Consider the following 72,089-nt stretch of genomic DNA (forward strand, 5'->3'; position numbering starts at 1 on the left):
CACACACACACACACACACTGGTTACTGTATAGCCTACTGGCCGGTGTTGTGTCAGAAACTGATTTCGATCTGCGGGACCACGCACAGCGCTGCCTCGGCAGTGCCTCTACCCACCCTGTGCACCGACCCCCCCCGGCCTGCCTACCCGGCCCAGCTCACACCCTCTCCGGGGAGACCCCCCTTCAGGACACGGCACACTAGCCGAACACAAAGCACCCCTCCCCACGCTACACACAGACTCCCGCCCCGCCAGACCCTCGTTCCCCTGGTAATCCAATTCAAAACGCAAATCACTTTTTCGCACAAAACCATGACAAACAAATTCTCATTGTTAAATCAAGTGTTTTTTCTGCAGTGTAGGTTAGTTGAAAATCAACGTGGAATTCTGAGGAGGGAAGTGTGGGCCTATCCAAACGAGGATTTCCTGCAATGCGCCGGAGAATGCTGTCTGCGCTCAGGCATACGCCTGGCATAGTGGGGTTGTTTGCGCTAAGACCAGCTATTTGCTGGCGTTAAAATTGAGAGCACCCAAGGCCCCTTTTTCTAACACATTGCGCTGGAACGCCTAATTTGGAACGGGCAACGCCCAAACCTCTCTTTGCGCTCGGCACATACCGACGGTATCTTCCCCACAGCGCTAAATGACACTTGTGCGAGACACATGATAGGCTAGAGGCCCACGGACATGCCTGGGCTACGCCTACACCTGTGTCATCCCAGCGCAAAACTGGACAGTGGCGCCAGACGCTAGCTTAAGACGCTGGGAAGATAGCAATAAGAGGCGCGCAAACGATAGCGCTGTACGAAGTGAGGGCCCTAAGTCTTTTTATCAAGCACCTGTAGCTCATGTCCAGGTCAATGAATATTCCACGGGATGGTTCCCCCAACAATTCGCTGTGAAACAAGGAAATCAGGTCATGACCCCAACTTTATTTTCCATTTTTGTCAACGACTAAGCGCTTCAAATTAAGACATCCAACAAGGGAATCAAAGTTGATGACCAGACTGTGGGCATATTATTGTAGATAATCTTACTTGCTGAGCATGAAAATGACCTGCAGATGTTGAACATTGTTGCAGATTGGTGCTGAAAATTGAGACGTTATGATAAATCAAGACAAAACACAAATAGTACATTTTAGATCCACTTCAAGGGTGAGGAGCTCTTTTGTTTTTAATTTTGGTTCAGTAGTACTATACGGATCACTAAATATGTCAATATATGTCAATAGTCAATGTCCTAACTCAATCAGCGGGCAGAGTATTGGGCTCTGTATTGAACAAAGTTAAACATTGTGGTAACCTGGGTTTTCATACTTACACCCAACTGTATAACTCATGCTTCTCTCCTGTGTCGGATTCTGGTGTTTATGGTTTCCGTGATCAGCCAGCTGTAACACTGTTCACCAAAGAGCCATCCGCTATTTTCTAGGAGTTCATAAACTCACTCCAGCCCATTAGTGGTGATATGTGGGAACCCAAACATCAGACACAAGATTGGTGAGAATGTCTGATCAGAGACTCACTAAAAATATATTTAATTGGGACATCGCCCATGGACACCACTGGGCAAATGAAGTGAAATCCCTTCTTGCTTCAAAAGATTTATCATTTATTTTTCATAACACCTTATCTGCAGAGCAAGAGGCTGTCCTAATAGGCCAGGAGCCAGCACCGTTCCTCAGGATGTTTTCTGCTACCTTTTTTTCACTATGATTTCCTGTTATCTTATACCTTGGGCCATCTCAAGGTGTTAAGGACACTGTGCAACTCGGGGCCGTTTAAACTCAGGGGCCCAAAAAAAACTTTTTTGGGTCCCTGAGACAAAACGGCCCGAGTTGCACGGTGTCCTTAACACCTTGAGATGGCCCATTATCTGGGCCATCTTGAGGTGGCCAGCATCTGAATTGCATATTTTGGGGCTGTTTTAATTTAAAAAAAAACAGGGAGGTCATGTCTACCCAGACAATGATATCATTTTTAAAGTTACGTTACAGTTAAGTTTCTGTAAAATCATTACAATATGCTCCCTTGAGGTGGGGATGCATTTGGTGGGGGGTGCAAAACTCGGCATAACACCTGGGACCCAAATTGTCACTTGCGGACTGCTATTGTCCCTGCCAAAGAGGCAGCGAAGATAGCATAAGAGGGGCACAAACCGTTAGCGATAGCGCCTGTAGGACCCATCTTCTCAAGTGAAATTCTCTCAGCGCTTGTGGAGTCTTGGATTGTGGCAGGTGAGTAGTACAGTATATATATATACTATACAGTATATATATATACTATATAGTATGTATATATAAAATAAAATGCTTCCATACTGCTCATACATATATATACTATACAGTATATACTATACAGTATATATATATACTATACAGTATATATATATACTATATAGTATATATATACTGTATAGTATATATATGTATGAGCAGTATGGAAGCATTTTATTTTCTTTACGTTAGAAAGTTGGACCCCATCCACTTGAATTGTTTAGGAGAATTCTGTAATAGTGTTTGGGCAAACTTCCACAACTAGCTATTTGGTCAGGAAGGGGAGGAAGTGTGTGTGTGTGTGTGTGTGTGTGTGTGTCTGTCTGTCTGTCTGTCTGTCTGTCTGTCTGTCTGTCTGTGTGTGTGTGTGTGTGTGTGTGTGTGTGTGTGTGTGTGTGTGTGTGTGTGTGTGTGTGTGTGTGGGGAACAAATGTGTCAATGTGTGCATCCAGAACAATAACAAGACAAGAGGAAAAAGGACAACACAAAAAAAGCTGAGTGATAAAAATGTGTGGAAAGAGTGAAAGAAGAGAGGGGAGGGGAGAGAGATGGGGGAGTGAAGGCTGGGCTGGAGGCAAGGAACCTATATAAGCAGGAAGAGTCATAACGTTATAATGCTCTGCTTGTGGCCAGACTGGTGCCAGTTCTATTGAAGCCTCTGGGAGATGCATGGAGAAGCACACTCCAAATAGTATCAAACATGATTATAGATCATGGCTAGTCAAATTAACTGTTTGGAGACCAACAGCAAATTAACACGTGCACAATAGGAGAAAACAGTCAGTAGCCTGCCCTATTCAATAGTAAGTGATCAGATTACAAACAAGGAATTTGACTTAGTGTAAGTGACAAAGCAATACAGAAAAACAATCACATATTATAAAGTGCAAAATTCCAAAGTCATTTAAAGTGACATAATGGGTGGGGAGGGAGTAGGATAATTTATGTGGGATAATGTAAGTGGGGTCCTGCACCGGCTGTGCTCAGGGGGCATAGGGGGAGAGTGATATTCTTTTAGTATTATTTTTTTTATAATACTAATAAATAAATAACAAAATAAATAAATGTCTTATTTGTTGGGACTTTTATGGTCTCGTTGAAGAGGGGGATGGCAGTTGGGTAGAAGTATCCCTTTGATGTGAGGTTCTGGTACTGCCAGACATCAGTCTTCTGTAGGAGGGGTTGGCCATGATTTTCAGAGCCCGCTTCAACATCTTGGCAGTGTGTCTTGAAGGGATGGCAGGCTGGATCTGACAACCGTTTCATCTATTCTCTGAAGTGTGTTCTTTCATCTGGTAGAGGCATTTCCTTATCAAAGGTCAAACAGCATAGATATGTTGGGTTTTACTAGTGTGCATCTCCCATAGGCTTCAGTAGAACTGATCTGGCCCCAAGCAGAGGATTAGGCCTAGTTTACACAACAATGCCCCCTGCATAAGACAGCAAACTTTTGTTGCTTTTGGGTCTTCGATTTACAACAACGCAACGGCATTACATTTCTCGACAACTGGGATGTTTGCAGGTGGTGTGGCTAATCTCATGGCATTGTTCAGTGGGAGAAGAGCAAATTTAACCCAGTTGATTTTGTATAGGTAGGGACACTCACGCATCACAGGCAGCACGGGAACCCGGAAGCGGGGGAAACTCCCCATTCAAAACAATGAGCGCTATCCCCCACCCTACAGACCGGATGTAACTCCAGAGTGTCCCTACGTATCCAGATAAATTACCCAAATTATTTAAAAAAAAAGTTAAAAGGTGCGACCTAGAATTGAGAATTGAGAGGATCTAAAAAAAAAAAGTAAAATATCGTCAGCATAAAGATAAATTAAATGGTCAGTGTTATGTGATGAGGCATATGAGGAAATTGAATAGCCTGAGCCAGAGGCTCCAGGAAAAGAGTGAATAATAAAGGAGAAAGGACGCAGCCTTGTCTGGAGGATCTGGAGATGGGGAATTGGGTGGAGCATACATTACCAGTCATCACGATTGCAGTGGGAGAAGAGTATAGAGTTTTTATCATAGTAATATACTGGTCCCCAAACCCCATGTGCCACAGCATCGACCTTCTCGGCATCCAAGGAAAGTACGGCACATTGGGTTGGGCTATGGCAAGATGAATCAATGATATGTAAAAGCCTTTCGGATATTGTCTGATGATAAGCGGGATTTTATGAAACCAGTTTGGTCCGGGTGTATGAGTTTGATCATGAGAGGCTCTAAACGGAGGGCCAGCACTTTAGCAAATAATTTGACGTCAGCATTCAGAAGAGAGAGAGAGGCACAATCATTAGGATCTTTTTTCAAGAGCAGAGTGATTATAGCAGTGTTCACATCCCTGGAGAAAGAACCAATATTTAGTGCATAATTAATCACTTTAAGAATCAAAGGACCAAGTTGGTCAGAAAGTTAATATGAATTCAGGAGAAATCCCATTGAAACATGGAGATTTGCCTCTATTTTCACACTAAGATATTGGTTTCTCCAAAGACGAGACTTCATGACTTTACTTTTACTGTATGTGTTCTATCTTCTGTGTATTTTAGATCACACACACACACACACACACACATACACATGTTGCAAACTAATATGGCTATTGGTTTATTTAATTGCCATATTGTGAAGGTTTTAACCAGAAGTTTCCGTTATATTCTGGCTCACTTGACACTGCTAGGATTTGGTTCAGACATTTGCGGCTCCAGCCTGCATGTGAATGTTATCACAAATGCTGTGTATAAACATGGAATCAAAAGCCCGAACGCAACGACAGTAGGCCAATTTATGCAGAGAACGTTGTCATCTAAACGTGGCTTTAGAACGTTGGTATGATTATAATGACTATTCCTTATTTTATAGGTTCCTTGGCTGGAGGAGGGAGGGGTAAAAGACAGAAAGAAATGGGAGTGGGAGGGGCTCAGAGGGGAGGAGGGAGGAAGACATCTGGAAAGCATCGAGGGAGAGTCCTGTTAACAGAAGGGGGAAAAGAGAGGATAAACAAACCCAGATGTAAAGCGAAATACAAAAAGTTATTCGATTTAGCAAGTTAAAAAAGGAACTTATTTATGAGAGAGAAACAGAGAGAGAAACGAAGAGTCTAAAAGTGGAGTACTGTACAATACAACAAAGAGAGGAAAGGGAACCCAAAAGAATATTTGAAGAGGAAAAGGAAGTAGAGAACTTAAACCGGGATCAACAGAGTCAAGAAGAAGACTGTGAAAAAGAGAAGATTTTGGATTAGCCTGTGAAAGCAGCTTCCAGGTAAAGTCCATTTGAACAGCAGATGTTTGCACGTATGTCAATATTGTGTATGAAGGCCTTGATTGAAGGTGACTGTCCAGGTCCCTTCATGAACTCATCCTACCAACAACATACAAGGACTACCGTCAAACTATTGTAAGAAACAAATCTTATAGCAAAAATGTTAACGTATTTATTCTCAAAACATTGGTAGTTATGTAATTAATGTAATCTGACAAATAAAGAGATTGTTATTATGTTAGGGAAGTTGCAGTTAATTAAATTATGTATGATTGTATTCCTTACTCTGAACATCATCTTACCTTAGTAAGAGCATTATTTAGGGTAGTGGACAGAGCACATGAGGAGACCTGTGTTTTCTGCATCTGTGTCCGTCTCCTTCAAAATGACTGACAGGAGAGAGGATTCCACACATTTATTTTCTGTTTAGTGCAGAGCAGAGGGACTGGGAGACCCACGCTACTGACCAAACACTCTATATCAGTGATGGCTGTCGGAATGGAGAGCTATTGAACACTTATTTTAAAAAAATGACTTAGAACACCTTTGAATTAGGACTCATGGGCCATGGCAAACATGAACTCAATAAAAATAGTACCGTCTATCAAAACTGCAGGCCTGTCCCCAGGACCCCAACATGTTGGTATTTTTAAAAAGCACAAATTAAAACAGAAACAGAAAACAATGAAGTCATTACAGAATAAAGGACCTGTGAGATATGACCAAAAGTAAACCTCTTTAAGCCTTAATAAGCCTTTACCCCAGTCAGTAACATTATGATACAAGCCAAACTTCCATTAAGTCCCATGTTCCAAAACCAGTATTTTCAATGGCTGCATCATTAATAATCATGACATACATATTCTATTTTCATTTAGCAGTGGCGAATGCACAAACATACAGATCCTTTCCCAAAAAATTTAATATCATGGAAAAGTTAGTTTTTTTCCATAATTCCTTTCAAAAAGTGAAACTTTCATAGATTATAGATTCATTACACACAAAGTAAAGTATTTCAAATATTTATTTGTTTAACTTTGCATACGTCTGGCTTCCAGCTCATAAAAGCCCCCAAAACAGTATTTCAAGAAATTAAATATCACATAAAACTTCATGCCTGCACTCAATACTTGGTCCTTTTGCTTTAATTACTGCCTCGATGCCATGATATTTCCATGATATTCTAATTTTTTGTAAAGGATCTGTATACATAAGAGCGTTTTGGTGCTGTTGGAATGTGTATTTGGTTATTTAACAGGGGTAGGAGAGTCAGTCCGGCGGACTACCAGTCATTGTGCTAAGCTAACTAGCAGGAGGGGCTCACAGCACACGTCTGCGGGATATGTCACTATAAAGCTTTAAAAGCAGATAACCTTACTGGGCAGAGTGAAAATCACTGAGCAGACACTGGGTGTTGAGTATCCATACAGCTACTGCTCTGCTATTTGTTTACGATAAGTTGAAACCATAGCCAAACCGTAGCAGATAGCTGCTCTTAGATGGTCTAACATTAGCTAACAGACAGCATAGCCAGATTGTCAAGAACACAATTTAGCAATCTTGAATTCCATGTTGGGTAACGTTATTCCCAGAATCTGCTTGATAGTGTTAGTTAGCGGGATGCTAGCTAACGTTAGCATTGCTAACATTAGACCTGGGGTTCAAAAACTTTTTTGGCTTGTGACCCGACTTTGACATAGGGCTGTCTTCTAAAAGTGGACGTTTCGATCATCAGTCGAGAGACCCCTGAGTCGACGGAGATTCCTCAAGTCGAGCAGTCGTGTTTTTTTCTCTCCCTCCCCTCCAGTCAGTGTGCTGTGTTGTGCTCTTAAAATACTGAACACAACCTTGTCAAAGTTGGCACGTCTTAATTATAGTCAGTTTCTCCTGGATGTGTCATTACATTATTAATATCTTACCTGGATAAGCTCAAATTATGTTGTTTATGTTATCAGTCCGACTTGGAAGCACTCTCTGCCAGCCGAGCAGCCGCGTGTACGAGCAGTGTGATGCCCACTGTCTCCCATGGCCCCAGAGAGGGGATGAGAAGAGGCTGACATAACATCATGTTAACGTTACTTTATTGTCGTCAGAAACCACTTTGCACGTTTAAACATGTTTGCAGTATAGCGATAACTCGAAAACATTTTATTGATCTATTCACATCAGAGGAAGCCAGGATTAAACAAAACGATATCAGAAATACACAGCACGTCCGTGTCTTTTCCAGGTATAGTGTCCTCCTCGCTGGGGAGGTACAGATGGAGGTAGGGAAGGAATTTCGAGGTTTGAGTGACAGATTGAGGGTGAATGGTGTTACGAAAATTCCTCACAAGCTCGTTTTAATGCTTTTCCATTGGTTGCATTTTGTAAAACCCACACAGAAATGTGAAACGTTATTACGGAAACCCACCGCGGTTTTGGGCAGACCACGCCCTGTGCCCGCCTACGCAGCAGTCAAGCGCCGGGATTGGCCAGGCGCCCATGCTCCGTGAGCCAATGAGCCAATGGGACGAGTATTTATTTTGACAAGCTGCGTGAAGGGTGACCAGTCTGACCAGTGGCATTGATTCATGACACGACGCATCCCCCCCTTCTAAATGGATAAGTTATTTCTTGTTTAGATTTATTTAGGCCTTATTAGTCTTGAGAAGAACTGTAGCCTCGGCATTGGACATGTAGGTGAAATAAAAAAATAGGCTAAGAGCCAGAGAAATATGTCTCATTCAGACTCCATTATCCCGACGTTGAATTGCCGCAATTGACTGTTAATCTGGTCAAAATAATCACTGAAGATATATATATATATTTTTTTAGAATAGTCGAATATTTGTATTGGACAGTCGAATCCGAGTCGACTGGCAGAATCCTGAGTCGAGGACAGCCCTACTTTGACGTCACAAAAATCTAGGGAAATTCCGGTACACTATAAGGACCCGAGACATTCAAATTCCGGTACACGGTACATGTGAGCCAATAGAGACACTGCATGAAATAGGCCACGCCCATCACGGGGGAAAAGATCCGTTCATTTTCACACACCAGCGTCATTTTCCTTGAATTAAACATAGCTAAAAGCTGTTGTGTGATGGGCTGCGCAGACAATAAATGTAAAAAATCGCTAGTTTAAGTTTTTTTGTACTCCTGAGCAAAACAAGGAAGCCATTGAGAATTGGCGAGAAGAAAAATGTGGATCTAGCTGTCAAAGAAGTAAGTTGGAGTGTTCATCTTCCGTATATACAATCTTTTTGTGCAACACGCAACCATGCACGTGACATAGGAGAACGGCAGGATTGGAGGGGGGGTTTCCGTTTTCCCCCGTCTTGGGCGTGGTTTCTGAATGATGATGCGTTACACAGTGTCTCTATGATGCACATCATCAGTGACATCATCAATGATAGTGACAGATTTTCTGTCAAAACTTTTTGAACCATTTGATTTCATGGTATAGCCTACAAGACAGGAATTTTACACAATTGTACACGTATGGGGAAAAAACAGTGGGCTACTTGCAAGTGGTGTGTTTGCTGGACATTAATACTTTTCTATTAATGACTATGCAGTTGGTTGTTGCTGAGGCTATAATGTTACTGTGGGTCATCTAAGAATTTGTTCATAACCGTGATGTCAGCAAATGCAAAACAAACATTAAATCAACAAGCAGATGCCAGCATATACATAAAATCAAAGGTTATGAGATCATACGTGATATCCTGTAGCCTAGTTGAACTTGCAATTGCAAACCGTATAACTGTGTGAGTTATATTTACTTATTGCACAGACATGAATGTGATTTTCTTTTTTTTTATTTCATCACTTTGTTTCCTCTAAATATTTATTAAATTCAAATGTGACTCTTGGTGTTACAATACGCAGAATTAAAGTTCACTATAAATGCATATTGACCACATTTCTTTTATCACTCTATCACCCTTGATCGATTCCCACTAATATTCTATCTCTTTTTCCTAGGCTATATGCTATGTGTGCACTGTCAGAGTAGCGGCAGTGTTATAATCCAGACCAGACTATAAAAACATAAAACATAGTGCCGTCTTTCATTCATGCTATTTCGACAAAAATCTGAAGAAAACAACTGAAAAGAACTTTGAATGTCACCGAGAGCCCTAACCCTAACCCTAACCCTCCACATTAACAACGCCGCTGCCTGCTACAACAGGCTCATCAACGCTTTTCCGCGCTGGCCATATGCTCGGTTTCCACCTAGCCTTGTTTACTCCCTAATCGGTATCGGCCCCAAAAATCCAGTTTCAGCCTAGACTCAGCCCTCAGTCTTAATCCGTTTCACTCCTGTAAGACTGAGAATATTACTATTTAAATCTTTGCATAACGTTAGGTGGCGCTGTTGGAAGCCTTGCATCGGAGAACCAATCATGAGTGTTGTGGGCGGGCCTGCTTTCTGGGGGCAGTTCTCATGCAGAACCGGTGTCTCGCAAAACATTGTCGCATTTGCGGAGAAACATATTAATCACTTAGAAACAAACATAACCTGTTAATAGGACGTTTTTCATCCGGCCCCGGCGGCTAGAGGTCTTTCCCCCAGCGATAAACCCGACTCCCGAGGCTAACGTTACAGAGCCTGCTGATGACTCACAGTAGCAAGCGGACCACTTCCGGGTAGGAAAAATTATTGTATAATAAACCACAGCTACAAATTTTGTTTGGAGCATATCAGCTTCATGCTCTGTGTTAGGACTATGGTAAATGGCATTGCCGCTACCAAATAAAATTCTAATAATAAATGTAGGCGTGTCTGCTGCCGGCGGTTCTCGCCGGGCTCGGAGAGACAGTTTCTGACAGTGAAATTCCCAGACGTTTGGTGGCGCAGCTCACCAAACGTCTGGGAGCCGAGACTAGTTTCGGCCGAGCTCTACAAAATACCCATATATATTTTTTTTCCCCAGATTTTTTTATCCCATGTTCATCCCCCATTAGTGCTAATTTTAATTTATTTATCCTGGTTGCTGCTCCACCCTCTGCCGATCTGGGGAGAGCCGGAACTGGTTCCATGCATCCTCTGAGACATGGGCAGTAGCCAGCCGCTTCTTTTCACCTGACAGGGGATGCTTCACCGGCAGGACATAGCACGTGGGAGGATCACGCTATTCCAACCAGTTCCCCTCCCTCCGAACAGGCGCCCCTAACGACCAGAGGAGGCACCACTTCAGCGACCAGGATACTGCATGTTTTGGTGTGGGGTTCCATGAAGGAAACCCCCACCCACCCAACCAAAACTTATGTGAATATAACAAAGATATGTGAATATCTTCCTTTAATGTTGATACAAAGGATCACTGGGTCCGATTGTTGAAACACGCATTTCAAAACTCGTTACTATATATGCAAAGATCGCTGGGTTTCTCATGGGTCTCTCCACTTCCAGGCCAACCAAACTAGATATGAAGGCCGCATAACGGCCTGGTAATCTAGTATTAATATAATTCAAAGACTATTACACTTTTTTTTTTAATCGCCTCCAAACTTAAGATGTTTAAAGACTATACTTTGATTAATAATTTGTGTGATATGGTTGTTCCACAAAAAAGGTGCATATAAAGCTGGAAAGCTGGAAGAGCGTGAGACGAGAGACAAACAAACGTTACATCGTTTTTATCTGTCATGCATCCCTGGTAATGAGTTGTGCCTTGAGCTATGTTGATGTGAGTCAGCCTTTTGCGCTGCCATTGACTTGATAATGGTAAATGGCTCAGGCCACTTACAGCAGTATAATTAGGTCTTCCAAGAAGGGGAGGGAACTTCCTTCCTGTCAGCAGCTGGACTTCCTGTGTGGGGTCAGTAGTAGGCAATGTGAGGACCATTATACTGAAAGTATGCTCATGGACACACACACTTGTCGACAATGTTATTGTATTAAGTTTTTATGTTATGTGTTTGGACCCCAAGAGTAGTCTCACCTTGGTGCAGACTAATGGGGATGCACAATAAACAATAAACAATAAACACACACACAAACACACACGCGCACGCACGCACGCACACACACACACACGCACACACACACACACACACACACACACACACACACACACACACACACACACACACACACACACACACTTCCATGGCATTTTCCCCCAGAATGAACTAAGTCATGGTTCAAGCATGATAAGAATTAACTTCTCACTCTTTTCCATTTTCCTCTTTTCCTCTCACAGGATGTCGGCATCTCGAAAGTGTCTGTGCTGCGTCAAGTATCTGATGTTTGTGTTCAACCTCATATTCTGGGTTAGTATTTACACACATTAGAGCTAAGTGGTATTTGCACAATATATAATGTACCAAGAAAAAATACACCATGTTTGAGATTTCTTTCTGGCGTCTTCCAAACCTTAACAAACCTTAACAATGGAAACAAGTCCTGGTCTTTATTGTGTGTAATTCCTTGATACAATACATTCCAAAAAATAATGGCTTTGATAGAACCCAAAGCCTATGGCTCCTAGTCTGCAGATAACTCAGATTGACAAAAGCATATTTAGACTCAGGTGTGCATAAACTACAGGTTAAGAACTTCCTTTTTTAAATACAAAAATGTGAAATTATCGCTTATCGGACATGAGAAGCAGATATTTGTTGGTTATAGTATCGGCTGCCCCCCTATAAGCCCCCCCAAGTCTATAGATCCCCCCAAAATCTATAAATCCCCCATATCTGAAGAACATAACGGGGGGAATTCCCCCCAGTTTGCTATAAGTGAATAAGCCTGTACATAAGATCCACTCCACAAGAGTAGAACCTATTCCTGCCTCCAAATTCTCCATCCATTTCAAACTGTGGACACTGGACATGCATGCAAAGTAGGGCTGTACCGAATATAATTTTGTTCACATTTGAATATTGATTGAGGTTTTCCACAAATATTCAAACATCTGCTGTGGTGTCATCATGATATAATAATAATAATAATACCAATAATAATAATAATATTAAAAATAATAATAATAATAATAATAATAATAATAATAATAATAATAATAATAATAATTATTATTATTATTATTATTATAGCTGGTGCGCAGCAATGGGTGATGGCCGGGCACTGATGATATCATCAGTGATGTCACAACACTGATAACATCATCAGTGATGTCACAATGCACAATTGCTTGTGTGACATCACTGATGACATTACTTAAGACATCATCATAAGTGCGTGTGTGTTTTCCCAGGATGGCGAGGGCATGTCCCTCCTTTCCCCAGTATGGCGAAGGCATCAATGCTCTTTAGGCTATACATCAGGGCAGAATTCAAAATACTGTAAAAAAAAATCATTTTTTTTTAAATGTCTGATGATGTCATTAGTGATGTTATAAGGGAGCACACACACTCACCCAGGCAATAACATTTTGTGAGCAACACACACACACACACACACACACACACACACCCGTGGGCGCCAATAGGGCAGGCGATGCCACGCAGCAGCCGAGTTGCGGACGAGGCCGCTCTTACGTGTTTTTACATCTGGCTGTAACATCGTTTTACGTCTGGCTCTTCACCCGATCTACTATGAATCACCTCATTGAATGGAAATCTACTATGAATCACCTCATTGAATGGAAAGGAATTGCTTCAAAATGTCCCCATTCGATGGGGTGGAGTTGTACAATCTCTACAACCCAGTTTCTCTGGGTTGTAGAGATTACTTGCAAAACCCCATTCAATGGATAAACCTGGGGTCTCCGAGGCCTGGGTGGGCCGCAGGACCCTGTGGAGGTCCTGGGGTCGCTTCGGGGGGTCTGCGGGCCGAACGGAGGGTCTGGGGGCCGAACGGAGGGTTCGAGACCCTCGGGGGTCGTCTCCGGAGACCCTTCCAAGCCTCTCCCATGCCCCATGCCTAATCCTAACCCAGACCCTAACCTCTCCCACCCCCTAACCCTAACCTCCCACCCCCATGCCTAAACCTAACCTCTCCCACCCCCATGCCTAAACCTAACCTCTCCCACCCCCATGCCTAAACCTAACCTCTCCCACCCCCCATGCCTAAACCTAACCTCTCCCACCCCTAACCCTAAACCTAACCTCTCCCACCCCCCATACCTAAACCTAACCTCTCCCACCCCCCATCCCTAAACCTAACCTCTCCCACCCCTAACCCTAAACCTAACCTCTCCCACCCCCCATGCCTATCCCTAACCTTTCCCATCCCCCATGCCTAAACCTAAGGACACAGGGGTCCAAGCAGACCCTCCCCATGCCTGCAGAGGTGGGCAGGGTGGTTGAGAGAAGAGCCAATGGAGAATCCTATCCATTAAATGAGGTTTTGCAAGTAATCTGTACAACCCCCGAATCCTACCCATTAAATGGGGTTTTGCAAGTAATCTCTACAACCCCAGGGAAACTGGGTTGTAGAGATTGTACAACTCCCCATTAAATGGGGGTTTGCAAGTAATCTCTACAACCCCAGGGAAACTGGGTTGTAGAGATTGTACAACTCCACCCCATCGAATGGGGACATTTTGAAGCAATTCCTTTCCATTGAATGAGGTGATTCATAGTAGAACGGGTGGGCTCTTACATGGTTTTACGTCTGGCTCTTACGTCTGGAGCACAACTCTCAAAAATGGTTAACGCTCGCCTCCCCAAGACCAAAAAAACGTGTGACAGACATATGAATTGACCAACCACGGACCTCGTGGGCAGTGCATTCAGAATGTGTGCAACTGCTAAATAGACCCCGGGTGAAAACATCAACTTCACCACCACGCCGACTAATGCTGCAAACTTTGGCTGCCTTCTTTCCTCCAAATCATTCAGTTCGGACAATAGAGATAAACTACGATCCTGCAAGACAGCCTATCGCTACTTTGTGGTCTCTCCTTTCACGGCTTCTCTCTTCATGGTGTTTCACGGTGTTCCACTGAGTGGACTGTAATATGGGAGGCTGACTTTTTGTGCTATCCTTGACATTTGTATGATGCATGACTTATTTGATCATTTATTGTATCAATTGTCAAATAAACTAAACTAAAATACGTCCGGCTCTTACATTACCTCTGGCTGTTATGTGGTTTTATGTCTGGCTAGTACATGGTTTTAGGTCAAGCTGTTAAATGGTTTTAGGTCTGGCAGTTATGTGGTTTTGGGTCTGGCTGTTAGCCCAAAACACACACAACACAGGTCCCACCCAAATAGATTATCAGGCCACTAGTCATAATATAACTGCAGTGAAAATTGCACAGTACAAATCTTGTATTAGGATGATCTCTGGCTTTCTCAATCATCCATTCATGTGGTTTATTAATTCAATCATCACCATTCATAATATGCAGGCTATGGATATTTGAATTCAGATTTCTTTTTTTTTTCAGCATTATGAACGGATATTCAAATGCCCGAAATATTCTGTACAGCCCTAATGCCCTAATGGACAGCTGTAGCTCAGGAGGTAGAGCGGGTCGTCCACTAATCGCTTTGGATAAAAGAGGTCGCTGGTTCGATTCCCGGCTCCTCCAGTCTGCATGTCGAAGTGTCCTTGGGCAAGACACTGAACCCCAAATTGCTCCCGTTGGTGTGCCAGCACCCTGCGTGGTAACCTGCCACCAGTAAAGCGCTTTGGATAAAAGCGCGATATAAATGCAGGCCATTTACCATTTACCATTTAATGCAAAGTGAAAAGTTTGAATACGATACTCCCTGCCAACACGTTCTCACTCCGAACTCATACTATAGCCCTGCTTTGTCACGCGCCTTGTGCGTTGGAGGTACCGTGCGCCCCAGTACCATTGTGCATATGTGAATAGGCTGGGGGCTTCACAGGTTAGGTTTAGGCATTGGATAGGTGGTATTAAACTGGTTTTATGCTTACGCGAAATCGCCAGCGCCGACTGCGTCGAGGGGTCGCCGCAGCTGGCAGTCCTATCGGCGCAGCTCGGTGGAGGGGGGCGTGCAGCTCCTCGAAATTGTGACTCCGCGGCGTCAACGCAGACGTGACGTGACCAGCACGAGAGCTGTGATTGGCACATATCCGCTGACGTACTTGTTGTGAGGAATGAGGAAATGCCATTTCCTCATTTAACAGTGCTTGTCCATCATCTAGCAAAGCCCACCGGCTCACCGGAATGAGTTTTGAAATGGAGGGACAATAAAATTCCCCCCCACCGACATGATTGCAAGTTCTTGGTAAACAACACAATAGCGTCATTTAAACACGATTTCAGACGGACAAGCCCGTCTTTATTGTCACACGATTACAATCAACACATGCACGGAGGGCCACAACACACACATGCTGACGGTGGCCGGTGAAATTTGTCCTCTGCATTTAACCCATCCTGGCTTTGTCCTTTCCTCCGGGGGGCAGGCCAGGAGCAGTGGTCGCTTTTTCTCGTACAGCGCCCGGGGACCGACTTCGGATGTTGTCGTCACTGGTCAGATGACGATAACGATCTGATCTTCTGCATGTTTTTAATGGGGGGGGGTTATATACGGAGGAACCCCCCTGGGGTACACTCATGCATATGTAATGCATGAGTGTACCACAAGCCACTTTGGGCCCTATCTTCCCAAAAGTGCTAATTTAGCGTTTGCACTCGTTTAACGCTGTGCGCAATGCAAATTGGGGGCGGACACAAGCGCATGCCTGTGATAATTGTACTGGGCATAGGCTGCCACATGCGAAAGCAGGTGTTTCAGCGCTAAAATGTGGGGAAGATGGCATTATCCTATCGTCAGCTGCGCGCAATTACTTTGCGCTAAGAGCTTTGAAAAGGACCTATTACGCGCAAATACCTCACTGCGCTGGGAGCGCACCATAATCTCCGTGCAGCGCAGCACAAAGTAGAATTCCTTTTGGATATGTCATTAAGCACAGCCTTGCCACGCCAAGACAATTATGCTGCTAAAATTGGGTATTAGCAGATAATTCAGTGAGGCAATCAACTATAACTCACTGAGCAACCTTTATCACATCGCAAAGGGGGAAATCAATTGAGAAAATTTGTTGGACAATGGACATAGGCTATATCAATACAAAAGGAGTCTCTTGCGCGTCAGCCCCTCCGCAAAAGGAGGTCGGTGCTCTCAGGACAGGACAGTATTATGACAAAAGTTCAATGGACAAACCAAAGAGGATCCTGGAGCACACGATTCACTGGGAAATTGCTTTATTCAATGACTAACGTTTCAACGCCTACTGCGTCTTCATCAGAGTCCAAAAAAAAACCTTTTTTTTTTTGACTCTGATGAAGACGCAGTAGGCGTTGAAACGTTAGTCATTGAATAAAGCAATTTCCCAGTGAATCGTGTGCTCCAGGATCCTCTTTGGTTTGTCCATTGAACTTTTGTCAATGGACATAGGCTATTTACCTTCATAACCCGGAGGGTCGTTGCAGGCCCGTAGCTACCATTGAGGACACCGAGGTCATGACCTCGGTATTTTCCCCCTTTTTTTTTTTTTTTTTTTTTTAGAAAAATAGCCCCGGCCCCCAGATCTATTCATCTGTCATTGATGTTTTAAAGCCCTCATAAATAACATGATATATGACAGTTGATCAGAAATGCAACAGTTTGCTTCCTCTCTGTGTGCTATAGAAGGAAGAGACATAACTCACCACAACGTTCAAATGTTGCATTGAGGCTAGATTGGGGCTAGACTTTGGGGACAGTTCTATTGAAGTGAATGGGTAAGTAACTCCCCTGTAAGTGATGTTTGTGTAGATGGGCAATTGTATTTAATTGAGCAGTATTCTGCCATGTGACCTGTATGCAGAATATAAATTATATTATATGGGGAGACATTTATTTTTTGTATCATTTTAAAGCAACAGCACAGTAAAGAGGATATTAATCTAATATGATGTCTGTAGTTCTTTATAGATCAGCCTCTTAATTTGGCTCTCAAAGTGCACCAGATTGAAGCATTTTACTTTAAAATGGACAAAGTTTTCTAACCGGGGCCTGGGCACCCCATGCCGCGCAAAAATGTCCTCTGTATTTCTCAAACCCTGGCTACGGGCCTGCGTCGGCACCACAGACGATCTGTCAATAAGTTCTCTCTGTCCTCGCACGAGTGAGTACACTCTATTACGCATGGAGAAAATGACAGCATATTGCATGCCTCGCCAGCCATTGCGAGACGTGAATCTGATTGGTTTTGATTGACGTAATGCCCAGCATTGCCTGGCCACGCCTGTGAATAATTCTGGTAGTTAAGACCGCCCAAATGCCGTTTGCGCAGGCATTTTGGGGCGCAGATGATTTTGACGTTTTCGCAACCCCGCCGTGAATTGCATCCCCAACATATTTCGGGGCTGTTTTAACTTAGAAATCAGGGAGGCCACATCTACCAGACAATTATATCACTTTTAAACAGTTACATTTCTGTATAAATCATTACAATATGCTCCCGTGAGGTGGGGATGTTGCCAGCGCTGGGGTGCAAAACTCGGCATAACACCTGGACACTGGCGCAAGGCGGACTGCTATCTTCCCTGCCTTAAGGCACGCGCAAACAGGTGCGCAAGTGTTAATAGGGGATAGCGCCTGTCGGAAGATAGGGCCCCTAGTGTTTTTGGAGGTGTACTGCAGCCAACGCGTCGAGTTACGTTCGAGTATGCACAGTCTCGCTGTCGCCGCTAGTCGGTGGCAAGGCTCCAAGTCGAGGCTGCGCAGAACCCTGTCAGTGCCTTTAGGGTTAGACATTGCCATGGGTAGGTAGTCTTAGTGTTAGGGTCTGGATATGATGGGGGGTTAGGGTCTCCAGGGGAGAAGGGGGTCCCCATGCCCCTAACCCAAATCCATGGAGTGAGAGGGTCCCCTCACCCAAACACGTTTTGGACGATGAGCCCAACGGTGTACTTGACCTTTACCTGAACCCACAGGTGCAGAGTGATTTTTAACGGGCCGCCCGTGGTGCATTCCATAAAACGCACAAGGCTCCGGGGCGCATTACCTCAAATGCACAAGGCACGTGACAAAGAGGGGCTGTAGTGCAAGTTTGGAGTGAGAACTCTCTAAGCAGGGTGTGTGCGTTGTGCACCTGCCTATAGAGACACGTACTATCTTGCACATTGTGGAGTTAGAGGGAGCACGAGCACCAACAACATCTTTGAACAACATGTCTTTATTTTAATTTTGTTGGGTTCCACAATCATTTCGAGGATTCGAGGCAACCCATTTAGCAGCATCTGAGAGAGGTGCCTGTCTGAACGAGGTTCAGCTGCCTGAACGTGAACTGGAAGTCAAATCAAGTTCGGAGTGGCGGACCTTATGAAAATCGGAGTGGCGGGATTTCTGAGTGGCAATATTTCTGAGTGCCGATATTTCTGAGTGGCGGAACGTCGGAGTGGCAGCACGTCGGAATGGCGGCATGTAACCGAGAACAGGCTGTCCCTGTGTACTAGTGTAGGAATGATGCAAAGAGCTGTCATACAGGTGTGGGGGTGTGGCTAATCATGTGTTTTCCTACCAGCTTGGGGTGTGTGGCCTGTTTGGTGTGGGGGTGTGGCTAATCATGGGTTTTCCTACCAGCTTGGGGGATGTGGCCTGTTTGGTGTGGGAGTGTGGCTGTCCTTCACGCAGGCAGAGTTCTCCTCCCTCCCTCTGTCCTTCCCCTCGCTCTCAGCTGCCAATCTGCTGCTGGTGGCCGGGGGGATCACCATGGTGACCGGCTTCCTGGGCTGCCTGGGCGCCCTGAAGGAGCAGCGTTGCCTACTGATCACGGTGAGAAGTGCAGGGAATGGGCCCAATACAGGAACATCCATGCTGGCTCATGCACAGTGTAACTAATAACTTAACTACTTTTTGCAGTAACTAGCAATATAATTACTTTTTCAAATTTAGAAACTCAATTACAATTACTGAAATTTAAATGGACTAGGTACTAGTTACTGTAGGACATGAAAATAGCGGAAAACTTCAGAGGATGATCCTTATGATCATCAGTCCTAGTCTGGGGAGAGACGCCTACTCCCTGCCTGGCAAAAATGTTCCACACGCTGCAGCTAGAGCCCTAGAGGCTAATGACATTAAGTAGGCTATAAGCCCCAGAGGCTAATGACCTTAAGTAGGCTATAAGCCCCAGAACCTAAAGACGTTAAGTAGCCTATAGGCCCCAGAGGCTAATGACCTTATGTAGGATAAAAGCACCAGAGGCTAATGCCCTTGAGTAGGCTATAAGAGCCAGAGGTCAATGACCTTGAGTAGGCTATAAGCCCCATAAACTAATGACCTAAGTAAGTTCTCTGTCATTGGGAAAATCACGGAAGGACAAAGTATTTCTCAGGAATATCTAAGTTCCTTGACAAGAAGCCCATGAGGACATTAGCTACCTCTTCAATTCAATGTCACTCTGACTATACATGTATATATTGGTACTGTAGTATAACTAAAAGGTTAAATAGTCCAGTAGGAACGGGGCTCCCCATGCATGCACCCGAAAGATATATTTTTCTAACATAGATTTTTTTTACTCCTCAAGGTGTCTAATAAACACATGTTGTTGTTACCCCGTTGAAATAGTGTCCCATGGTGGTTTGCCGGCCACCTTTGTGGCCATATTGCAATGTCTGACGAAAATGGATATGGGTCATAGCTTTTGAACCAGACATCATACAGAGACAAATGACACCACTTTTCTGCATGATTTTGGCATGAGAAATTGATTGAGATCATTGTTTTCATGATTTTAACAGGTTTGGTATAGTAAAACTGGAATAAATTTTAAAAAAGTGTATAATTTACACTCAAAATCTTGCAAAAAAAAATCTATCTACATATTAGTCCATGAGCCAGAAGGGTTGGGAATAATGCGCATATTGATTTTTGGCAAGGTATACATCCCTAGAGTTAGAAAATATGTGATAGCATTGCACTATTTAGCATTGCTAAATGTGTGTTATCACTCGATTTATAACACCATACAAAATTTACTTTTCAAACCTAGTAGTTGAGGGACTTTGAGACTAAGTTCATGCAAATCAAGTCTAAAAGCACCACATTTTGCCCAGAATTAGCCCAGGGCATGCTCTAACAATTTAGCCAGAGCACCCGAGCCCGGCCAAATCCAATAAGACCACTGCCCTAAAAAGCTTTTGGCTATAACTTTTGAAAGAGATGAGCTAGAAATTCAGACATGGTGTCTATCTTATATTTTTTGACCATTAGAAAGGTGTTGGAATGCTTATCTTTACTAGGGAAGATGTGTGTGGACCCCTAATCTGCATATTTCCAAGATGGTGGCTACCTGAATATGAGTTTTACGATAACTGTTTGCAATGCTTTTAGCAAACTCTGTGTCCGTTTTATGGTTTTTGAGTTTTAGAAACACATTGTAATACCCAGATTTCTGATTGAATCTATCTATAGCACTCTACTTTGCATAGTAAATAGGCTACCAATATGGCTGCTATCCCTTTTTTACATACACTTTCACCCAGATTGAGTGTAGAGTTGTAAGAACAAGTTATCATCAAACTGGTGGAAACAAACAATCTACAGTATGTATCTTACAGATTTTATTGAAACAATTAGACAAATAGAGTAGAACCCATTCCCATTGATACAGGTAATAGCCAGTCTGTGCATCAATGCTCTCCATAAATGTGAAATGCTATCAATACTGACCAAAGGTGTTTAGAATTTGAACAAAATATTATAATATCAGAAACAAAAACAACAGAACAAAATAATAAAAATTATAGGTGCCTATATGTACAAGCGAGTAGTAGCCTATGGGCTCTATCGTCCCACTGGCCTTAAATTAGCGCTTAGCGCCAAGCACAGCCAGGGCCGGTTCCAGAACAAGATGACTAGGGATGCATCCTAGATAGGAAGGGGTGCACATGCACGGGTCGACCCGGGTGGCCAAATTTGACGTGTTATTTGACTAAAAATAATGCATTTGACCATCATTTAAAGTAGAATGATACCAGCCAAGCAAGTGTTTACTGAAATATTTGGACCATATAATGATAATTCAATTATCTCAACCTTAAAAGGTTACATATAGGTGCCAAAAAGCCATAAATTCACATCAAAGAACAAAGGAAAACAACAATTATAATTCAAGTTTAAACAGTAACTGTGCAGCTGCAGCATTTTTTTATTTTTATTTTTTTACCACTCTTTTCAACTGAGCATGCAGACAATTAAAATAAGGGTGCAATGCATGCTTTTGCACCCCTGTAAAACCGGGGATGGGCGCAGCCCATATTAGTGGGCGTGGACCGGCGCAGTCATATTTTCGAATCGGCGATACACGCGGCCTTAAGCATTATACCACACCTTTTAAGCATAGAATTATTCACAACGTACTCATTGGAGAAGTGCATTAAATGAATCACAATGTCCCTTTCATGTTCCCTTCCACGGAGCATCCAATCCGGTCAAAAAAGCCTGACCAAAGCGCTCTGAGCTCCCCCCTCCCTCTGTCTCCAAATATATTATTCCATATTATTATGCTTCTCAAACCAATCTCACTGCAGTTTAAATACAGCAAGCATGTAAATATGCTACACTATAGCAAGATCAAAGTGAAAAGAATGTTCTAAATGCATCGGCTAGAAAAATATAGCCTATCCTTGGATGTCATGATGAGATTAGATTGGTGAAAGTTTGGGCAGAATGATATCGCTTTCTCTCGCTACCTTTTCTTCTACCCCGCTGCACAGGTAGGATGATGCAAAAGCCTCTGAATGACAGGGGCTCAAAACTACGGTATAACAACTTTTTTTTCATCGGTCATTGTGCCTGTCTGACGCGCGAGAGAGAGGGAGTGAGAGAGAGAGAGAGAGAGAGGGGGAGAGAGAGTGAGATGGCAGAGGAGAGCTGCATTTCGGGGCCTAAAAACATGATGCTATCTTCCCGAGGCAGGCGCAAAGCGTGTTTTTTTTTTGCGTTTAACGCCAGTTTAGCGCCTAAGGCCAGTAGGAAGATAGAGCCCTATATGTCCATGGGTTGGGGGGTGGGGTAAGTTAGATTGAGTTAGATGTGCTCAGTCCTTTTGATTTATCAGGGTGACTGATTTTGGATAAAAGTTTTCACGTGACAAGTGGTTTTTGTTTATATCCTTATATCCACAGCCAGGTTACTCAAATATCGTTGTCTCGACATCATTGTTGGTACAGGCACTCTTGCATCCACATTGAGGTGCCATGGGCTCCAGCTTTACAACATTCACAGCACCCACTACATGACCTTTTGTAGCCGCAGCAGAGAATGATGGCTTAGGCTTTACTGGCATCTGAAAGATGCGCCCAGTAAGGTTCCAAAGTCTTGGTCATGGAGTCCCAGTACCAGCCCCACGTACTGAACTCTGGATATTTTGCTGGACAGAGGTTGCCTGATTCCAGTAGAAGCTGACCTGCAGCAGTGCCCATTTCACATGCTGAATCAGTGCATCTTGGGTGGGAGGCAATTTCTCGAGGAACTTGATACATTTGAGAAAAGTAATTGTCTAGCATTGTATATCAAAGGCTATAAGCCCCAAAACCTAATGACCTTAAGTAGGCTATATAAGACCCAGAGGTGGATGACCTTAAGTAGGCTATAAGGCCCAGAGGCTAATGGCCTTGAGTAGGCTATAAGCCATAGACCTTTGGCTGACCTTGAGGGTTAGTGTTAACCATAATCTAGACCTTTAAAAGTAATGGTTACTTTCCCTAGTAACTAGTTACTTTGAAGTAACTAGTAAGTTTAAAGTAATTATATTTATTTTTGAGAGAACTCACTACAAACTGTAACTAATTAAACATTTTCAGTAACTTGCCCAACACTGCTCATACAGACAGAGACAGAGAACGTTAGGGTTGTACTACAACCCGGGTTTTACGAGTGAGGAGAGCTCTCACTCTAGTGCCATATTCGCTGCGTACGCAGCCCACTGGAAGACTTAAAGTTATTTTTGCTCCAAAAATGACCTTTAATATAAAACCGACCACCCACCAGTAGGTGGCGTGGTGCCCCCCTGGGGCTGAGGCGGCCACCCACCTCACCCACGTGACTACGTCACGCTCAGCCACTCATTCTTCCAGCCCGCTGAGAATCGACGCAACCAACGATGCATCGACGCAGCAAGGCTGGGTAGTGAGAGCTCTCCTTCTCACTCGTAAAACCCGGGTTGTAGTACAACCCTAAAGTTTTACTTTGTTTCGAACTCGAGCTCTCACTCTAGTGCCAAATTCAACCCTTGCTGCCGGGAGCACCCCTCAGAGCGACCCGAGAGGCATCGGTGAACCACGGCCGCATGGCAGACGTTCATGCCCGACGGTATGATATTTTGAGCGGCAACGATACTACCTTCTTGCCCCTGACAGTACCGCATGCGAGAAACGCGAACTGGACATGTCGAGGCTGTAGTACCTAACAAACGTGTGATCAGAGGACCATGAGGCCGCAGCGCACATGTCCTCCACCGAAACTCCATGCAACAACCCGGATGATGCGCCTTGATACCCTCCGGGGGTACCTTACCCAATGGCAGAGTATGCCAAAGCAATCGCCTCCACTATCCAGTGTGATAAGCGATCCTTGGAAAGGGGCCCACCCTGGGCCTTCTGCCCAAAACAGACCAACAACTGGTTTGTAGTACGTAACGAACGCGTCCTGACCACATAGGCCGAGAGCGCCCTTACGGGGCACAGCATGTGCAAGCGCCTCTCCTCGCCCGAACTGAACGGCGGGGGACAGAATGCTGACAAGTCTATGACCATAGACCTAAAGCTGGCATTAATATTCTTAGGTTGATAAGCCGGGTTAGGTCGCAACGTAACCCTGCGCCCATCATCCCCAAAAACCATACAGGCCTGCTGCACCGATAGGGCAATCAGGTCACCAACTCTCTTTCCTGACGACAAGGCCAGCAGCAGCGCGGTCTTTAAAGACAGAAACTTCAGATGACGGATGACCCGTGAGCCCGTCCAGCACCGTAACCAAGTCCCAGTTGGGAAAGACACACTGCGACGGCGGGCGCAGCCTACGCACTCCCTTCATAAAGCGCGAGACCAAAGGGCATGCCCCCACGGGGCTCCCTTCAATTCACATGTGGCAAGCAGAAATTGCGGCTACGTACACCTTAAGCGACTGCGGGGACTGGCCCGCATCAAGCAGGCTCTGAAGGAAACAGAGAACTGGTCGCACACTGCAGTTCACTGGATCCACGCCCTTATCCGTGCACCAACACTTGTACATGTACTGAGAGCGGGTCGAAGCAGCCCTAGCACTCTGAATAGTGCACACCACATTATCGGGCAAGCCCTGGGCTAGCAAATGGTCCCATTCAGGAGCCAGACTGCTAGCTTCCACGTGCTTGGGGAGGGGTGGAACACCTCCCCCTCCGCCTGGGATAGAAGATCCGCCCGTACTGGCAGCGCCCAGGGCGGACCTTGCGCCAAGGAGACCAGGTCCGCAAACCATGTCTGCCATTTCATTTTTTGAGCAAAAATAACAGTCTTCCAGTGGGCTGCGTACGCAGCGAATATGGCACTAGAGTGAGAGCTCGAGTTCGAAATGAAGTAAAACTGCAGATTAAATGTTCTTAATGGAATAAAATATGTCAAGGACAATAATATAGGTTGTTACCATTTGAATGTTATATGAAGATACTTTTACAAACTACTTACACATATTTTATTCACCAACTTTCTTCTATGTCCTCTCTTTCTGCAGTTCTTTGTGATCCTTTTGCTCTTGGTCCTGACAGAAGTGACTCTTGTGTTGGTCATACACATATTCCATGAGAAGGTGAGCCAACCTTCTCCACCTCCACCATGTCATCTACACCCTACCATGCCATCTACACCCCATCATGCCATCTACACCCAACCACGTCATCTACACCCCACCATGTCATCTACACCCCACCATGTCATCTACATGCCACCATGTCATCTACATGCCATTATGTAGGGTGACCAGATCCCAGCAAACCAAATTTGGGACAAAGAGTGTGCTTGTATGGGACAATGTGGGACACGTTACCGATGCTTTGAGGTAGTGTAGAATTTAGATATAATAATGTCTAACTTACAAAAAAAGTAAACATTTATATTCTATATTCTCTATGCTTTGCCCTCTGGTGGATTCACACAATCTGCTTAATGAAACAGAACAGACAGGTTGCTGACATGGGAGTCATGCCTTAGAACGGGTTGGATTCAGAGTACCCTAACCCGTTTGACCAATAGTCATTTGTTTGACAACTGCAACATGGCCTCTACAGAGAGGATTAGAGAAGCATAGCTTATATGGGAAAGGAGTCTGTCTATGGTACAACTCTGCTGAGTTAATAGCAGACACAAGCTGATCCAATTTAAAGTCACTCACCGTCTTCACTACTCCAAGCATAAATTAAACAAGATCTTCCCTTCTGTCTCGCCAATGTGTGACAGATGTCAGGTGTCAGAGGGCACACTATCTCATGCCTTCTGGTTCTGCCCTTCATTAACAGGATTCTGGGCCAAAATATTTGACTGGTACTCTAAGGCCTACAAAATAACCCTACAGCCGGAGGCAGAACTCGCCATCTTCGGCTGCTCGGAGTCCTCTCTGAACTTCTCTACAGCTGTGCAACGATCTCTGACACTGGGGACAACTGTCGCCAAAAGACTCATTCTGAAGGAATGGAAGTCCTTCTCTTCACCTTCTTTTCAGGTGTCGCTGATGGACATGATCTCTGTTATACAGATGGAATGACTCAGGTCCCTGAGAACCAACTCACTTAAAAGGTTCTCAACATCTGGGAGCCATTTTTGGCCTACTTTGACGACGTCAAGAATGACAAGTGACTGAGTTTAGGGGTGACTGATGGCTCGCCCGACTGGTATCTGGACATGGACCCCTTGTGTGGGATCCCAAGGTGGCCTTGACCATGACAATGACACTACAGCTTGAAGGAATCTAAGCACTTTTGCTTAAAGGGCCCCTTTGCTGATTTTCAACCAGCTTTATATCATTACAAAATCAGTAGTATATGCAAATGAACAATGTTTAACTTCCCTCCATCTTGCCTGGACCAAGATTCTCCCCATTCACAGTGTACTTCCTGGGGCAAATGACTCATTTGGTGCAGGAAGTACTGCGAAAGAGAGAGAGCAATAACGATAGTGATAATGATAGTACAGTAACAATAACAGTAATAGTGACACCATGGCTACAAATGACACTATTATGACATCATTTGGACCAGGACGTTCTGTGAATGAACGGCGAGCTCTCAGTCTAGGCAAGATGGAGGGACGTTTAAAAAAAAAAATCTTATCACCCGTTTGTTTGAACTATACATTCTTCATAATTCAATCTTGTGTTGAGAGTCAGAATGTTATCAACTCAGTTATATTACTCATTCACACATAAAAAAAAGAAAATAAAAAATCAATTCAATGAATGTTCTTGTCTCTTGTGCATGCTATTCTTCTCAGCTGGACTCCAAAGCACAAGACGAGTTAAAGGAAGGCATGAAGACTTACACACATGAGGATGGACTGAGGAAATCCTGGGACAATGTCCAGAAAATGGTGAGAATGTTTGGTCCAACCCAGTACCTCAGTGACTGTGTGTGACTAACTTGTGAGTGACTGTCTACTCGATCAAATCTGTGTTTCACAATCTAGTGTCGCCTTGCAAAGGTATTCCACACAAAAGTAGTGATGTAATCATAATAATAATGATAATAATAACAACAATAATAAGAATAATAATAATAATAATAATTACACAATGGTTATAAAGTAAACAAGACAACTTAGGCCAATTTAAGTAACCGATCCAACATTGGGGGGGACGGCTGCCAAAAAATTGGCCACTTTGTCGCCAGATTAGAGGAATATTAACATTAAGATTAAACTGTTGTGATGTCATTATTCACCTTTTCTCACTCACCTCCATGTCACCTCTCCCTCCCTGTAGCGGGTTCATTTTTAAAGCTAGAGTGAAGCTACTGATATCATATGCAACTAGAAGATCTAAGGCATCCATTGATACCAACCAGGACATGCTAGCTTGTCAGCAAGGGGGGTAAATGCCGCTCCAAACTTAGACAACATTTTGGAAAGGGAAAAACGGACATGGCCATATTCAAAGGGGTCCCTTGACCTGTCACCTCAAGATATCTGAATAATAATGGGTTCTATTGGTACCCCAGTCTCCCTTTACAGACATGCCCACTTTATGCTAATCCATTTTATTCTTCCAAAAAAATGCATGCATTATAAATGTGTTATTTTTGCCTATTCTGAATATTTCTGCATATAGGACCCCTAAACAATATTGGAATTGCAGAAATTGAGTGTGACTGGAAAGCTGAGAGTCTTGTAAATTAAATTAGCCCAATTGTATTCATGTGTGATGATGTTAGTCCACATCATCTACATTGTGTCTTGTATGTGTGTGTGTTGAGGCCCTACTTTAGCAATACAGTAAATAATGTAAATCGGTGGTATTTATTGCCATAGTAAATTTCACTTTGTATGTGTGTGTCAGTGTGTGTGTGTGTGAGTGTGTGTGGTGGGGGGGGGGCACTTCAAGTCTGGGTCACCTTGGTGCATCACACTGTGTTAATTCGGCCCTGATGATGAGCGCATCTGAAATAGCTAGTCAGCAACTAACAAATCAACACAAGGTAGCAGTTTACATATCAATAAGGATAGAACAATGCCATCAAGAAAAGCACAGCAGCTCACAGTATGAATGAATGAACTGCCCCTAATCAGACACACAGACTGGTGGCATTTTCCAACATAACTAACAAGACCAACATCAGGACATCCAAACAAGTTCTGACAGAGCGCAATGTCATTGGACCACATTGGACAAATACATTTGCATATTTCTCCCAGGATGCATTGAAGGTTTGTTCCTTCCAAACTTTTTACATGAAAGTAACTAACCAAATTAAATGAGTGGTGGGTGGAAATAATAATTAGCCTATTCTTATTTAAACATGCAGTTTTGAAACATTCAAAAAAGACAAATTAAAAATAGACTATGACTCGATACCCTAAGACTTAGGGTATTCTTTCTACATTTATATATATATATATATATATATATATATATATATATATATATATATATATATATATATATATATATTTATATATATATATATGATATATACTGTATATATATCTCTTAACTCATTGAGTGCCAGCCACAGAACGGACGCTCCCAGTGCCAGAGTTTCAGAGCGTTTTCAGTGATTTCTCGAGGCCCACAGAATATTGTGTGATATTACTATGTAAACACCGAACACGGACAAAGAACGATGAGACTCTCTTCTATCATCTGCAAAAAAAGTTTATTGATATCATTTTCCGTTCTTTAGTTATCAGCCGGAGAAGATAGGTTGATTTTAGCAAAAACACACGTTTCAATTTAGAAGCTGAGATATTCCGCCTTTTGTGAAATGAAGCATTTCAAGCACATCATTGACTCTGAAGCTAATATTTTCTGATGTAATGACACCTCAAAAATAATTTCCTTCAATAAAATAGTGAAAACAAAGGAATTTTGTTTGGCCAAATAATATTTTTTAGCTGCAACCAGCAGCGCTGGCCCCTGCGTGCGCAGACCCTACACCTTCTTGCTGGTCTTGATTTACTGCTGGTGGGCATCATATTCTAGCTTGTTTGCCTGTCTCTCTGTCTATCGAGCCTGCTGCTGTCTGGGTCTGTGTTTACTGTCAATGGTTGTATATGTATATGGGTCGGTAAAATAGGTTATACACATTCAACATGCCCCAAAATTTTACAGGAGATGGATCTGGCTTTGATCCACGTCCCACCGTCAAAAAACGCAATTGACGACTTTAGTCGTCATTGGCACTCAACGTTACTATCCGAATTGACGACTAAAGTCGTCATTGGCACTCAATGAGTTAATGAAGGTAATGAAGCCACATTAGCGTTCATATAAACTAAGGAACGTATGTGATATCAATGTCCGCCATCAACAGTAATTCAGTTGGTTAATGACAGGGCCGTAGCGGGAATATACATTGAGAACGACAAATCCCCCCCAATATTTAAGCCTGATAAAATGTGTCTCCCCCAATAAATTGATGTAAAAAAAATAAGAAAACAGAGATTTACTGCGCATGTATGTGGCATTACCCTCCTAGGGGAGAGCAGAGCAAGGAACTAACCAGTCTACTAACACAGAAATTGATGTCAGGGGTATATATACCACTCCCATAACATGTGTGTATCACTTAGGGCCTAGTTCCTCATTGCGCGGCTCGCAAGACGCTGGTGGCTCTCGAAGCTTTAGTTGGCGGCTCTAAGAGATTATACCAATTGCCCCCTCAGTTACAAGGGGCATGACGCTTCTGTATGGGGGAAAAAAAACAATGGGCTACTTGCAAGTAGTGGTGTGTTTGCTGGACATTAATACTTTTCTATTAATGACTATGCAGTTAGTTGTTGCTGAGGCTATAATTTTACTGTGGGTCATCTAAGAATTTGTTCATAACCGTGATGTCAGCAAATGCAAAACAACCATTAAATCAACAAGCATGAGATGGCAGCATCAAAGGTTATGAGATCATACTTCATATAGCCTATAGTTGAACTTGCAATTGCAAACCATATAGCCTAACTGTGAGTTATTTACTTATTGCACAGACATGATTGTGTATTTTTCTGTAAATGCGTATTGACTCTATTTTTGGGCCAGCGCCACAGCGCCCTGTAGGCTATACATGTCCAGTCGGATTTGCGTGCCGATCTGCTCAGTGCTCACCATGTCTGCGGCACGGCAATCCAAGGAAGCCTTGGGTGGGACGATGCGGTATAGCCAATCAGAAATGAGGACTGCTATTTCCAGCTTTACTTTACTCACGAGTTTGACGATTTTTCGTATAAAATAATCATACCACCAACATCACCTCGCACGTACAGGACAAGGACCGAACAGAGCTTCGCTGTTTATAAAGCTGACTCTAGATGCGAGGAGGCTGTTGCCAAAGAACTGACATTCAACAACAGGTCCGCCCAGGGCCGCTGGAAGTCATTTTAAGCAGGGGGTGCTGCAAGGAAGGTCGTTTTACAACAGACAGCAACACAGGCAGAAACACTGAACTTATTATTATTGTGCTTGCTGATAGGCAAGCACAATCTTGGAATCTCTTATACTTCTCCTTTATTTTTATTATTTATCTTTTCTCGTTCCCAAAAGTTGTGTTCGCAATTTCTCCTACAGTTTTCACATTACATAGACATGTGAGAGGTCACAACGTGCGGCTCATTGAGGAATTATGCACATTTGCATTGCTAAGGGTTTCATTAGACGGTTTTCGCAATATTCGCGATAATGTGCGATTTTCCCCCCATTGACTTGAATGGGGTTTCAAAATCGTTGGCGTAAAATTAGCTGTAGCTCAGAAACCAGGAGATCTGCCACTACCAAACTTCATAGGTAGGTTCACAGAGTCACCTTTTACTATGGGTGGAAAAATTACGCTAGTTGACCACTAGGTGGCGCTATACACAGCCCTCTTTACGTTTTGGTCCATAACTGTTGAATCGTAGCGTCTACAATCAAACTTATTTTTTCCCTGGATTCCTGGGTCATTCCGCATCTGCTGATATAGGCTCCGCCCATTTCCGTCTAACTAGATTTCCCGCCATTTTGAATTTTGACGAAAACTGTTCCCAAATTGGGTACATAGGTTCATAGAGTACTCTTCTACTCTGGCCTAAAAAAATATACCGATTGACCTCACGGTGGCGCTATAGCTGCCCTCTTTATGTTTTGGTTCATAAGTTTGGAACCGTAGCTTCTGGGCCCTATTCTCCCACAGGCCTTCGGCGCTAAAACGGGCCTTAAACGCAAAAAAACGTGCCTTGCGCCTGCCTCGGGAAGATATCAATATGGCTTTACGCTGCCAAATGCGCTTTAGGCCGAATGGGCAGTCCCAGAATGGGCGAGAATGGACGTGTCGGCCTTAAATACCGGCCTAATGACATCTTCCCACCTGGCGTAAATTTAGCGCTTAGCGCTTTTGAAAACCAGGCCTATTCAGTGCGCCAGTTGCGCGGAGCGCTCCCCTCTCTGTCACCCTTCTCTGTGTCACTCTCTCCCTCTCTCCTCAGTCTGACAGGCACAATACGACTGTCTCTGTCTGACTCCCTCGCTCAGACAGACACAACACATGTCCCATAGGAAAAAGCAGTTGTAAGTTCACTGCCTGTGAATGTCCCAGCATGCAATGGGCTACTCCATTTCGCTACTAAATAGCAACCAAATGAGCCGAAATAGATATAAAGGTTGATCTAAATAATGTGTAATGGTAACACAACCTGCAATTGTAGAACATTTCAATATTGGACCAAATAAAACATCGAAATGAAAACACCACCCTATGTGAAACCTATATGTCATCCTGGGCCTATATATATCCCTTGTCGATTTAACGTGATTTAGATAAGTGACAGCGTAACGCGCTTCTACTGTCATGTCCTACTGTGATGTCCGCTCCAATAAATTGGCTCTACTTCACATTTTAGTTTTACAATAAAAACACATTTATGCAATGACTTTACATAATGTAGGCTATATTTATGTGCATATCCTACCATCCTAGCAGGGGAGAGAAAACGATATCTCTCTGGACAAACTTTCACCAATCTAATTAATCTCATCATATAGGGATAGGCTATATTTTTCTAGCTGATGCCTTTAGAACATTCTTTTCACTTTGATCTTGCTATAGTGTAGCGTATTTACATGCTTGCAGTATTTAAACTGCAGTTAGATTGGTTTGAGAAGCATAATAATATGGAATAATAGCCTATATATGGAGACAGACAGACTGGATGAAGGGAGGGGGGGGACAGAGCGCTTGGCTTTGTCTGGTTTTACTGGACCACTGGAATTGGAGCTTAAAAGGCAAGCGTGTGATTCGTTTATTGCACTTATCCAATGAGCATGACGGTGCATAATTTTACGCTTAAAAGGCGTGGTTGTAATGCTTTAGGCTGCGTGTAGCGCCAACACCAAGATATCAAGTGCGCTGGTCCACGCCCACTGATCAGGGCTGCGCCAGGCGCTCGGCCTAGAAACTACGCCGATGCAACGATAGGGGCCTCTATGATCAAAATTCTTTCTGCCCTGGTTTCCTTGGCTCCTCCCGCTTGTACTCAGATATGCCCGCCCATTTCCCGCCCACAACTACTTAGTACACCTTAGCAATGATCTACGAACGCCCTACATCGATCAGCCGAAAACACCATAGCAACCAGTTAATACACCCTTGCAACCGCCTAAACACGTCCTAGCTACACATTGCCGATTGGGGTTGTGTTTATACTGGTTGGGAGGGCGCGGTCTAAGGTAGGGGCGTTGCAAGGGGGTCGGAGCGTCGCGCCACAGCAAGCACAATTCAATTTGCTTTAGCAAATTTAGCCCGTTCTAGTTATATTTTATTATCTTATTATAAACCAAACATCAAAAATAACATCTCCACCCTCTGCTTTGCTCATAAACCCTACATATCACAGTATAAAACATATAAAACACATTTTAATCATATATATCTATTTATTTTATTGACACTGCAATTCCAATACAAAACAACAGAGGGTGCGGCAGCACCCCCTTTTGGACAGACTAGTGGACCTCTGCCTAATATTTTTCAGGCTAAAATGGTGGCATCACTTCTTCCAAAACTACAGTAATACCCAGAGTGCCTTGCGCCACCGAGGGGGGGGGATCTTCATTCATCTTTCCCAAGTATTTTCCAAGTTTCAGTGCGAGCAAGTGTAAAATTCACCAATATGTTCCAATGCAGGGGTCAGCCAATTACTTCCTGTTGTGTTTACACTGTGACAGTACAGTACTTATATTGTGTTCATTGTGTTAACTGTGGCCAACACTGCTGAGGGGAATTAAGGTGAGTGCAGACTCCTAAGAGCCAGAGTCAGACTAGATTTGAAACAGACAGTGTTCTGAACAGGAAGAACTGGGTCAAGTGGGCGGGGCTACATATGGTGAATACACCATGTGTGTCCAGCCTACCGGAAATGCTCGGGGTCCTACAACTCCAGATGACATTACGACGTCCTTCATTATGATTTGGTGCAAGCAACCTGATGACACCCGATACATTTATAACATTGATAACATTAGATAATGTTAGCTTGACCACCATTCATTGACTGCTTTAGTTGCTATAGGTCAGTGGTTTTCAAAGTGAGGGCCAGGGGCCACCATGGGGCACTAGGTGGGCCTCAGGAAAATTAATAGCAATGCTTAAAAAACATCTTTATGGGGAAGGAAATTATTGTTATGTTATGTTTTTTGTTTTTTTTATACTTATATTTAGTGTAGACTACAGTACTATTAACAAATATAATTGAATCATTTCCTTCCACATAAAAATCACATTTGCCATGCCCATCTGTCTAATTGCCTGCGAGTCAAAATATCATCAGATTAATTGTCATTTCCCCTTGGTGTGGGTAATAGTCTGGAATAATGTTTATAACTGAAAACAGAAATATTGAATATGAAGAAATGAGAGAAGATTAGCCATACAAGTGTAATTACATAGCCATACAAGTGTAATTATTAGGTTATATTAAGGAAATATATTCTGAGGTTGTATGGATGTGATTTTTCACACTTTCAATAGTATTGTCAATGGGTTTCTTTCTTCTTGCAGCGGATGGGCCACGGCCAAAGGCTAATGCTGTTTGGGAGGCATTGGCATGGAGAAGTTTGGGAACCCCTGTTCTAATCTAACTCACTCTGTCCCAGTTTAAGTGTTGCGGAGTCACGGACAAAACAGACTGGTTTGATGTGCTGAATGGAACACTGCCCTCATCCTGCTGCTCTGTGGGGACAGATCAATGTGTTGACGGATGGAGCGAGGTTAGTCTGCTTCTCAAATATACACGCCCACATACGAACCAAGGGATTACATCCACCATTATTTTTCCAGACATTTCATGAAATGCTTATAAAAAAATTACTTGGTCAAACCAAGCGTTTGAGCTATATTTAGTATCAGAAGAGAGCATAAAACCTTTCACTCAGACTAAAAAAGTGTAGTGTGAAAAACCCTTATAGGTGGGTGAAGGGGTGTCAGGAGGGCAAAGAGTCTAGAGGGGTCAAAGTTCAGCTAGCTCATCATGCACAAGATGTTTCCAAGCAGCCTGCTTCCAGATGTGTGTGAATGCCTTCATATGGATGTGATTTTTCACACTTTCAATAGTATTGTTAATGGGTTTCTTTCTTTCTTTCTACATTAAATAATGCTAGGAATGGCCCATAAAAGGCAATTTATTTGTGGTGATGTACTTCAACACCTTTCCTCATGCTTTCTTTACTCGTGTTATTCTTCCTTTCTTTCTAAAACTTCTCCTTTGCTCTGTCTGTCCTCTGCAGCCATGTTACCAGAAGGCCAGGCAGTGGCTCTTAGAAAACATCCCCTCAGTCCTGGTGTTTGGAGTCTGTATTGGTATCGTGCAGGTAGTTAACTTTAACATTTGTCATTTATATCTGTGTGCTGAGTATATCACCCAAAACACGGTCAAGCTCAATGTAAAATGGGCAGGTGATCCGACCATGACCGCTTTGTTGGTTTGAGTCTTTAGCTTCTTTAAACTTAGCTTAAGGCTGTTAACTTTTCTCTGACACTGCTGCAACATTCGTCTGTGGCCCCGTTCGGCCATTTCTTTTGATATGCTTTCAAACACAGACCGGCTACAATACAACCCCTCAAGTTTTGCTTGCATAGAAGTGTCGCCCCCTGGGCTGTAGTCCTGCCGGAGCGGACCCCAGCAGCGCTCCGCCACTTCTTTCTCCAAATGAGAGATTGGATGCAGCCAGAATAGTCGCGGTACACATAATCTGATTTCATACACACTAGTGATGCGCGGGTCACCCAGAACCTGCCGGGTCCCGCGGGCTGGGTTGGCAAATTATGAAAATATCGCGGGTGCGGGCGGGGCAGGCTCAGAACGTGACAAAGCAACATTATTAAATAATTTAGAGCAGTGAAACACGCAGAGTAATTAACCGTGAACTCTCTCTCACACACACGTAGGTCTACACACAATCAGACAGACTCTTGCTGCACTCTCTATACTATAGCCTACATGGAGTAAAGAAACGCTTCAATGAGGTAGCCTATGTGCTCTCAAAACAAACATTTTGGAAGGATTATTTGCTGTAATTATTATTTGAAGTGTCCATCTAATGCCACCGCAGATTTTCTGTTGTGGACCGACTGTGATCTATTTGTCAACGTTACTGCAACGTGAGTAGGCTACGTGACCGGCTGCGAGCGCATGAGGTAATTAAAAAAAGCCGTATCTGCAAGCCGTCTGCGCACCTGCTGCACACTACTACGCTTAATTAATTGAAGAAAGACCGACATGAAAGCAGCCGCGCAACTAATCCAGAGCAGTACAACTGTTGTCGCGCACGGCAGCATGAGTGTCTGTGTGTGTGTGAGAGAGAGGGGGGGAGAGAGACAGAGTTATTAGCTACTTTGCACACCTTGGAAGCTCTGCTGTGCTCCTCCTGAGTCCGGAGACATATTACATTAAATTGGCTGTTGCGGGCTGCTGGGTTGGGCTGGGTTCGGAATTTTCAGATATTTTAACGGGCTGGGCGGGGCGGGCTGGCTCCAATGACGGGTTACACAAAAATCTAATCAGTTCATCCTTGAGTCCAAGTCGATGTTTGAGGCAAATTTGATGAAATTCCGTCAAGGCATTCCTGAGATATTGCGTTAACACGCTTTAAAATGGCGTTCGAGAGGTCGCAGTGCCCTTGACCTTTAACCACCAAAATCTAATCAGATCATCCTTGAGTCTAAGTTGATGTTTGAGGCAAATTTGATTAAATTTCGTCAAGGCGATATCGCGTTAACGATCATCGGACGGACGGACAACCCGGCTCCATAATGCCTCCGGTTTGGCTATCGCCGGCGGAGGCATAACAATAACAAATAGTAATTAGTTACAAACCAAATCTCTTTGGATCTGACATGACATCTCCTTTCTCCATCTTCTCTAACACTTTGCTCTGCGCCCCATAAGGGTAATAAACATTATGGATATGATTTGGATTGTGATATTAAAGACATTAAATGGAACACAGTATATATATATATATGTGTATATATACATATATACTGTGGACTTACAGTGTCTGAGAGTTTGGTGTCATAGGTGCGCTCCGGCGTCCGGCACCTCTACACTACACCCCTGGTCACCCCAAATACTTATGAGGTCTCTCTGTCCCTCCACTGACTAGTTCCATCGCATTCAGATTTGGGCCACTTTTGCCCTGCAGGGAGAACCTAGCCTTTGATGCTGTCAAATGATTGGATTTTCATTGCTCTTTGGAATCTTATGGACATGGACATCATTTTGTCAACTTCATATGAATTTCAATGTCATTTCTTCTATGGATACTATAAACAGCTATTGATTTGATGGAATCATGATGGTTTCTTTGACCTGTGCCTTTTCTCCCTGCTTAGATCCTGGCCCTGGCTTTCTCCATGCTGATGTACTGCCAGATTTTGGGTGCAGAAAAGTACTTGGACTGATTCCGTTCACAAGCTCCTGGATGTTAATGCTTATTATGGATTGCTCTGCGATCCGAGACTACCACCAACCTGATCCAAACAACAACAACATTAAATTCATTCAATGTGTCTCAAATGACCCAAACTTAAAGCGTTGGATAAAAACAAAATAAAAAAAATCAATGCTGACCACAAGGATCAATCCTGGATTTCTCTGTTGAGAAAAACCATAGCAGATTGGAAATAGCTTAAACTGTACTAAATGTTTGCCTACTGGCAAAGTGACCCAAACCTGTATCTTGAGCTTATGACCATAACCCTGGTTTTATAGAAAGATGAGGAGGACCTCACGTTTGGGATATCTTGCCCCAGCAAGATCCTAGAAGACAATTATCTCTACACCATTTGTGAACACAATGGGGTGGGCACGAAGGGCGTGGCCTCTGTGCCTGGCATGAGGCGGTGCCCCTATGTATGCAAAAGCAGCCTGCGTACCACTTCACATTTGACAAGACCTCTTCTCGAGCCACCCTGGTCAAGAAAGGTAATCTGGCGAGGTCCTCGTCATCTTTCTATAAAACCGGGGTTATGGTCATAACCTAGAGTTGTATTCCTAAAGACTCTGAGGACCTCGCATTTGGGATATTCATCTCTCCCGTAATGTCCAGACAGTCTCATCAAACTCACCCCGTGAGGAGGTGCCGGGTTCCCAAGACGCCTGCACCATGCATGGGGCTGAGACGTCCAGTCTGTATTCTTCACCTCCTGGGCAATGGGCATGGAAGAGAGCGGGCGGGTGGAGATGGGGTAGTTGAGGTATGTTTCCCTCTCCTTCTCGGTAAGGCGGGCGAGGTCAAGCCAGCGGGTTTTCTCTGAGATAACAGCCGAGGCGAGGACCTGTTGGGCCCCCAGCCTTGTAGGTCCACTGAGTCTGCCGTCACTGGAAGCGGGCCTATTTGGAAGGCAGGGCAGTAGTCAGTCAGGGCCAGAGTATTGCACCGGGTCGGGGTTCCGCGGGGCCACGCAAAAAAACGCGGGGTGCAGGTAAAAAAAGACACTTAAATGACTGGGTTGGGGCGCGGGTGAAAATTAATTAAATGCGGGCGGGGGGGGGGTCTAACAACATAGGAGCCATGTATGTTTTTCTGTTGCATGAGGCAGGGGGTGTGTCTTGCAGCTGGTCTGACTCTGATGCAGGCAGAGGGAAGAGGAGAAATGTTTCTGACACACGTTTTCCGCTTTGTTTACATAACCGGCATCGTTTCAAGTATGTGCATACCGTGCATTGTGTGACGCTATATGGACTGCACAAAACATTGTGCACAGCTGCTAAAAGCTAATTAACGTACATCAGCTGAGAGTCTCGGTCAGAAAGACTGCTGTTCCCCTCCCGTGTGAAACGGTAGCAGGTTCGTTAGTGTTACTATAAAATGTTTGCACTGCAGATTAACGGTTATTATATATATATGCGGTGCCGGGGTGGGGCGCGGGTCTCATTTTTGCGGGGCAGGTTGTGGTACCGAGTGGTCATATGTGCGGGTTTGCGGAGTGGGGTCGTTATTGCACGTCGCGGGGCCGGGTCTTGAAAATCAGACCTGCGCAGGAGTCAGGCCTCCGTTCCTCATCCCAGACAACCCTTGGTTGTGAAAGACTTATCCCAGGTCGCCTTTTAGCATATTGCCGAAGTCGGGGGCCGCCTGCTACAGCCCTCGCCACTAGGGTGGTGAAGACGTCATATCTCCTGTGTGGGCTCGGGCCAGGCTAATTCCTGGGCTTCACATGGGGAAGCCATAGAGAGAGCCTGATGGGGTAAGGCAGGCCTATTCAAGAGTTTGAGAGCCAGAGTTTGATATAATTTTTTTTTTTTTTTTTTGGGTGGGGGACAAAGATTTATGACTGGCCCGGGAGAAGCTTTTTTATTTCATTTTTCCTTGTTTGTTACATTACAGTGTTTGATTTTCATCATAATCTGGTTTTCCATAATAATAATAATAAGTTCAGTGTTTATGCCTGTGTTGCTGTCTGTTGTAGTGTAAAACGACTAAAGGGAGAGCAGGTGGTTACATCAAAGTGAGTGAGAAAAGGAGAAGATACTGAATAATGACATCACAACAGTATAATCCTAATGTTAATTTAAAATTAAATATTCTTCTAAATATGAATAAAAAAAAACATAAAATTTTCTTCGACGCTGCCCGCTTGATTGATTGATTGATTGATTTATTGGGTGAATGTCAACAATACAGGGGAATCACAGACAATCACCGAGGATAAAAACACAATAAAGCCATTGGCTTATTTCCATTGCGGTCCTCTACAAACAACAGAGGGACAAAAAAACAACACACAAATGGATATCACCTTCTATACTCAAATTAAGACTATTTTTAACATTATTACTAGATTTGAATAGGAATAATGGCACACTTGACTATTATACAATACATAAACATTTGTTGTTATATGTAAGGACTTAACATACACAGAGAAACAAGAAATACTAGGGGGGGGAAGGAGTGGGTTTGCGGGGAACGGGGGTTTAGCAGTGGGAGGGGGGGGAGAAGCTCGCTCACACAGGACTGGGGGCTATGCATTATTGCTCATAGCAGCCTCCATATATATGGCCCCATTCAGATGTGACCGAGGGAAGGAGGGGGGGGCGAAGGATGAAGAGTGGAGGAGAGAGTTTGCAAGGGCTGTCAGGCCGGACCGGGCGGCATGGGGGGGGGATGGGGCGAGGATAGATTGTGTGGTGTGTGTGTGTCAGTTTGAGTGTGGTCAGGAATGTCCATAGATTGTCCTTGTGAGCTGTGAGCCTAAACAACCAGATAGTGGGAGCCTCCCTCTCGGGTGGTAAGCGAACATACGGCCTTGTCCAATGTCACTATCTTGCAGCTTTTTAGGTGAAGGGTGAACTGAGGGGGGTTAGCTCCTCGTTTCCACCGGCCCCTTCAACGGGGAGAATTTCTCATACACCATCAGGCAGTCTGGGGGTCCGAAAGAAAAATGATGGATAATTTGATTACCCGAGAGGAAAGTATAATCCAAATCTTTCCCTCGGAGCTCGTCTCTTCAACTTAAAACACTTCAGTCCCGTCTTATTGCACCGTCTCCAAGATCTCATCCAGTTTTTTGATCACGTCTGCAAGCACACCATCCACCTTTGATATGCGTTCTGTGATTGCATTAGTCTGATAGTTCATGCGGTCTGTGATCGCATTAGACTGAGAGTTCACAACACGGGCCAGCTCGTTTATCATGATCATGAGAATGGCTATCTTTGGGCTTTCATTTTTCCCCATTGTCATACAAATTTTACGATAGACGACTGCGATGCCAACACCAATCAGCAAATGTCCAGCTATCATGAATCCGAATTGGTAAACATCTTCGACGTCCTCAACGGTCAAAATGGCAAGGCATAAAGTCTGCCATTTCTTCCATCCCATCACGTACCCGGCCGAAAACGTTCTGTCTGGGCACTTTGGCTCCCCTGGACCAGCATTTTTAGTGGAGATAATTTTGTCTAAAAATGCTGGTCCAGGGGAGCCAAAGTGCCCAGACGGAACGTTTGCAGCTAGGATTCCATTCCTTACAGCACCCCCTATTTAATAATAGTTCCAGCGCGGCTGCGAAAATGTGGTGGCGGGTTGTGTCAAGTGTAAATATAATGGCTCGGGGAACGGTCCGGCCCCCGGCACCTTAGGTTTCTGATAATGTGGCCCTCTGAACAATTTAGTCGAATAGCCCTGGGGTAAGGGACCCCTCCAAGGAAGTGGAATCAGTAACGGAATTGTTATAAATGCCATAGACCTGATCTTCCTCGTCGCTATCGTCCTCAGACGAATGGGCTTGAGATCGCCATCATCAGGGTTTAACTTCGAAATGTCCTCCATTGCGCCTCTGGGGAATGGGTCGTTCAGCTCGAGCTGTGAGCCGAGCCGCCCAGGCCGGAGGGCCCTCCGTCCCGGTGCCGTCACTCACCGGTCCCAAGCATCGACAGCGGGGAGGCGGTGAGAGGAGGATCCCAGTCTCGCAAGCGTGTAGCTTTAGAAAGGCGCTTCCACAACTCCTTTGATGAATACCCGGCACACTGGACGCATGAACGGAGATTATCGACTGCTTGGACGGTGTGAAACCCAGACAGCGAAGTAGGCTTGGTGTCGATCCTTGCCCGCTATGAGGTGCCGCCCGCATAAACACATACAGGCTCTGATCCTTGCGGGTGCTTCTGCCGTTATCGTGAGTGATGGATTTCAGACGTGAAAATTCAAACGATTGATGTGTTAGCACTTGTTCTAAAGGTCAAACAGGGGCAAGATATTCCAAATGCGAGGTCCTCCAAGTCTTTCGGAATAAAACAACTGTGGTTCAACTATGTGTCTGTCAGTTGAGGTTAGCTAAGTTTGTTAATCTACAGACATTTGGTCTAAATACAGTAATATATACATATTATAATAACATTTATTTTGGATTTCTGTAGGTCAAATCCCAAGACCCTCTCCAAAACCAGCCACAAATTTTAACCCAATGTACTGTACTGTGAGCTACCCTTTTCCTGTCAATCTAAATGTGGGTTTTTGGTAGACTCAACAAACATGTATTAATACTGTATGCATGTGGTGTGACAGATGACATCATGCATGTGGTGTGACAGGACATCAATTAATGTCATTAATGTCAATCATACCAAACGTGAAACTGTGGTTATGGTGTTTGTGGTTGACTTCATTCAAATATAAATATAGCACATTGTTCTCTAACCATGCCTTCAGAGCTTTTCAGTTTTCATTTGGGAAAGTATTTTATATTTTCTGGTTAGGCACTGTAACCTTTAAAATATAAGATGACTGATATTTGATTCATGGAAATAGACCAGATTACTCCTTTAAATAAGAGAAAGATGGATAGAATTCACATCTACTGTAGAGCGGTCATTTCACTGAGGAAATTGACGTTTTTGGCCTGTGTGTTAACAGGGTAGTATGAAATAATCTTTCAGTCCTGAAGTGAGCAAAAAACACAGACCACACACATCTTTCTTATAAATACTTTCATAGAAAACAATGTAAAAAAAAAAAAAATCTCAAACATATACACTATTCCCTGACAATAAATACAGAATTAAAGTTTAACTGTTCTTTTATCCTAGTGTAAAAAACAAACAAAACACATAGTGGATGTCTCTTCTATTGCATTCTCATGATCCACTCTATGACTAAATGAACAGTTAAGTTAATGCACTTCTTTGCACTGAGACAAGTTCATGTAAATATGTAAAACAATGAAAAGACACAGCTCACCATATCTCTCCACTGCAGTGTATAATGCACAAACCTGAATCAGGAGTGTTCCAACCCACTACAACAGTTGGTAAAGGTGGCTTTGTAAAACAAACAAAAAGCATGGTAAACAAATGCATGTGTGGATATGGAAGTCATAGCTGACCAGTGAAACCGGCTTTGTAACAAACCTGATTGTGATTAGCCAACCTTCCACATCCTTAATGTCCTCATGCAAGGACAGTTATCTATATATATATAAAATTGAGTATGTGGGCTTTGTTTCTTTCAAGTTCTGTGTTCGGCCACAGCTATGCCGTTTTACGTGTGATCGTGCTGAAACCTTCAGGGTGTGTAAAGGGCACCTGTGTGGGGTGACCTGATGGAGCCGGATTTTTTAATTAGCTAATGATGTGATGTCATCGGTGATGTAATAAGGGAGCACGCACACACGCACGCGCGAACACACAAACACACACACACATTGTGACAAGACTGATCAGTGATGTCACACACACACAAGGCATTGTGACAAGATGTCATCAGTGATATAATGGGGGACACACACACACAAGGAGACATTGTGACATCACTGATGGAATAACATTTAGTGAGCAACACACACACTCATGCGCGCCAATAGGGCAGGTGAGGCTGAGCTATGCGCGCGAGATGCTGGTGTGCGACACCAGGCTGTCATTTCCACTCGTCCATACAATTTGCGTGCCAGAGCTGGGGACAACCTGCTTGCCGAATCTGGTCTGGTCGTCCCACTGGTCACCGATTTACTCCGCTTTCAAGTTCTTGCCACGGGGGGGGGGGGATCAGCTGCTGATCTAACGTTTTCAATCTGCTTAACTCATTGAATGCCATGGACGTCCTTCGACGTCCAATTAAATAGTGACGTAGAATGCCACGGACGTCCTTCGACGTCCAATGCGTTTTTTGACGGTGGGACGTCGATCAAAGCCTTCCGCAGCTCCTGTACAACTATAGTAGCTATTGGAGGTGTATAACCTATTTTACGGACTCATTAGGTGGCGACAGTGCTTGCTCGGTGCAGTCCAGATTAGAGACAGGTCCGAGAAACAGCCTAAAAGCCGTGGATCAAAGACAACCCGATGCATGCTCCCAGAGCCATTTGCTCTGTCGCGGGAGCTGACATTGGCTCCGAACAGGAGTCAATCCGCGCTCACAACTGAGCCCCTCTGTCCCTGTCTGTCTGTCTGTCTGTCTGTATAGTTTCTCCACCCGATTAGCAGACAGGAAAGCAGCCCCTGACGCCAAACCATTCAGCAATCCGGGTTGGCTCTTCCCTGCTGTGGCGCTGAGAGCCGACAGCAGCACACAAACGCAGCACTCCGAAAATATAATGGTTGCGTGAGGCTGTGTGCAGTGTGGGGAGGAGTTTACGGGGGGAGGGGGGGAGGGGGGTGGTGCACGCAGGGCATCACACAACAACTACGTCACTACATCAGAAAATATTATCTTCAGACTCAGTGAATGTGCTTGAAATGCTGCATTTCACAAAAGGCGGATTATCTCAGCTAATAATTTGAAAAGCCTAAAAACGCTGAAAACAACCTATCTTCTTCGGCTCATAACTAAAGAACGGAAAATGGTATCAATAAACTTTTTTTTGCTGATGATACAATAGAGCCAGCTCGTTCTTGTGCGTGTTCGGTGTTTACATAGTAATATCACACAATATTCTGTGGGCCTCGAGAAATCACTGAAAACGCTCTGAAAACTCTGGCACTGGGAGCATCCGTTCTCCAAAAGTGGCTGGCACTGAATGAGTTAATTGCATATTGCGTGCGGACCAGCGTTCTTCTTCCAGCGTTTACTTTCTGTCTGCTCGTTGTGTTTGAAGCACATTCACTTGGCTATCCTGCATCTCTTTCTACATTCTGTGGTCACACTCAGTGGGTCAGACAGACAGACAGCAGTTTCTACAGTATGTGGTCACACTCAGTGGGTCAGACAGACAGACAGCAGTTTCTCTTGCTAGCCTGCATGAAAGGCACCACTGTGTGTTTTATGTTTCAGAGTGTCTATTTGTACCGGGTATAAATATCTTCTGCCGTGTTGTGGGGCTATTCGTACCCCCTATTTACAAGCACAGCAGAGCAGAGGAGGCTCGGAGCTGCCTGCGAGTCAGGGGGAGGGCAGTACAGCGAGGCAGGGCAGTACAGCCTACTACGGTAGGCTATATACACGCGCAATACATCCATGTAGGCTATCTGGAGTTCATTGTTCAATTAAATTACCGTACCTTATTTTGCGAGACAAAGACACATAGCCAATACGGACAGCTGTCAGTCAGTCAGCTCTCAAACCCAAGAAACAAGTGAGCCCTATCCACACTCGCTGCCAGGGAGGGAGGCTGCTCAAACTCGCAGCAGCAGCAGCAGAACACTCGCTTGTGACAAACGCAGGCTGAAAGCCACCAGACACGCCCACGGAGGGAGGAGTTTGAAGGAGAGGGCGTTCAGAACTATATTGTTTAGATGTCTGATCTCTCACTGATGCCAAAAATAAATGGTTAAAGTGACTGTTCTGCCTGTTTGATTGAATTTCACAAAACTGCGATTATCTCAGCTTTCACTCTCAGACGCTGAAACCATGCTGTACTCAATGGCTAATATCTACATAACTACTACCTCTACAAACTAACTCTTTTAGACAGAGAAAGCACACATTCTATTAGTACTTTTGTGAACTTTGTGTTCACAAACTCCAAGCAGAAAATAATCCTCGGCTCTTGTAAAATGAGCCAGAATCCTCAAAAGAAACCTCTGGCAGAACCTACCTACAGTAAAAAAAAAAAGGCTGGCAGTGAATGTGTTAACACAAGCCAAGTAATGTTAAACTTCTTTTTTTTAGGCTACATTTTCCCCTCCAGATAACATCCAATTCCGCAATCATCCTATGAGAAACATGATATGTGCACGCTTTACCACACCTGCCATATGCTAGGTTTCGACCTAGCCATGTTTGAGATGGTATTTGTTATCACTGTCAGTCAAGGTAAAAACTATTTCTCTGAAAAACCACCAGAGGTATATTGCAGTGTGTTTCATAACTTAGTGTAGGCTACTATAAAGTATTGAGTATAGGGGTGTCATGAGGAACGGGTTTGAATCACCCTGCAGGGCTCAGTGTTTACATCTATTTAAACAGTGCGTATCGTTGAGAGAGAATCACAGCTAAATAGCACTAAAACAAAGTCTGTGTAAAGACTGACATCTAGTGGTCTCAGCGTGTAGCAACGAGCTAGCGTTAGCATTGTTTATGTTGTTTCACAGGCATTTGAGATCGACAGATTTGATACGCACAGCGGCATAAGTATTTGAGATAGACAGATTCGTCACGGAGGGAGCGGAAAGGAAATCCATATATGGTCGCATCCGGTCAGTCAGAGCGGGTCGGAGCCAATGGCAGAGCTTGCAGGGAGTGGAAACTGATTTTCTTCCACAGTAGTGCTACAGTAGTGCTATTTATCCATCTAGATCGTTTTGTGTCATTTGCCTGCGTTTTGGAGATATCAACCGTTTTTCTGCGATTTCTGCCTTCTCTCCAATACAATGGAACTGGATGGCACTCAACTTGTGATGCACAAAACACCAAGAAAATGAATACTTTTGAAAAACTCAACAGCAATGTCTCTTTCCAGAAATCATGGCCCGGTTACTCAAGTCTCATGTAGGAACTAGCTAGCAGCTAGTGGGTGTAGTTTGGTCGAAAGAAAATAGTTCCTACATGAAACCGCTGACAACAAGGTCTGTAGGTGATCGTGAGGTACCGGGTCATGATTTCTGGAAAGAGACAGACATGGCTGTTGAGTTTGAGTTTGTGTGTGCTGTGAGCACCACAAGCCAAGTGCCATCCAGTTCCATTGTATTGGAGAGAAGCCAAATATCTCTACAGCCGATATCTCCAAACTCAGCACAAAACGATCTAGATGGATAAATAGCACTAGAGGTGAGAGGGAACATATGCATTTTGGATTTTACCGTGAGCTGTCCCTTAAACAAGCCAACTCAAAGACTCTGGGAATGGTGTTCTGTCTAGGAGGCAGAGTGAGGTCCATCTTCCTCTTCAGTGAAATCCAGTCATCCTTGATCCAGAGGTCAGTGTTGGCCAGCAGAGGTCAGTGTTGGCCATGTTGGGAGGTAGAGTGGTGGAGTGGGATTATGCCTTGGAGCTGAGCACTCAATCATACTCCAAAGCCTCCTCCAGATGTACAGCATTCTCCTGAAGAAGACAAATATGGTTAGTGATGAAGGTGAAATGAGGGGAAATGAGGATCAAGCGTCCACAGACAATGAATGTGCTCTGTCCTTATTTTGGGGATGTTGGCTTATGTCATCGCACATAAGGCAGGCCTACATACAGTACATGTCAATCAGTGGACTATCACAAGCTGCTACTTGAATTAGGGCTGCAACCAGGGCCGCTGCTGGCCATTTGGGTGCCCTAAGCGTAATTGTTTTGTGGTGCCCCCCCCCCCCCCCCCGCAAAACTTTCAATAACTGTCAAACGAAAGACTGCAAAATCATTAATTATGAACGATACTAGTGTATCTCACATTACATTACATGTGGCAAACAAACAATTGTTAGAATTACTGTACATGTCAGCAAACAAGCGATTGTTAAACTGTACATGCAAGCAGGGGCGGACTGGGATCATAATTCAGGCCAGGCATTAGATACCAAGCAGGCCAGGCCAATACGGTGTGTGCCGGTGTGTGCCGGCGTCCGAAGGGCGGCGGCAAATTTTTTGGGCTGTTTGAAGCCCAATTTGGGCCATTTGAAGCCAGATTTGGGCTGTTTGAAGCCAGATTTGGGCCGTTTGAAGCCCAATTTGGGCCGTTTGAAGCCAGATTTGGGCCAGTTGAAGCCAGATTTGGGCCGGTTGAAGCCAGATTTGGGCCGTTTGAAGCCCAATTTGGGCCGACTCCAATTTTACAATGAAATGCACCCACTTTAACCCTGAATAAAGTAATAAAACCACTAGTAAACCAGTAGGCAGCGCCTGGCCTGCTGTTCAGTGAGTGGCCTGACTGAGGGCACCAAAAAAAAAAAAAAAAAAAAAAAAATTGGTGCCCTCAGTCACATGATGCCCTACGCAGTCTGCGTACTCTGCGTAATGGGGTGGGCGGGCCTGGCTGCAACTAACGATTATTTTCATTATCAATTAATCCGTCAATTGTTTATCAACTAATCGATTAGTTGTTTGGTCTACAAAATGTCACAAAATGGTGAAAAATGTCTCACTTTTCCCTCAAAGCCTCTCAAACCCTTTCTTTTGTCCTGACCAACAGCCCACAACCCAAAGATAACACAACGCACGAGAAAGCCAGAAATGTATAGTTTACCCACCTTTTGTTTTACCACTACAGCACTGGTTTTACGGTGGAACAGAAGAACAACAACAACAACATCCAGGTGACTTGCAGGGTTCACTCCCTGTAGTTAGCTGTTATGTAGCTTAGCATGATATACACTGATGACATTTATGTTATAGAGAATATAGGTGATTCATTTGAATTAAATGGCCGCCTGTATGGAATAATGTCATATATGGATTACAAGCAGCAGCCAGGAATACCTATGTGACGGACAGCAAACGGCTGTGCCACACCGGCGGCACGGAGGTACGTTAGATCGCTCTTATCTCGTTCTCTCTCTGATATAATAAGCATAAGAGCCGCTGTGTGACGGAAAATAAGCTATTTACAAGACATAAATACAGGCATTTCACGCCCTGTTTTCCTCGTTTTCAGGTCGCAGTTCAAACTGATGATGGTTTCTGCTGATGCTAATCAAACCGAAGTTGTCAGGGTGACTTAAACATCATATTTAAAGCTGGAAATAAGGTCCAGGGTGTAAAAAAACGGAATTCTTCTTTAAGTGCGACTTGAGAGCAAGACGCAATTCCAAGTCTCCATCTCTGCAAATTGGACACTGTATTTGTATAATGCCGAAGTCCTGTAAACATTCTTTGGAAAATATATTTTTCCCTCACCCAGCCACCTTGGCTCTTGACCCAGGGGGCAAAGGTCTCCATGTAGCATTCTGCGTAGCGCTGCATACGTTGGGTCCCCATGGCCGTGACCATGCGGCGCGACACCTCCATGCTAACGGCCACACGGCGCAGTGTGGGGCTGGCTGTCTGGGGGGCTGGTGCCTCCTCCACACAGCTGCTGAAGGCATCCAGGAGCTTGGCGAATGATGGGTAGGAGAGACGGGACAGTGTGGAGCGCAGGAAAGGGTCTGACTGGATCTGATGACATGAGCAGGTAGCAGGAAAGGCAATGAGAGTCGATTTGACACTGGCAATGAAAGCAATATTTTACAACAAAGCCACAGAGCCCTGGCCTAAGGGGAAATGAGGGAGGGAAAAAAACACTAGATGGAACAGAGTATAGTTAAAGTTAAATACAATGCCTTATAGTTTTTTTCTAAATGCTTAAACACTAATATACCTTTTTTACATCAAAAGTCCCACTAGTACACATGTTTTTGTTACCCAGGAAAGTAGCAGGGGGTAGCAGCATCGCCTTTTAAACCTTTATATCGCAATCTCAACCCGCGTTTCTCCACGGCTGCAGGCTCTCTCTTCCCCCTCCCTTCTTCTCTCACACGGCTGCCCAGGTGAGTGTCAGGCCAGCCAAAACAAAATGGAAACTTCTGGGTAAAAATGTCAAACTAATGTAATTTAAAAACGTTGGAGGAGAAAAAGGTGTTTTAACAAATGAAGCAGCAAACATTGTATCAAAATACTTGTTTTGATGTTAAGATTACATAATAGTGAAACTGTGGCTGTGAAGCATTACTCAAAATTAAAATTAATTGGTAACATTACAACAAGGGTTTTATTTTGAAAGAGCTGAAGCGGATGACCTACTTATACATTCTGGCTGACTTGACGCAGTCTATGCGCCGCTCGTGCATGCAGCATGAGAGAGAGATGCTTTGTTCTTTCGGCATATTCCATCAACGTAAAGTAATTAACTGTTGGGAATCACTGAATCTCACTGACTCACGCTGGAAATGGGGCAGAAAAATAGGAGGAGGAGAAGCAGGGTCGGAAAATCACGTGTTGGACAACCGCCAAGATTGATATCACCATGGCGTGCAGAGCCGTTGTGTAAAAACTCACCTCACTTGCAGGGTCGCTCTATCGGCTAAATGGCCCGGCTTGGAAACTTTTAGACTGAAGAAAATGCCACTAGTTTGTGGATATTAGTGGGATTTTTGGCCAGTCTAAAAGGGGCTATAATGACACTTGAAGCAATATCGACTGAAACCATTAACACTTGTAGCCAATGCATTAACCAAGTACGTTCTTTGCATTACACTCTTTGATTTACACTCTTCCCAAACTTGTCTGGGATTTCTGGGTATTGAAGTCTTCAAAATTCAAACAGTTCCTCTCACTGCTGTTTGGAGCCACCACTGTCTGAATGATGCATAGTGAAGCTTTTAAACTGCTTGTGACAAACCTTCCTACCTTGGAGTTGATGGCATCTCCCTCCATGGAGAGCACCTGGATCAGTTGTCGCACCACCGCCTCATTGTCACAAGCTGCTAAGAGAAATAAGCCATGGCTTAAAGGAGAACTTCACCAAAAAACAATACTGATTTATTTTACACATGATCTCACACGTAAAAACTGTAAACAGTTTTGTATGTAATCCCCTGGGGGAAATTCTTGTGTTACAGCAGAAGCCAATGTCAGTACATCTCAGTAAAAACACAGAAAAGAGTGCAGTGTGTGAACGCGCAAATCCATGCGCCAAACAAATGTTAATATCTTAAAAACCATACATGACATCACTTATATGTTGACATTCTGAGTGAGAGCAGAAGGAGCTCAAGAGTTTGATGTATAATATATGCATGTAGTGTTAAAGTTGTGTGAATTGTTGCAGTTCTTGAAATGTACACCGCACAGCTGCGGCTAGAGTGAGCAGTGAGCACTCAAAGCTGGCTCCATAGGGACCCATTCCCGTTTCCCCCCGGAAACACGGTTTGTTTACCAAAATGCTGACGGCAGTCAACCGTTGTTTTTCTTTGGACGAGTTAACTCGTCCACGGCAGTGAACGTGTTAAGAATAAACAGAGCAGCGCTATTCAATCTTACCAGGATCACTTTGTCCATTTCAGGAGCTGCTTTCTGCTGAAAAGTTTGGCTTTGCGATTATTTGCACATCCAAGTCTTTGTAGGCTAGTAGCCTATGTTATTACCTCGCAGGCTCACAAGCACTTTGGACTTCCGTGGGCAACCAAACGATGATTCTCATCTCCTCCCGATAAGAAATGTGGGCTTCTCTGTTCGCATGCCAGAGATGACGGATTATAATTATTATATCGCCTCTTCTAGTGCTTTCTAGCACACATCAGTTGACCACAAACAGGCAACATGCATCGCAAACTGCGGTAAAAACCCTGATTGAGATGCATATTCCGAATACGCTGTATACATGATCAAAGAATCCTCCTAAAACCCGAATAATACTGGAATAACCCAGATGTCTTAATCGGAAAATGCTAAATTCGGAAAAAGGCCAAATTCGGAAAATGCAACTGGAATATGCTGTTTACATGACCCTTATCAAATTCAGAATATTGCCATTTTCCGAATAATAGTGGAATATTGTGTGCATGTAAACGTAGTCATTGATAGATGAATGCTCCTGTTTGTCTTCCATGTGCCGTGTCATCACAGTTTTCACAAGAATTGTGTATTGCCGCTTTACACAGCAACGGTAAGGGTGGCGTTATCACAGAATTCCACTCTGGAACCTGGTTTGTCTTTTTTGTGTTTTTAGGCTCCAATAACGCCGTTGTCAAGGAAACAGGAGGCCCACATGCAACTAAAGTTTGTCATTTTATGCAGCGAGTGTTTTCGTGTAAACTAGGCCTAACACTCATCTGTAAAGCCAGGACCAATACAATGTAGGTGTTTTGTTGTCATGCGTTTGTGTGCAGTCACCAGGGGCAGGCTGGGCTGGGGGGCTGGGCTGGCGTGCTGGGGACTTGATGCTGCTGGACCTCTGTGCGATCTGTCCCAGCCTCTCTGCTACCTCCTGATAGAACTCAGGTGGGTGGTCTAAAACGTGGACATGGACATCATAGGAAATAGTCATATGAAAAGTACAGAAATATACAGTATATAAATTGTTAAATAATATACTTGTGTCAATACTATGATAAGTACTATGATGATACTATCACGATTATTGTTTTCAAAATATATAACATGCATTTGTGACATTTCATAATGACTCGTATTATTTCCGAATGGCACTTTTCAAAAAATGTTCTCCTCTTTGGGGCTGGTCTTTTCCCCTTTTCCATTCATAGTAGGGCTGCACGATATTGGAAAAAACTGACATTGCGATATTCCCTGCCCCTGCGATATATATTGCGATATGAAAAAATACAGATTTTCACCAGATTACCAGAATAGCTCTATTTTAAAGAAAAGAATACTTCTAGAATGATTGGGATGATTTTGTAGAGTCCATCTGATTTTGGAGGGGAAATTAGGTATTTTAATGTTTCTCAACCACTGGGCTGTCGCCTATACTGTAGGCCTCAGAGCGTCATCTATCAGGGTGCATACACATTTTGACCAATGGATTTCCATGACTTAGGCTACATACATGAAAAAGTGAGTAAGTTATGACATTCTACTTTAAAATGTCACTAGCCTACACTTCACTTAGTGTAATGCAGCCTTTAAAACCAGGGAAAGACAACATGTATGCTGTATCACCATATTACCATATCCAACATCTAAGACCATATAGTCTCATATCACAATATTGATATACAATTGATATATTGCCCACCCCTAATATTGAGTGCCAGAATCTACCTCCCAATGATGCTATTTGCAGAAAAACATTAGATTTCATTGATTATAATCACTGCTTTCAACTTCTTTCGTTCTTCTAACGTTTCAATAAATCAACAATGAAACACCCCTGCCACTTTACACACTTGGTCTGACCTCCCGGAAACCCCCTCCAGAAACGACCAAGTGGTACACTCCGCATCTGCGGAGTTCCGGTTTTTGAGCGCAAGGCTGGCAGTACAGAGAGACGAGGATTCACATGCAGCCGACCGGTGACAAACTATTCATTCGTGAAAAGTAATAAATATACATTTACCGTAATTGCCCAGATATGCCTCTTCTCTTTTTATTTTCACTGACATGTTTTGTGTAAATAAGTCGCTATGTATGTATGATTAACTCTACCGTAACGTTACTGCTATCATGTGATGCAACATCAGAGACTTGAAGGGGAGAGACAGCCACAGTGATAACACGGACAACTTATCAGTAATCAGCCTTCGTGTCATAAGTTGCGGTCTTGCTTTTTGGTGTTTCAAGAGTAAATATCTCCACTCCACGGACATGTTGAGTTACAGCAGCCAGCCTGCTGTATGCGAGTGCGCTGCAAACTGTGGACAAGTCCGCCTCCGCAACCACATCGTTTACAGACGGGCTACTGTCTGTCAGCAACGCAACATAAGCAAAAGATAATTCAATTGAGCTCTCTGTGCATGTTTGTTGTGTTGAAGCTAAGCACTAAATGAGTGAGTACAGTAGCGGGGCGTCTCTCTCCTTTGAGAGAGCCTGCATTTCACTCAGTAGCCTCCCCTAAAGTGAGAGTTTATCAAGCAACATGACGAGTTAATTTGCTTTTGACATCGCACGTCCTGCGATGTGACTATCGCGCATGCGCACATCGCAATGTCGATGTGTAAACGATATATCGTGCAGCCCTAATTCATAGGTTTCTGTTCTGTCATGCCAGTAGAGCCGATTTGAACAAGCAAGACAGAGAGAGAGGGAGAGCGAGTGAGAGACAGAGAGAGAGGGAGGGAGAGACAAAGAGAGGGAGAGAGAGACAGAGAGAGGGAGAGAGAGACAGAGAGAGGGAGAGAGAGACAGAGAGGGACAGCGAGTGAGAGACAGAGAGAGGGAGAGAGAATGAGAGCAAGATAGAGAATGAGAGCAAGCACTATTGATCCTCATTGCAAAACACTGATCATGAGCTGAGAGCTGAGAGGCGTGGATACAAACTGGACCAAACAACAGTCCACCATCAACTTGAGTGTGACTCCCCCCAAAGTCTTGGATTTGAATCCTATACAGCCACGTCATCTCCCGGGTTCGGCAAGGGCCTAAGGAATTTCAATCCCCGTTTCTTAAAATACTACAGTTTTATTTTGGACAAACTAAGCGATTCAGCTATATTCAGAATCACAGGAGACCATAGAACATTTCACTCAGGAAGGAAGGAAGGAAGGAAGAAAGGAAGAAAGAAAGAAAGAAAGAAAGAAAGGTCGTAGTGTATGGTCTCCCACTTGAAGGCCAAATAATGTGTTCTCAGAGCACTTTTTATTTTAATGTCAAAGGAGCTGTCCATCAGCACCACACAGAAATCACAAACTAAAAGTGAGAGGCTGTCTGCTATAGGCTAATTAACAAATAAGTTATTTAAAATTAAATAGTGGGATCATTCAACAATGGAGAAACGCATTCTCAGAATTAAGGTCCTTACACATCGGGAGCGTTTTTTTCGTGCGATTAATTAATCGCACGTCAATAATATTTTCCGAACCTATACCAGTCAATGCAACCGTGCATACCAATGGCAAAGTTTCACTGAGCGTTATTGTGGTGTTTATTTTTTTGAACCACAGTCGATTTTTCAGAAATTCGCTTCTGACGTGTACACATCTGTGGCTGTGATTGACAGGTGGGTCAAAACTTGCATCGCAATTTCGTGCCGTATATTCGCATCACTCTTGATGTGTAAGGACCTTAAGAATAAGAATAAAAATGCATGAAGATTGTTTCATGAAGATCGTAACGTTTTGCAAATGATTTGGCGGCCCATATACGTTCGCGGCCCACAGATGGCAAATGACTACATGATTAACTGGTTCGGCTGATTCATTTGATAGGACATTTTACAAACTGTTGTTATTGGCTGAACTTGGAGCCGATATTTATGAAAGTTAAATTTAAGACAGTTTTATTCATAAATTATGAGCATAAGTGTTGGTTATAGTATGGCATTATTAATGCATTAGACTAGGGATGTCGACGGTTAACCGTTAACCGGTTAACCGCCGACAACGTCATTGGTCGGTTAAGCATGTCGGTCAAACGGTTAATTTGCATATTAAATTGGCATACAACGTGTTGCCAATATGGTGTTTTTTTCCTCCTTCGCTGTAAGCAATGTTAACAAGTAGTTACTGTAGCAGCAGGATATAGGAATTAAAAGCTCCTGCCAGAACAACATTCATTTAGAGAAAGGCTTTTCCAAATGTTTGAGAGAAAAGCAGTGTGCATTGTCACCACTGACTTCTCTCTATCTCTCTCACTGTCCGCTCCACACATGCACCACAGCCCCGCCCCCCTCTGCTTTGACCAGACAGGAGAAGTGCAATGCATTTCTCCCCTGACGCCCTGTGCAGACTACAGCCAGCCAGTCACTCTGCTGCTTCTGTGTTCCAGCCGCTGTCATGAAACGGGTTTTCAGTTTGGTCAGGACAGGAGCGCATGGCCTGAAACCCGACACCTTGCTCACCTCACAGCGTTCAGCGTGCACTGCGCACGTCCGTGTCTGGAGTCAAACCTGATGGAACGTGCACATTACTTTTTCTTCACTGGTTCATTCGGTTTCACTCTCTCTCCCTCCCTCTCTGCATGTTCATCATGCACACGCATGCATACGCTCGCACTCAATGATCAAACAGTAGTTTTTTACCATGTTACAAAAATGCAGACATGCGTCTAATTGACGATTGAAAAGTAACAATTAACGTTAGTCTTTACTGTCCAACACAGAGCAGTTCGGAGAAATTGTTTCACAACGAGAGACGGATTGTTTGTAGACTGCATTCATTGACACTTTCAAAGCCGGTGTGAAAGCAGCTACTGACAGCTGCATGCGGACTCGTCTTCATAATGACTGTTGTGGAGCCCTGCAAGAGCATAGCCCTCGTTGCGTGCGTGAAGACAGAGGGAGAAGGAGTGAGACCAAAAGCAGGTATTATATATTGCTAAAAGTAGAAGATACTGTAGTGATGCACGCTTTGTCAGTGCGCCCTGCAGCCTGGGCTGTCGTCCCCTCAAACAGTACTTCACGGGGCGGCTGCGTGTCAATTGACGTGTCCTTAATATCCAATGCGTGCAGCTCTAAGCAGTATAGCCTATCGAAGGAATGTTTTTGTTTAGATGGCTGGAGGATTCAACTTGTCTTTTCGTTTTGTTAATGTGTTTTCTTCTGCTTGTAGATGTAAAAATAAACGCTTTCTAATGAAAAAAAATCAAGCATTTGTTGTGGTAAGGGTTTAATGGGGCACAGACAGTCAAAATGCGCATTTTAATCTTCTCGGTTAACCGACAATTGTCGGCTAATGAGGGTCGGTTGTCGGTCAAAGAAAATTATGATTTTCGACATCCCTACATTAGACTGAAGGTAACTGCTGCTCTGCGATGAGCTATGAGAGTGCTGGCACTCAACTGGGAGAGGGGCAGCCAGCCATAAATGCGCAATCGACTTTAGATGTTCAGTTCAACAGTTATCCAGTTAAGCCAAAAAGGTTCATACTGTATTAAATGTTCATATGAAAAAAAGAAGACTGCAGGAAGTCAGCAGTCGAAACTGTCCGGTATGACAAACAAACCTACGTCTTTTCATATGAACGTTTAACCACTAGTTATCCAGTTTCTAATAAAATCAAAGATTATTCATTTCCGAGTCCGACGGTGTAAAAAAAAATCATCCGGTAGGGGAGGACGGCAATATCAGCCGATTAATCAGCTATTGGCATTTTCTCCAAACTAAATTTCTCCAAACTTCAAATTTCGCTCCAAACTATCGTTATATCAGCCTTTGAAAATGCAATCGGTCAACGTTTAATAGCTGAATCGCTTGGTTTGACGAAGTAAAACGCTTTTTGTGCCAAAGGCCACGATGGTGCACCTTCATCCATCCAGTCCATCCTCACCTCCTCAATCACCGTCTGGTATGCTGCTGCCACTCTCAAGGACATTAACTCATTCATGGCCAGTTTAGGACTGCCAATATTTAGCACAGGCCAAAGATTTTCATAATTGTTGGTCATCTTTCAAGACCCACAGTAAATTATCTATTAGCACCAAAGTGATTTGCAATACCTCAAAATGAAGATGTACGTCTCTGGGTTCACCAGGAAAAAAAAAGTGAGCTTTTAGCATGTTCTGTACTCTACTTATAGCCATTTATATACACCCTGTTTTCACCAAAAAGGTCTCTCTGAGAAGACAAACAGGAGAAAAGGCCATTTTTGTAAAAGACACAATCTCAGGCAGAACTCGCTCTCAATTCTTTTATTTTGAACTGTATTGACATCAGACATGTAAATATTATTCGTTATGACACAAATGACAAAAAAAAAATATATATATATATATATATATATATATACATGAAGTGCTTTTTTTACATTCAACAATACAGTTTACTCAGTGTGAGTGAGTGTGCAGACAGACACACAGGCAGACAGACAGACAGACAGACAGACAGACAAACAGACACACACACACACACACACACACACACACACACACACACAGAGAGAGAGAGAGTTCTGTCCACAGCTGCTGCTGGATCGCACCTCTTCCCAGGGAACACTACTGATCGCCCCGCAAATTAGCATAGGAGGGAAACACCAAACTGGTCTGAGATCAGCGTCTAGCCTCCTCTGCCTCTGCATCGTTTTCCTCCTCTCGTTCGGGCTGGGACGAATGCTGCGACACAGGAACGGGGTCGGCTTGGCTTTGGGACCAGGCGCTGGAACCGGATCGATCATGTTGGTTTGACTACCCGAACAACTCAATCCAGGTTCGCCCTGCAGCAGAGGCGACCAGCGCAGCGCGCCGAGGGGTGTTTCAATGGCGTTTCTCCTCTATGCAACAGGCAGCGTTTCTCCGTTTTCTCCTCCTCTTCCATTTCAAAACAACAGCTGCGGTATGTGTTTGATAACGTGTTGTCGGCTTGACTTTGAGGCTAGGGACCTGATAACATGTCACAGGCTGGGGAAGTCTTTGAACTACGCGCTGTACTAATAAAAACAAAAACACGTCAAACACGTCATTGGCCCTCTGGGCTATTCCTGATAACACGTCAAAGACGTCTTTGGCCATGAATGAGTTAACAGACTGCAGCGTATTATCCGCTGTGCTAAGAAGATAATCGGATGCAACCTGCCATCCCTCCAGGACATGCATGCAGCCAGGACACTGAAGAGGTCTCGGAAGATCATGGCCGACTCCTCCCACCCTGGCTAGAAACTCTTCAAAACACTCCTCCACGGCAAGAGACTTAGGTCTGCCAAGAACAGAACCACTCGCCACAAGAACAGCTCACCATCAAAGGCCGCAAATCCCTTCCACCAAGGACCTCACCAACACCCCCCACAAACCCCACTACCTCTTCCTGATCTCAGCTGAACCCCCCCCCCCCCTTAATGTAAACTTAATGTAAATTCATATTTAATATCCACGTAACACTCATGTACATATTGTGTATATATATATATATATATATATATATATATATATATATATATATATACACGTATGTATGTATGTATGGATATATTTGATTTGATTAATCGATTAATCGCATCTTTGTATCGCATGTTTAAAATGCTATTATTTTGCATTGCAAAGCATTTTTAATTAGATATTAATAATTCTTACCAGTGTGTCGTGATTGGGAATCAAATGAATGCAAATAAATGTACTTTGTGATCTTGAATTTTAGATTTATTTTCAATTCAATAGAAGTGCAATGTAGACAGGAGGTCACAAAATGTCTACAAAATGCATCTTGAATAGAAAATAAATGCACAATAATTGTAAACACTCCAGAACGCTCCAGAACCGATACTTCCGGCGGGGGGGGGGGGAGACGTTCCGAACCGTGGGGGCTGATCCGTACGGGTCACGGATTATCCGTGACCCGTGCCAGCCCTAGTGTTTATTAGACAATTATTTTTTCATCATTGTAAAGCCACAGCACAGTGAAGAGGATATTAATGTGATATGTGTAGTTCTTCATATCTACTAGCCACTTCATTTTGCTCTCAGAGTGCATCAGATTAATGCATTTTACTTTAAAATGTACAAAATGTCTTTGTCCAGGGTTACAAACCCCCCAGTCAGACTACTATTTTCATCCTGCTGGTGCTACCCCTGTTTGGAAAGCCTAGAATCGCCTATGAAATTACTCATATGTAACTTGCATACTGTGGCAATAAAATTGATTCTGATTCTGATTTTGTAAGGATTTGACAAAACGTCAATGGAAAAATGTATGGGGAATTCACTTCCTTAGGCCCCATGGGCAATCTGACGATGGAGAGACTTTGGCAGTATATAATGCAACAGCTTACTGGGAGAGGTCTGTGCGGGCTCTGGCTCTTTCTTGAAGGACAGAGTGGATGGCCTCTGAGGACGAGGCTCAGGATCTTTCTCCTTCTCAAACCGCTTCCTGAAGAATTTGGAGAGCTGCTTCTTAAACTTCTTCTTCTTCTTCTGCTGCTTCTTCTCAACGTCCTCTTCTTCTGATGTAGATGAGGGAGACTTGACATCATCCTGTGGGAGCAGGCTTTTTCATTTCACATGTTCAAAACACCATTGACAACTATTAAGTTACTTAATGTTAAATATAACAAAGTAAATATGACGTACAACTGCCCCTCCCCCATATATACATATATAACCCTAACCCACATGGAGGGTGGATCGTGCCTAAATCAAATACAATACACACATTGAAATACTATGCACACATTGAAATACAATACACAACACATATTGGAAAAATCAATACATATATTGAAAATACAATACACATCTGAAGAATACAATACATGTGTAACAATAAATACAATACCAAAATGCTTAAATACAATACACATATTGAAAATACAATACACATCTTGAAAATACAACAACTGTATTGTATTTTCGATATGTGTATTGTATTTTCGATATGTGTATTGTATTTCAATATGTGTATTGCCTTTTCAATATGTGTATTGTATTGCAATGTATGTATTGTATTGAATTTTGGCATGAATAATCCTGACTGGCATTGAAAAACATGGCATTCTTTCGCTATGGCAACCGCAAATCTCAGGCGAAGCGTATTTAGTTGTGTGTAGTGTATTTAGTTGTGTGTATTGTATTTAGTTGTGTGTATTGTATTTAGTTGTGTGTATTGTATTTCAGTGTGCATTTTTATGACGAGTAGTACTTCTTGATTCTGATTGGCTTGACGTATCACTCCGGACCGGAAGCCCCGCTCAGCTGGCGGCTATGGAGCCATGGAGCAAATTCCTCCTCCCAGTACCCCTCCTCCACCAGCCACTCATCCTGGGCCCTCAATATGCCCCAGTATGTGTTAGCCTCAGCTAGCACATATCCTTTCATTCCAACAGCTAGCGTTTACTGTGGATTCACAAAGGGACTGTCACGAGCAGCGAGAGCAGCCGGCTGCCATTCATTCTCAATGCATGCTGGCGTTATAGGGCGTCGGGCGCCTTGGCAGCAGCAAGCAGCGCGATGCTAGCTAGCGATCTGAGCTAGCTAGCTAGATATTTTCCAGTGGTTTTGATGTTAACGTTACCTTGCACAGCACCACGGACTCTTGATTCCATGGAAGTTGATCCATGTGAGGGTAACGTTACAGACATTGGGGGCACAGGATGAGCTGCTGGAGGAGGGGTACTGGGGGGAGGAATTAGATCCATGGCATTAGCTGCCTCCCGCAGCAGATCGGCCCACGTCTTCATCGACATTTTGCCAGCAAGGTAGCCAAGGTAGCCAACTTAAGCTTAATGTATACTCTTTAGAAAGTGTCTCTCGACACATGGTCGCAGACTAAAAAGAAGTGTCTCTCAGGGTGGTGCACTCTGAGCCAGCTGAGTGGAGCGAGAACGGAGTGATTACGTCACAACTCAAAAAAACGGGAAACATTCCTGACTGACATTGAAAATACAATACACATCTGAAGAATACAATACATGTGTAACAATAAATACAATACCGAAATGCTTAAATACAATACACATATTGAAAATACAATACACATCTCGAAAATACAACAACTGTATTGTATTTCTATGTGTATTGTATTTCGATATGTGTATTGTATTTCAATGTGTGTATTGTATTTCAATGTGTGTATTGTATTTGATTATGGCACGAATCACCCATGCCAAAATTCAATACAATACACACATTGAAATACAATACACATATTGAAAAGGCAATACACATATCGAAATACAATACACATATCGAAAATACAATACAGTTGTTGTATTTTCGAGATGTGTATTGTATTTTCAATAGGTGTATTGTATTTAAGCATTTTGGTATTGTATTTATTGTTACACATGTATTGTATTCTTCAGATGTGTATTGCATTTTCAATATATGTATTGTATTTTCAATATATGTATTGTATTTCCAATATGTGTATTGTATTTCAATGTGTGCTGCATAGTATTTCAATGTGTGTATTGTATTTGATTTAGGCACGATCCACCCTCCATACACATATACATATATATATATATATATATATATATATATATATATATATATATGTATTTATTAGGGCTGTGAAAGTTAAAGGCCCAATCCGTCAATACTCACTATTACTGACGCTGGTGGCCGTTAGTGTATCTGCAGGCAGCGTGTGAACGAGCTGACGCGCGGGCACCATACTCGCACGCGCACAAGCAGTTGCCTGGCAACAGCAGAGCTGTTCGTTGCTTTGTAACGTTAACTCATAAAAGTCACTTGAAAACGGCAACCTGGATAATTTATCGGTCAGATCAGCCTCGAGATGCCCAGGAAGGATTCTGGATGAATTAGGGGACGTTATTGTGGCATGTTTGGTCGTGTTTTGGCTTGCGTTGGCTCAAGCACAAGCCAGGAAATAGCCTGCTCCCCCTGTATGTACGGTACCGTGTAATGCCTGGAGTTGACCAAACTGAACAATCAAACAATGTTTCATAAGCATAACAGTAACGTTAGGCATATTTACGACTGTTAAATTCATTATCCACACAAGACGGTAACGTTATTAGTGGGGCTGGTGGTAATTTCTATAAATGTAAATTAATATTAGTTAGCCGCGATTAGCATCAAGCTAACGTTACTAGTATGTGCAGTCCCACTGCAGCCAACTGCAGTCAGAGCCTGCTGGCTGCGGGAAGTGGATACTCATGTTAGCACAAGCCAGGAAATAGCCTGCTCCCCCTGTATGTACGGTACCGTGTAATGCCTGGAGTTGACCAAACTGAACAGTCAAACAATGTACCGTAAGCATAACAGACAGTAGGCTAACGTTAGGCATATTTCCGACTGTTAGATTCATTATCAACACAAGACAGTAACGTTATTAGTGGGGCTGGTGGTAATTTCTATAAATATAGCTAAATCTATTAGTTAGCCGCGTATAGCATCAAGCTAACGTTATGGTTCTAATAGGCAGACTCACAACCGCAGCTAACTACAGTCAAACAATAATGTTCCATGACCATAAGCATAACGGTAGTAACGTTAGGGTTGCATTACTGATGATGATCATCATCATCATCCTCGGCCCCAACTATGACCACTACCCAACCGCCCTGTTAAAGCTAGGGCTCACTGACCTGGCTTCCCGACGTGAGCAGATCTGTCTGTCATTTGCCCAAAACCTCCAAACCTCCAAACCTCCCAATTCGCCAACTGGCTACCCCCAACACGTCTGCAGATCTCTGGCCGTATAACCCGGAACTGTCATAAACTGAACAATCCCCTCACAAAAACACGCCGCCATCAGAACTCTCCCATACCATATCTGACTAGACTCCTGAACCAACATATTATCCCATAACATGTCTTGTTGATTTAGTTTGCTCTTGTCTATGCCTGAAGTCCCATTTTAGTTATGTGCTGTTTTGAATTTTAACTTGTGTCGATGTCTGCTTTTTAACCTGTAAATTGGTAATTAATTCAGCCTACGGACTGCTATATGCCAATAAAGTACTACTACTACCTTCTACTTCACACAAGACGGTAATGTTAGCAGAGTTTCTGACCAGGTGGTCAGATACTTGTACTATGGAGTGACAGTAAAAATCTTGAATCTTGAAAATCCATTAGCAAGCAGCTAACGTTATCTGGTCAAAACCACATTACAGTAGCTACAAGCAGCAAGTTCCCTTCATGAACCGAAAACACAGTCCTGACTCTAGTTTCCCCCCGATGTCGGTCACATTGCTGCTGTCTGGCCAGACGGGCTTCATTAGATAAATATTTATTTATTTAGTCTGGACTTTTTCTGGAGTCTGTGTTGTTGTTTCCTTTAGCTAGCAGCTAGCGATGAACGTAACGTTAAAAGCTACTTCAGCCATTTCCTGTTAGCATCTAGGACAAGAGACAAGCTCGTGAACGCGCGAGACGTCAAGCGATAATAACGCGATAATAACGCGTTAACGCAAATTCCTTTTAACGCCACAATTTTTTGGGACGCGCGATTAACGCATGCACGTTCTGTGATGTTGGAGCCTTGGTCCGACCCATAGTTTGGGAAATCAGGAAGCAGTAACGTTGATAGCAAGCAGAAACAAACCTCCGTGAGCAGAAAAGGAGGAAGAAAATGGGTATAATGGCAAGTTCATCTTAAGCCACATTACAGAAACTCCCTATCTTATGTCTTAAGTTAGGATAGGACTAGTTTAAGATAGGATTTTTTCTGATTTCGTATTACAGAAGCAAATCCTAACTAACTTTAGGAATCCTATCTTATCTTGCTAAATCCTATCTTATGTCTTGTTAGGAAATCCTAAATACTCATCCAGCATCGGTTATCAACTTTTCTGTCTGTTACCCTAGCAACCACTAGCAACAGACACCTCCTCCTTTCTCAACTCACGGGGGAAGTAGGAGCGCTAGTAGCCTGCTATTAGCTAGTAGGCTAACGACGTGTGTTGTTGTTGTCGAACATTTTTGAGATTGTGGGGCAATGGACCAAAAACGAAGGCAGATGAGTTGGAGGTCTTAGTGACCGCCGTAGAAAAGGTTAAAGACGTGCTTTTCGGAAAGTTTTCAGCCACCCTCACGCGGGAGGTGAAAGAGAGGGAATGGGCTAAAATAGCAGAAACCGTCTCTGCCGCATCTGGCAGAGACTCGCTATGATCCTCCCCCCTTGGAAACTATGTACCGAGGAGCCAAATAAATTACTGATGGCTGTTGCTACCTCAGTTAAATTACGTGACATAGCAGGCTGAGATATTTTGGATATGTCGGCCACTTCAGTTTCAAAGAGAGGAAATCTCTGCACAACCGTGTACGTCAGGTGCGTCGGAAAAGGCAGGATCAAATGAAAAAAAGATGGACTCCCGCACACTGACTCCCACTTCAAGGCTTTTAATAATGCTGCAACGTTTCGGTCACAAGACCTTCATCTGGCATATGGTGTTCTTCAGTTTGAAAATCTCCCTCGCAAAAAACCGAAGTGCATTTGTAAGTTGTACTACAACCGGCAGAGCCCCGTGTCGCCTAGTCGGTCTCTCCAACACAGGTCTCAGCTCCTCGGCTAGCTGCAGTATCATGTCCCGGGGCAGTCTGTATCGATTAACGAGCGTTCTGTCATCAAAACGCAAAACGTCATTCGGGTCCCGCATGAGCCTTATGGCAAATAAATTGCACCTGTTGACATTTTGTTGGTTTTGCAAATGTAATAACAGCGCAGCCATAACGTAGGTAGGTAGGCTATAAATTATAACGAGATGCAAGATGGCTGTTGAAAATAGCGTAAATTAGTTAGGACAGCATAGCTGGCATCTTAAAGTTAGGAGAGCTTTTCTAAGATTTTGGGGAGTTGGGACGCTTCTGTAATACACTTTTCCCATTTTAAATTAGGATGAGAATATTGACTTAGGAACTGTTGTTCTGTAATGGCCGTTTTCCTAAATCAAGTCCTAACTCTAATTACCATGGTTACCAATCATTTAGGATAGGATTTGGAATTTAGGAAGTTTCTGTAATGTCGCCCCTGGACTGCAGCGATTGCACCAACGGCAGCAGAAACCGTAAGTTCGCTGCTTTTATAGCGTATATATATATATATATATATATATATATATATATATATATATATATATGAGGTTTTTCCAGTGAGGCATAGGAGGATGGTCCTCCTCTATTAGATTGGGGATTTTATATAAAAAATATATATATTTAACACGTTCACTGCCAATGACGAGTTGACTCTTCAAAAAAAATCCAACGGTTGACTGCCAATGACGAGTCAACTCGTCAAACAAAAAAAAAAACAAAAAAAAAAAATTGACGGTGGGACGTTGATCTAACCCTTTTACATCTCCTATGAAAATATTGGAGCCACCGAACGTGTACAACCCATTCCACCGACCCACTAAGTGGCGACAGTGCTCTCCAGACTAGAAAAAGCCGAGCCAAAACTGCAGGGGAACGCGCGATGAAACCATTCTCATACTGTAAAATGGATTGGCGAAAACGCTTTCGTTTTCGCGCTGGTTGCTGGCGGTGGGGGATTGCAAATTTGCATAATAGATTATGGGTGCAACACACTTTGAAACACGCAGCATAAATAAGACCAGAATCGCAAAAGCTTCATCAAAGCTCTCAACCGAAACCCCAAGAAACGAGCGAGCCCATCCAGACTTGCCCAGCGGCCGCCAGCAGACAGGAGCAGCAGCAGCAGCAGCAGAAACTCGCTTGTGACACGCCCGCTGCAGCCAAGAAGAACACACACGGAGGGAGGAGTTTGAAGGAGAGGGGGGTTTCCTGCTGTTATGGAGGAAATTACTGTTCAAAACTATTGTTTAGATGTCTGACGTCTTACTGATGCCAAAAATGAATGGTTAAAGTGACTTCTATCGAATTTCACAAAAAGCTATTTATCTCAGCTTAAATTTTCAGACGCTGAAACCATGCTGTATTCAAGTGCTAATGCCTACATAACTACTACCTCTACAAACTAACTCTTTTAGACAGAGAAAGCACACATTCTATTAGTTCTTTTGAGATATTTTGTGTTCACAAAATCTTAGCAGAAAAGAATCCTCGGGTCTTGAAAGATGAGCCAGAATCCTCAAAAAAACCCTTTGGCAGAAGCTACCTACAGTAAAAAAAAAAAACGGCTGGCAGTGAATGTGTTAAAAATATATATATATATATTTTTTTTTATATTTTTCATTTTTCATTTTTCATATTTTTTTTAATAATAAAATATCAATCAAATGTGTTTTTTCTTATGTGCAGACGCTCATTTTTTCATTCATTATAGCTCCCCATGCAGACGAGTCACTCTCTGACCCTGGTCCCGGCATGGAGGAGGAGATTGAAAAAACATTCGCCCTGTGGGCGTTTATTTATTTGGTAATTTATCTAATGAAAAATATGATTGGTTGAAAAACACTTGCAATTCACGGAGAACCGTGAGAGTGATGTGTTTTCCAACCAATCAGATTGAGCTGGAAGTGCTTACTTCCAGCTCAATCTGATTGGTTGGAAAACACATCACGCCCTTTGAAACCAGGTGAAATCTAATTGGTTGTTCCACTGCCTGATCTGTGGTCTCTCACGCTGAATCAAGTACTAGGAAGTGAAATCCACTGCCTGACCTGACAGGAAGGATTTACGACTTTTACTGAGACAGTTAGCAGCATATCATATTTCCCTCTTATTTTTATTTACTTTTTTATCAATCAGTAAGTGTTCACAAGCCAGACAGTCGTTGATATTGGATTACCACCAAAACGAGTTTCGAGTTGCGGGGAGAATTGAGCTGCGCGATACGGACTTTTTGCAATGTCAGAAAACTGGAATATTTGCAACGTCTCGACTGCAGCGTTTCCCCTACAGACAGCACGGATATTCAAGTAAGTCAATTGATTTCAAGTTATCCGAACCTTCTATTAAATTCGGCGTGGAAATGGTTCACCGAGCAGCGCTATTTTTGTCGTATTGAAGTTTCATCCTGTAATTTCTTATACTAAAACCCGCGAACCTTAAATTCACACATTTTTTTACTGAATTTGGCCTGTAAATCGATAGCTGACAGCGGGCTCAATTTTAAAGCTTGAGTGGTGATCTTTATATCATATGAAAGTAGAAGAAATAAGGAATCGATTGGGATGAAGCATGTCAACCTAGGATGTCGGGAAGGGGGGGTAAATAACGCTCCAAAGTTGATAACTAAACGAGTAGTGCAGCACTGTGCACAGGAAGACACACTCTCGTTCCAGATGCAATTAAGTGTAATTTAACGCTATTTGACAACAGTTTCGGCCATAGACTTTGTCAAGTATCATACAAACAGTGCAAGACAGCCATTATAAAGACAGGTTAGCTGATTGAATGGACAACGCCTGTCTTGTGAAAGCACACCTGAGTGTGAGACATCATAGGATGAGTCATGCAATAATAGGCTACATTTTCGGTACTGGCGCAGATTAATCAAAACATTGATGTCACAGGTAGGCTGTATACCATAATATATCATGAATCTATGTGAATAAATAGATTTATATAAATAGTAATCACAGCCTAATGCATAGAGATAAATCCTGAAACCTTCTCGCAACAGTTCTAGCCTAAACCAGTGGTTTTCAAAGTGGGGTCCCCAGCAAAAAGGGGGGATAATCTATTTTCACTATAATTCCATGCCATCCATAAGTAACACAATCTAAGATAGTGTAGAAGTGAGTAACTAGGCTAATTATAACCATAACAGCACAAATAATTGACAAAAATCTCGAAATAAATATACAGTATTTACTCTGAGAAATGAAATAATGAGAAAAGGAACAATTATTGATGGTTAAAACTGAATAATGACATCACAACAGTCTAATCCTAATGCTAATTTAAAATGAGATTTGGGCGTTTTGGGGAAAAAACTGCTTGTGGGTGAGAGTATCAGCAGCAGAGCAGATGTCATATTTTCCCTGGGACCGCCTCAGGTGCCAGGTGCTGTTCCGTCCTGTAGTCCTCTCACTGGGTGCTAATGCAATGCTCCTCACTGGGTGGAAAGCTAAGAGGCTTGACAGCATGGGAAACATGGCAAATACACACACACACATGCGCGCGCGCGCGCGCACGCACACGTGAAAAAAACCCACTGATAGCCACCACTGATATATATATAATTATAACGCTATAAAAGGGGATGTTCGCATGTTCCTTTGAAACGGTCTTACCTCAAGTTGGTCTTTGATGTGTGACAGGCCGGAGCTAATGCCGTTTGGCTGGCTGTCTTTGTTATTGTCTTTGTGATCTTGGCCTGTAGGGCGGCGCCTGACGCTGGGGCGAGGCAGCCGCTTCATTAACTCTTTGAAGCCACTCTTCTTCTCATCTGCTGAACTGACATCTTCATCCTGAGAATCGCAGCCCTCCTTGTCTTTAGGCCATAGCTTGACACTGGCATGTGAAAGCCTTGGCACGTGGTGAGGAATGGAGAGATTAAATGTATGAGTGATGAGAAGGATAATCCAGACAAGAGATGAATGAAGGCATGGGTGGTATTTTTTTAAATATTGTGATACTGTCTCACCAAAATATTGCAATATTTAACTAGTGGTCAGGAAGCAGGGCAGTTTTAAATTTCTTTATTTTATTTTACCAGCTGCGACAGTGATGGCTGGTATCGTTTTCACCTTGTGAGTGGGTGTGTGCGCATTTTAGTGTGCATGTGTGTTAGGGATGATGAAATTACTTTCTTTCCTGAGCGACAACCGACGATCATTAACCGATTAAAATCTACTATTTATAGCCTAATGCATTCCCTGGCTGGCGAAGTTGTCGCAACTCTTATTCACATTTCCCCGTGCGGTGTGGAGCATGTCTTTCAGCGGATAACAGTCTGTCACCAGGCAGCACGGTGCACTGACTACGTAGGCTATATGCTCTTGTGTCTGCCTGTCTGCCTGCACAAGGACAAGCGCAGCGAGACCCTGCCGGTCCAAGCGATTAGGCAGGTGAGCTGTCTCCCCTTGTCTGAAATAAACAAGTAGATTGTCGTGACAAAACAAATAACATTAACGTTACTCACCAACAACGTGTGTGTGTTGAATTTAACTAGCTGGCAGAAAGCCGACTGAATTACTGGCTGATATAACGTTAGATTTGCGTGGGCTTTTGAACCTAATGTAATGAGAGAGCGTTTAGGAGAAATGGCTAGAGAAACGCAGCTGCTGTATCTATATGGAGCGACTCCAACTTTCACTTTGGAAACAGGCGAGTTAAATTCACGGTTGAAGACTTGTACTCACTTTGGGTTGAAAACAGGAAAGAACGTGAAGTTTCTTCTTTGTCTTAAAAAGTTTTCACAACAACACAGACGACACGGCGGCATTAAACAAGCGCCCCCTGTTCAGAGAAGCAGTGGGGGGGAGGAGGGGGAGGGGAAGCTTCCCTGAAGTGAACTGGGTGCGCTTGTTTAATGCCGCCGGCGCGTCCCCCGTGCATCACGGTAAGTGGACTTGGCCTCTTTTATTATTAAAATGGCACAATTTTAATTCGAACAGATAATGAATTACGATGATCCGATGTAGAAGGCTCAGAGGTCGATGGGGGGTCGGCCCATCACGATGGTCGATGCCATCGTCCATCGTGCCAACCCTAGTATGAATGAACAATGAATGTTCATGGTTTAATAGCGCTAATTAACTCATTGAGTGCCAGCCACTTTTGGAGAACGGACGCTCCCAGTGCCAGAGTTTCAGAGCGTTTTCAGTGATTTCTCGAGGCCCACAGAATATTGTGTGATATTACTATGTAAACACCGAACAGGCACAAAGAACGATGAGACTCTCTTCTATCATCTGCAAAAAAAAGTTTATTGATACCATTTTCCGTTCTTTAGTTATGAGCCGGAGAAGATAGGCTGTTTTGAGCAAAAAGACACGTTTCAAATTAGAAGCTGAGATATTCTGCCTTTTGTGAAATGTAGCATTTCAATCACATTCACTGAGTCTGAAGCTAATATTTTCTAATGTAGTGACGTGGTGTAGTTGTGTGGTGCCTTGCTTGCCCCACCCCCCTCCCCCCCCCTCAGCTGCAAACTCCTCCCCACACTAACACACAGCCTCACGCACCCAGTCTATTTTCGGAGCGCTCCGTTTTTGTGCGCCGGCTCCCAGCGCGACACGGAAATGCCAAACCGGACTGCAGGGAAAGGTTTGGCCCTTCGGCGTCAGGTGCTGGCTTTCTGGCGGCTAATCGTGTGGAGAAACTATACAGCAGAGACAGAGAGGCTCAGTTGTGGGAGCGGATTGACTGCTGTTCGTAGCCAACCTCAGCTGCAGCCAGAGCAATCTATATGGCTCTGACTGCAGCATGAGCGGTTTCTCTTTGATCACTGGGATTTTTCCTGCTGTTTTCCGGACCTTTCTCTAATCTGGAGAGCACTGTCGCCACCTAATGAGTCCGTAAAATAGGTTATACACCTTCAATAGCTACAATATTTGTACAGGAGATGCAGGAGGCTTTGATCCACGTCCCACCGTCAAAAAACGCATTTGACGTCGATCGACGTCCTTGGCACTCTACGTCACTATTTACTTTGACGTCGATCGACGTCCTTGGCACTCAATGAGTTAAAGAGGAAAATTACTTTGAACCATTTGGAAATGCATTGGATACTATAATATAATTTACCATATGAAAATGTAACAGAAAGAAAATAGGCTACCCCTCATATTAATTACAGCATGTAGGATAAGGACTGCTGCTTCCTCCCTCTCACTAACATTATAACAACTTCATTATTTTATCGACAGACCCGGCGTCACGAGGGGGCTTGCAGAAACTCTGCCCCCATCAGCTGCAAGTCATTAAGGCTTGTTAAGGCTGTCGATGCATCATTCTCTGTGGATGTGAGCATACTTAAAAGATAAAAACAAACAATAACAGCCGCTGTTACAAATGCTCCACATCAACCATGATCCATCGGCTGACATTCAAGGCATATACGGGCCTCTGGGTCCGGCTGGGCTCCTGGCCGCTTCTGGACGGCACTTCTCTGATGACATCATCACTAGGGGTGGGACAAAATATCGATACCCACGTTATCGCGATATTTCCACCCGCGATACGTTATCGATACACTGGCGCCAAGTATCGATATGTTTATTAATTATTTTTTTTTTTTTTTTTTTTTTTTTTTTTTTTTTTTCCAAGTTGACTTTATTTATGTTTGTAGTTGAAACAAAAACATAACTACTGTAGGCTACATGAATGGAAATGTTTGATCATTAATATCTACTTTTAGAAATTATATAGGTAGGTAGGTAGGTTATAGCCTATAGGTTTTCTTGTTTTAATAGTAATAATAAAAAGACTTAATGTGTAACTTTTCCTCCGTGGTATCGAAAATGGTATGAGTGAGTGAGTGAACTCAGAGAGTTCATGTCAATTCTGCTAATAAATGCATAATACATGATTTTTTGCCTTCAGAGGTATTTTTTTCACTTGTTACACAGGTATCGTGATGTATCGTCTTCCAATATATCGCAGTATCGCAGTATCGCAGTATCGTGATATATCGTTATCGAGGGCCAAGTATCGTGACGATATCGTATCGTGAGCTACTCAGCGATTCCCACCCCTAATCATCACCGCAAGATGACATCATGTGCACATAGAAGATGGCTCAGACTGCAAAGTTAGTTACATGTCTGTCCAGTAATACAATGATACACCCCATTTATTTATTTTGTAGCGACAGATGGCCTTAAACGCCACACTCACGTGACGCTTCTTGAGAGAGAGGCGAGGTAACGTGACAGGCTAGTTAGAAGCCTGCTACTGGCAGCTGCGACAGTGCTTTCTCTAGAGCTGGGTATTGGTTCAAATTTCAAGAATCGATTCGATTCCGATTCACAAGGTTGCAACTCGATTAATCGCGATTCGATTAGATTCCGATTCGATTAATTTCAATATCGATTTGGGTTAGTGATACCAAAACGTGTTTTCTGAGCTGTAACCTGAATTACATGACTGTCCAGTTATGTAACACAGGGGTTCTCAACCTTTTTTGTGCCAAGTAGATACATGGGGAAAAAAAGTTGCGGACCAGTTGTCAATTTTAATATATTTACTCACCAGGTGGTGACAAAGGGTAAATAACAGCCTTTTCATCTGTCAATAAAGACACTTTCACAATTATGCACAGTGATTTGATTTCAGCCTATATAATTTCTAAAAGTAGATATTAATGATCAAACATTTCCATTTATGTAGCCTACAGTATTTATGTTTTTGTTTCAACTACAAACATAAATAAACGTCAACTTGAAACTATGTTTCAACTACCACACACAGCATAATATTTTAGCCTATGTTTATTAAAAAGAAAAAAAGAAAAAATAATCGATCTCTGGACATATGAATCAATATCAAAGGATTAAAATAAAAATCGATTAAAAATCGGAGAATAAATTGTTTGAACCCAGCCCTAGTTTTCTCTGCTATCAACCATGTATCTTCTTCATCACAGCGGGTCATTACCCACTGTGCACTTAATCGTGCACTAGTTCTGCATAAGCACCTGTAGCTCTCTCCTTATTTTACTGACTTTCTCACTAATCACATGGCTGTTTACATGCGTT

General features: G+C 43.4%; 2 protein-coding genes across 3 annotated transcripts in view; one reads left to right on the forward strand and one right to left on the reverse strand.

The window, feature by feature from the left end:
- Positions 1-5,256: 5,256 nt before the first annotated feature.
- On the forward strand, positions 5,257-41,820 carry tspan4b (tetraspanin 4b). Of its 2 annotated transcripts, XM_083648945.1 has the most exons (9): positions 5,257-5,538; positions 11,736-11,805; positions 19,051-19,242; positions 25,186-25,260; positions 26,937-27,032; positions 34,273-34,386; positions 34,903-34,986; positions 37,010-37,055; positions 41,541-41,820. In XM_083648945.1, the coding sequence occupies exons 2-9, from the start codon at positions 11,737-11,739 to the stop codon at positions 41,642-41,644; spliced, it is 780 nt and encodes a 259-aa protein (XP_083505071.1). In that variant the 5' UTR covers positions 5,257-5,538; position 11,736; the 3' UTR covers positions 41,645-41,820. The 2 variants fall into 2 exon arrangements, with proteins under 2 accessions (XP_083505071.1, XP_083505072.1); XM_083648946.1 differs by lacking the exon at positions 41,541-41,820 and having other exon boundaries at positions 37,010-37,210.
- A 4,679-nt stretch (positions 41,821-46,499) lies between these two features.
- bcl2l12 (BCL2 like 12) overlaps positions 46,500-72,089 on the reverse strand; it is a gene marked incomplete at its 5' end in the record, with an annotated part of 28,380 nt that continues 2,790 nt past the window's right edge. The window contains 6 exons of the mRNA XM_083649313.1: positions 46,500-46,596; positions 48,373-48,630; positions 49,861-49,934; positions 51,346-51,462; positions 58,824-59,025; positions 67,680-67,914. Of these exons, the coding sequence (XP_083505439.1) occupies positions 46,555-46,596; positions 48,373-48,630; positions 49,861-49,934; positions 51,346-51,462; positions 58,824-59,025; positions 67,680-67,914 (928 nt within the window). The 3' untranslated portion in view covers positions 46,500-46,554. The remainder of the gene's footprint in view (positions 46,597-48,372; positions 48,631-49,860; positions 49,935-51,345; positions 51,463-58,823; positions 59,026-67,679; positions 67,915-72,089) is intronic.

The sequence above is a fragment of the Poromitra crassiceps genome (genome assembly GCF_964638095.1).
Source record: "Poromitra crassiceps genome assembly, chromosome: 13".
In the NCBI taxonomy this organism is placed as follows: Eukaryota; Metazoa; Chordata; class Actinopteri; order Beryciformes; family Melamphaidae; genus Poromitra; species Poromitra crassiceps.

Excerpts from the sequence above, each read along its gene's own strand:
- tspan4b (XM_083648945.1), top strand. The coding sequence starts at position 11,737 with ATGTCGGCATCTCGAAAGTGTCTGTGCTGCGTCAAGTATCTGATGTTT. Across the intron at positions 25,261-26,936 it reads TACACATATTCCATGAGAAG|CTGGACTCCAAAGCACAAGA; the intron begins GTGAGCCAACCT and ends TATTCTTCTCAG. Across the intron at positions 27,033-34,272 it reads GGGACAATGTCCAGAAAATG|TTTAAGTGTTGCGGAGTCAC; the intron begins GTGAGAATGTTT and ends ACTCTGTCCCAG.